This window comes from Anguilla rostrata, chromosome 15 (genome assembly GCF_018555375.3).
Source record: "Anguilla rostrata isolate EN2019 chromosome 15, ASM1855537v3, whole genome shotgun sequence".
Taxonomy (NCBI): Eukaryota; Metazoa; Chordata; class Actinopteri; order Anguilliformes; family Anguillidae; genus Anguilla; species Anguilla rostrata.
The window spans coordinates 18,428,955-18,501,043 of NC_057947.1; the positions used below are offsets into that span (position 1 = coordinate 18,428,955).

At 39.1% G+C, this 72,089-nt stretch overlaps 1 protein-coding gene across 3 annotated transcripts; it reads left to right on the forward strand.

The window, feature by feature from the left end:
- Positions 1-29,345: 29,345 nt before the first annotated feature.
- On the forward strand, positions 29,346-49,386 carry pudp (pseudouridine 5'-phosphatase). Of its 3 annotated transcripts, none has more exons than XM_064310008.1 (4): positions 29,346-29,476; positions 30,163-30,381; positions 30,624-30,853; positions 47,905-49,386. In XM_064310008.1, the coding sequence occupies exons 1-4, from the start codon at positions 29,410-29,412 to the stop codon at positions 48,079-48,081; spliced, it is 693 nt and encodes a 230-aa protein (XP_064166078.1). In that variant the 5' UTR covers positions 29,346-29,409; the 3' UTR covers positions 48,082-49,386. The 3 variants fall into 3 exon arrangements, with proteins under 3 accessions (XP_064166078.1, XP_064166081.1, XP_064166080.1); XM_064310011.1 differs by lacking the exon at positions 47,905-49,386 and adding an exon at positions 36,937-41,057; XM_064310010.1 differs by lacking the exon at positions 29,346-29,476 and adding an exon at positions 29,553-29,960.
- Positions 49,387-72,089: the final 22,703 nt, after the last annotated feature.

Consider the following 72,089-nt stretch of genomic DNA (forward strand, 5'->3'; position numbering starts at 1 on the left):
AAAGGGATTGATGATTATTGTTAATGATATATAAAGTCTCACAAGTGTGCAGCCAATCACATAATTTAACAATGGCGTATTTGTTGCTTTTGGGTTACTTGGCTAACCATGCCTTGGGGAGAGAGTGCGTCTTTAGGGACCAGGCAGATACGTTCTCGGAGGCCGATGAATGGCTGATGTTTGCACATGACCCTGAAGGAAGAATCGTTTGTATGGGATTGCTAGGGTGTTTCCTTATGCAAATCAACATGAACAGGCATGTGCATTCAATTGAAAAACAATTGGCATTCCTACTCAGATTCAAGAAGGATATGCACAAAATTGATGGTCTGTGCATGTTTCAGGACTCCCACATTGGTTTCATAGGAACCTTTATTAAGAACAAACGTAAGAGGATTTTAAGATTTTCTGAATGAGGCTCCTTGATACTAAAACTATTCTAATCTAACCAGTGTTGTAAGTATGTAATTCCCCTTCCTTTTGTTTTGTGTACTTCTGTATCTATGTGTCTCTTCTTTTTGCTCCTTTATCTTCTGTTGGGCTTCAGTGTTCGTTTTTGTGATGAGGTTGTGGGTAAAGGTATGTAGCTGAAGTCAGGGCTGGGATGAGGCTAGGAGTAAATTTGTGGGTGGGGTTACAAAGGGAAAAAGTTTTGGATCAAAACAAAGACATTTCGGGAAGCCCTTCAGGGTACATCTGAGTACGTGTTCACTTTTTGCCTCATCCCTCTGAATAACTCTTTCTGTGATGTACTTCACTGTACACAAATGTTTATGCATCACTCTCATAAAATCTTCTTTTAAAAATTCCTCCCCATAATTAAACCTACTGGGTTCTCCTGTGGCATACTTGAGCAAAAGTTGCAGACTGAATTATCCTTCTGCATTGTTATAAATAAGGAATCTAAACCTCCCCCAAGGGTTTGTGAGTAGAGGAAAGTATGCTCTTTCACGCTTAGGATTATGCAGGATAGCACATTTGCACAAGGACACCATTTTATTAGCCAGCAAAATCCTGTTTTCTTTAATGCATGAGCACACACAAGGTGTTGCAAACAAAAAAAGAGAGTTCTTGTCATACAAGTCTAGCACTTCTACAGTATGTTATTTTAAAAAAGAATAGCTTGCCATTTTACCATTTCAGCACTAAATATGTACTGATCAACTAACAAAGGTACTAATCAACAATCATCATACAGTCTTTAAATCACAATCTGGTTCTATTTGGATTTTTTCAATAATTTAATCAAGATTTTTTTTCTTATTGATTTGTGTAAAATATGTTTTCCCTTCTTGTGACATTTCAATTACCTTAAAGTTTCACCAAAGTTTAATCAAATAACGAGGCATATGTTTTGTCCAGGTCACTGTACAGTCCTGTAATGAGAGCCAAAACTGAAACAGGAGGACACGACAAGACATCTGTCACATAGAAAGGTGGTTCATGTGAAAATCCTACAAAGTCTTAGTTACTCCTTCCCGTCTGCTGTTACTTACAGCGCTTTCATTCCATGGAGTTACAATGTCATACATGTAACTGTCTCCAGAATGAGGCAAGTTTTAAAATATCTGTACCTGCCGATCATTGACTGTACAAACACTCTTCTATATTCATTTTATTATCTTTTTTATACTGATGGCCTGCTGGCAGGTCTCACAGCGACATGCCTCAGGCTTGCTATCATCATTTCTGTGTTAGTTAATTGAAACACTATTCCACGCTAGCAATGAATATTGCTGAATGTGATCTACATGCATGTTTGTGTCTACTGAGGATATTATCAGCCGCTATATTATACAGTATAATATAGTGTATCTTTTCCCCAGACAAGGTAAATCTTTTGCAATAACATTTCATGACTGCATGAATTTAAAGTGTGTGTTTATTAGATTTTTCTTTTGCAATTTCAAACAAACTGGTATGGGTCTTAAATTCCATTTCATGTCATAGTATGTCCCCCTGGGAAAACTCCTCCTACAGTCATTTTGTTGAGTAGATTCTTCTTTCAGACGCCTTACGCAGGACAGTCATGCCTTAAGCAGATGTCACTGCAGTTACATATAAGTGTAGGCATTCAGAAGCTGCTTTTATCCAGAGCGACTTACATAAGCGCATATTGTACAGGTTTAGCCAATGAATGATGCTAATGCGAAGTCATCAGGGTCAGCACCGATGGTTATCTCACAGTATAAATGTAGGTACCATTTTAGGTGCAAGAGAAAGAAAATACAGTATTACTAGTAAGCAAGTGGATTAAGGGATATAGCTTCACATTTAGCATGGGTGCAGCTAGTGAACCCATGCTAAGTGCTCGGATTTCAGCATTAGGTGAGCAAAGGTGTGTTTACAGTCTACAGTGGATGCTGGGCAGTGTCTCTGTTGTCCTGCTCGTAGTGGGGCAAGCATTTCACTGCTAGGGAGTCATGTGAGAGAACAGACGTAATTGAGAGTTGAGAGGGAGCCCGTTTAGGGAGGGGTCAGTGAAGTAGCCAATGGATGTGACTTAGAGCAGTTTGGCTAGACTAGTGTACGGCTTGATAATAGATTGCAGGTAAGAGGGTGCTGTTCCTCTAGCAGCACCATAGGGCAGGACTAGAGATTTGTATTTTACTCGGGCCACCACCAGTAGTCAGTGAAGGGAGATGAGGAGAGGAGTGACATGCATATATCTTGGCTGATTGTAGAAAAGAAGTGCGGCAGCATTCTGAATGAGCTGAAGGGGTCTGATTCCACCGGCAGGGAGCCCAGTTGGGCCAGCACAAGGTCCTTAACAATGAGCTCGCTGCATACGTAGTCAGGAGAGTACAGATTTTGCAGACATTAATGGACAAAATGGCCAACTCCAGGTTACTGACACAATATTCTCAGTGAAAGACAGTCAGCTATCCAGGACTACACTTACAGATTTGGCAGTCTGAGACATGGAAACTGTTAAGTAACCAAGGATAATGGACAGATGGAGGGAGGAGGATGTAGCTGGTAGAGCTATATTAGTCTGAATAAATGTCATTAGGTCTCATCAGGTTCAATTGCATTACGCCACACCTCTGTCAGAACATCCACGATTGCATATGCATGAGGGCTGTGGTGCAATCAGGAAAAACAGACACACTATGTTTCACACAAGCTAAAACCAATGTATATGATTAGTAAACATCATCACAGGCTATTGCACTCTTTGCTGTCATATTGCAGGCAGTTAACACCCACAAATATTTAGCAAATCTGGGGCTTAAAATTAAATCACCAAAAATCGCCTGGCATAAGTTGCATGGTAATAAGATGATCATAAGTTGTTATTATGATTTATAAGATAGTAATACATAGTAAGGGCCCTGAACTACAGACAGGCATCACCCCTCAGGGGTAATCAGATTGGCATGGTGAGACCTTGCCTGAGGTAACATTTTTAAAATGTAGCATTTTGAAATTCTTAAACTTGCAGTGACTATGTTACAATGAAGGTGGTTTTAAGCAGAACATTTTTTCCTTATCTTCACTTTGGAAAGAAGACCTATTGCTGGCCTTCTTCCGCTCCCATCAGACCATGATTCTGAACAAACTCACATTTTATTCATTATGTATTAACGGTATGTATTACTTGTATTGCTGAATATTAAATTAAGAGCTTTGTCGCACATTGAAATTAGCACATTGATATTTATATTGTAATTGTGTTGTTGTCAGGGTATATTCTCTGGTTATATCCTTTCCAAATAATATTTGAGGTCAACTGTGGAGAGATCATGAGGCCAGACATAGACATTTAAGGAAAAATTTGTTTAATTAAAAATCTGATGCAAGGACAACTATAATTAGAAGCACTCATGTGTCCATCCATCCATGCTACAGTGATGTTAGGAGGCATATTAGAGACACTGAACTTTAATTCAGGTAATCTGGTCTACCTGGCTAGTACTTCTTCTGTGGTCAGGTTTGGATTAGGGATGGATAGATGTATGTAATTTTGCCTGTACTGTATAGGACTGAAGGAGAATGTTCTTGAGCACATTTCTTTATACATGAATTTTATCTTTTATACTCCTCTTATGAACTTGCATTAAGAAATAATTAGTTTGACTTTGAATTCCATCTACCTTATTAAATGGGATTTTCATTGTTGCTCTCAATTTGCTGAAGCTGATGGCTTCTATCCTGACTGTGTTTGTAGCATTAAATTTACAGATATCTATCCGCCAATGCAATTTGCTTGTTCAAATGATACCCTCGCTTCTCATTTTTTTTGCTGTTATGCTAATGACCATTATTGATTTTAGAGTTTCAAGAAATTGTTTCAGTTCTGGAATAGGGTAATAGCTGGCACATTGGCAGCAAGGTGGGAACGGTTTAATGAGACAACATGAGATTCTATTGAACATCTGACATACTGTATTTCACGTTGACTACTTTTACACACAGTAATTATTTTAAGCAATCTGCCATGATGTGGATAATGCATGGGATTTTAGGTTCAGCCTATTCTATTTGTGCTTTTGAAAAGCATGCCAGCTATCTAGACTGGCAGATATTAATTTCCTTTTCACAAAGCAGTGATTTTTCCCATGATGCTAAGTTCCATTTGCGCAAAGTGACTCAGGCTTCAGCCCCCAAATAAGGATGAAAAACAGAAGAGAAAATGAAAGCATTCATTTGTGCAGAGTTCACTAAGAACACAAACACATCCAAGAGTGAAAACAAATCCCTTCATTTCAACCGTGGGTTCAACAAAACATACAGTGTTGCGGGATGCCTATAAATACACTGAACTTATAAAAGCACTGTGATGATGCTCTCAATCTGCGTCACAAATAGGTGTATGTGCCTGTCTGGTTGTTTGCCGTCATTTTGAATACTACTGATAAAAGCACAAACTGCGGAGTGGGCGGCATGTGGCGAAGGGCTGGACAGGCGGCCTTGCGAGCTCAGGCCAATGGCGCCATTTAAAAATTGATGCACAGGGCTAACTGTCCCCAGTGTTCATGCAGTATGCACTAATGCAGAGGCACTCATTGTAGCCAAGCATTTCAAAGCTCATTATTCATGCTGGAGAGGCCCCGCGCGCCACTGCACTGCAGGGGGAATTGCCTCTCGCAACAAAATCTTGTTGAATGCTAATCAAAATGATCGGTCCACTGGTATCATAAATCTAAACACCCTGGAAAATGACCTACTTTACATTTAGTAACTTCCAGAAGCTTGAGAAGAGTCCCTGGAAAACAATGGGTGGGTTTGTGTGTATACAGTGAGCTCCATAATGTTTGGGACATTTACATTTTTTATTGATTTGGGTCTATACTCCATAGTTTTAGATTAGCATTTCACAAATCAAACATTTCAGAAGTGATTCACAGCTTTCAATATTTTAATATAAAATATAATATAATATAATTTATGTATAAAAAGTGCTTTAATTTCTACATGATGAATTCTACATGGTAACCACTCATCAAATGTTTGATGAAAAATCAAAAATTGTGATACAGAGCCAAATCAAGAAAAAAAAATATATTTCTATGTCCAAAACATTATGGAGCTTGCTGTACAGTATGTGCATTCAGATAACCAAAGCCGGGTATAAAATGTAGTAATTTTAGCTATAAAAAAAAGAACAAACAAAAAAAATTCATTAAGGGCAGGATTGTCAGTGTCCAAGGTCTCCAGACACAGATGCAGCAGATGATAATAACACACCAGCTGTTGTGAGAAGGGCCAGAAAGATTAAACTCTGAACCTGACCATATTTGTACCTTCCCTATCTGCAAAGCAGACTGAGACACTGCTGAGGTCTGTGAGTTCTTGCACAAAAAATAGCTCCTGAAATACACCTGGGCATCACATGGTCAGATAATTACCTTTATTAATGACTCAGAGTGTGTGCATGTGTGAATGAGTGCATGCGTGTGTGTGCAATTGTGCGTAGGTGCGACTACCGCCTCTCCAGAAGTATGCATCATATTCCTTTTCAGGAGTCCACATTTAACAACCTCCCCTGAGCGTGGATCACATTTTTTAATCAATCACACACCTGACCCTGAATAAGGCACACCTGTCAAGGGACAGACCTCAATCACAAATACCAAAGGACATGAGATGACTCCAGCTGTTGGGCAGCCCCATGTGAAGAGCTTGCCAATATTTGTTTCTTGCAGAAAGGATTACTCAACCGTCATATTCATAAGCTGGCTGCCATAGGTAACGGTGTGATGCGTGTGCTTGCCAAGAAATCACTCTTTGGTGCAGGAGAGCTGATCCCAGCTCGTGCTGTAATGAGGTAGAATCTTTGTCGTGTGTACATGTTTTTCTTGTTGATCACCACATTCCCCCCGTGCATCCTAATGACCCATCTCACGAGCGTGTTCCATGTAATCATCATGTAATCCAACACATGTTCCTCCTTTGACTTGGTGCATTAAAGCATTTGTTCATTTACACAAACCCACTTCAAAGTGATTAATTTCATTCAGTGATTACAGCAATGTGTCGTAATCAAGCTGACTAATTCAATTTCTTTTAAGAAATACTTCATTATTTTGGCTCTCATGCCAACCAAAATTATCCACTTAATATTAGTTACTGCAAATCAATTAATCTTTTTGATAAGAGATATTGAATATAATTTTATACTTTCATTCCAAACCACTTAAGCATGAATGTGAATGCATACTAATAAAGTGAAACAAGAGGCAGGCTCTGAGCAATACTGATGATAGGTTGAGTCTTTTTTAAAATATTATTCCCAGCCTAGTTTACACACTTTAGTGAATCAACATTACTTACTGTAGAGATGGATGTTACTTTTCTTGTTAAAGTGACCCATAAAATAAATTTGCACAATTTTCTTTGTAATATTTTACATATTTTTTAAATATTTTAATATTTAGTAAATGAACTCAACAGTGCACTTCTGCATCACATGCATACAACTGAATGGAAAACATTACCTTGGTATTGTGATTTTCACACATGAAAAGGTAGATTTTACATACTGTATGTTTTTTGTCATAAGGGCCAATGCACTACTTAAATAAAATCTAGAAAGCCATGCACATCACCCCCATTCTCGCTTGTATACTTTGTCTACCTGTTCATTTTAAAATGGATTCTCTTCCTGGGTTATAAGACTTTAAATGATGCTGCTCCTACTAACCTGTTTGACTTAAACTTTCTCTTACATACCTCTCAAACATTCATACTACCAATTTCACAAAGTGAATTTCACAACATGGCTGCATATAATGGAGGATTGTGCCTTGTATTCCTTGGTGAAACCAAAATCGTATAACAATACCCTTAAATAAAAGCTGAGAATGTGTATTGAACCATATGTGAATTGTTTGATTGTAAATCTAAAATTATGTACAGAGCCAAATGTTTAAAAGTATTTGTCCCAAACATTATGGAGCTCACTTTATTTGCAGAGACAAGCATGTTGCTGGAGAATCAGTAAAGGGACAGTAAGGGGTGGCGGTTGATGCATGACTCCAGGACTGCAGCAGGCATTGTGAAACCCTGTGTGTGGTCATTTCTGTCTGTAGTAGCAATCTGCTGAAAAACCCTCGCGCAGGGACAATTAGATCAAGCGGTTACTAAAGTAAATAATGTGTCCCAGCACAGTTGCATGCAGGAAAGGAAGGTGCAATCTATGCAGCATTAATGAGGGCACTCCAGCTGCTGAGCTGACTGATTCTCATTCATCACTCTCGCGGTTAGAAAAAACACTGATAGCCGTTCCCATGGCAACATTTCAAAATTCCTGATCACATAATGGGCCCAATGTCACAACCTTTTCATCTTTCTCTTTTTAAAGAAGCTTCAAAATACCATTTCCATTGTAAGAGAGATATTGAACGTGCACAGGGGTGGTGATGTGGCAGCTCTTAAAGTCCTCAGTCATGAGTGGATCCTATACAAGCACGTAGCTTGGCGTGTGATGTTGTCGCTCTGATGTTCACCAAACTGTCTTTTTGGTGCTGGTCTCTGGCATTCCTGTCCTCAGCTCTCCAGTGGTATCTAGGGGATCTCTTGTGGTTTAGATACAGTCAGTCAATCTGGATTCAATTACATTTCACCCATTGTTGAACAACAACAATTTATTATTAATACATTTTTGTTTAAAATTTATTGTCCCAACAATCTCATGTGGAATAATACAGATCAGAAAGGACTGTAGTTTGCCACACTTCAGCAAGTCAACTAATACTGCTGGGGTGTGAATTTTAGTTTTGAACACAACAATGACATGGTTCAATAGAGAATGTATTACAAAGACCAGCTAGGTATTCTGTTAACATTCCGTCCACCTTAATGAACTAAAAATGAATAGTTGTGACAACCCGGTGTTACCTAGCAACAGAAAACAAGCAAAGCAGGACTGTTGGACTTACATGGATTACTCAAAAGAAACATTATCATTCCTACAGTCTTATTAAAGAAATTCTATCATCATTACTTAAATGTACTACATTACATGTTTTTAGCTGATGGCTATTATCCATGTAGATTTAAACAAAACATTTTACAAAACCTTCTCGCAATTCCCAAACTTGTACATCAAATGATGTCTGTTTTTAACTGTTTTTTAATTTAAATTTTTTTTTGGAATTTTTATTTGCCCATGACCCATGCTATCTCTTTAAAAATATTTCCTTTCCTTGTTCTGCATGAGTAACTTGACATTTTTTTACATTGAAAAAAAGTTTTTGTTCAGATATCATTTCTTTTTGTACTGTGTTTGTTTGACTTACTGATAATGATAATACTGATAATGCATATAAATGCATGAAAGACATGCATACACATACATACATTCAAACATAAGCATGGATTCACTTATTTTTCCTTTATCATGAATGACAAATAAGTTAAAGTGGTTGTCATACTTTTAAATGGAAGCTAGTAGTGTTAGTGACGAAACTGCAAAACGTAGTCGAGGTTTTCAATGACATTTTTTTAACATTGAAAACAAGTTTTTGTTCAGAGATCATTTCTTTATGCACTGTGTTTGTTTGACTTACTGATAATGATAATACTGATAATGCATATAAATGCCTGTTTCATGACAATGCCCCCATGCATAAAGCAAAGTCCATAAAGAAATGGTTTGCTGAATTTGGTGGGGAATAAATTGACTGGCCAGCACAGAGGCCTGACCCTTACCCCATCAAACACTTTTGGGATGAACTGGAATGCCGACTGCAAGCCAGGCCTTACGTCCAACATCAGTGCCCAACCTCACTAATGCACTTGTGGCTGAATGGAAAAGAATCCCCTCAGCCATGTCCAATATCTACTGAAGAGTGGAGGTTGTTACAGCAGCAAAGGGGGGTCCAACTCCATATTAATGCCCATGGTTTTTGAATGAGATGTTCGACAAGTACACATGGGTATGATGTTCAGATGTCCACATACTTGTTTACATCCATATCAGGTGATCCGTGTAGGAATTTCAGCCCTACAATAAAGGGTTGTATTTGTGCCAAAACAACAAAAATTATCTACACAAATAAATACAGTGCAGTCTGTATGTATGTGACTGGCCAAATTCTAACGGACGGCACTATATACTATAATGTGTGTATGTGTCATCTTGTGCATGGGTATATGTCTGCATTGATTGTATGTGTGAATGTATACATGTGTGCCTTTTCTCCAATTTGTGTGTATCTGCATGTGAGTGTGTGTTTGTAGGCACACACGTGTGCACAACTTCTTATGTGCATCACGGCGGGGTGCTTCTGTACAGCTGAGGGTGTTCCAGGAATCACAGCGACTGTGGTTCTGGTCGCGGTGAGGGCTCTTGATTGCGGGGAAAATGCTCTAGAGAGCTCACCAGCCAATTTCGTGCATTTACATCCAGGCCCTCAGCAAATAAACACCGCTGCTTAGATTTCACGGTATATAAGCCGAGGAGCCAATCTGAAGAGGGCATTTATGGATGTATCGCCCCAACGTTCAACACTGGCCATTTAAATATTTATGAAAGCCAAGATAAATTGCCCATCAGACCTCGTTTAGTCATTTTCCAAATGAGAAGAGATCGAGACCTGTGGAGGTGAGTGGCGCGAAGGTGACTCGTCCAAGGCTGGCAGTGCAGTGATGCGATTTTTGAAGATAGGGAAGAGAGAAATCCTGAAAAAAATATTAAATACAATATTCATTGTGTTTAAAAAAAAAAAAAAGTTTTTCATGGGGAGTAGTGCATGTTTGGAATCATTCATGGAGTAGGCTGCTGGGGGGATTCTCTCTGGAAGCAGCTCATGAGGATGCTACAGCACAGATACGTCTCTTACCCTCGCCCTCACCTGTATTTTGTGTGGGTGGAGGGAGGGGAATGTGGAATCAAATAGAAAATTAGTTTTCTCTTTTAGCTTGAAATCTCAAGCTAGTAAAATTGTTCTGGAGGGAAAACACATGATTATTATTATTATTATTCCTTTTAAAGGTCAGGGTACGAAAAAGGCTTACCCAACTTGTTATTAGACCTGTCCAGCCATACCTGTGATATAACACATTTCAGCAGGGATAGACTGCAGTGTGATTTATATATTTTTCTGCACAGCACTGTTCTCATGTCTATGGTTTTCGCCTTGTGTGTACACACCCAGTATTATCACATGTGCAGTGCAAGGAAAGCAAATACGCACAACCATCTGCCACCCCTGCAATCTGTCACAGTCAATCAATAACACATTGATGCTGTTTATACAGCTCTCTGCCTGTTAACTGGAACATTTTAAATATTTTTCTTCCAGAGAAAATACTGCTATCCTCCATCAATATAAAGATGCTGCAGAGTAACAAAGGAAACAACTTTGTTACTCTGTGGAAATCAGTTTTCAGGGCAAGGCAGAGAACATGTTTGCATGTGCACAATATTCTGGATAATGGTCCTTATCCAGCTTAATATTCCAAAAAAGCTGTTTACATGCACCATGAAATATGATGGGTGCTGATATTCCTGTATAATATCCCTGATGGTGATCAGAGTATCCAAAACAAGCCCTGTAAGGATAAGCCTAACATACCAAACTAAATGTGTTGGAGGGAGATTTTCACTTTATTTATTTTTTTTTTTTTGCAAAATAGCTGACTGTGAACAAGTAATTCTCATCCTTTTCTTCTCAGAAAATGTTTTGGTGTCGCAAAGCTTTATTTTTCCAGGAATCACATACTTGTGCCTTTCATAATTGAGAGACAATAGTGTCTTGCTGGTTCTCAAAACATATTGAGCTCTATTTTCCAGAATCAATGTCGCACGGTGCATGGGCACAGTCCATGGTACAGAGTGTGGGGGCACTGGGTGTGGCTATTGGCTGTTTGTATTTTCATGACCAGAGTCGAGGAGTGCACAGCTCAACTGTCCAATTTCCATTCCATTTAAGGGATGTGAACTATGTGCAGGGAGTACTGCCCATTTCTATAGTCTACCTCTGCAATGGAATATGAGAATAAGGATCAGATGTTTCTCCCAAGACGTTCTTTTGTGGGAGTTGGGCTATCACTTTTTTCAAAACTTGAATTTGAACAAATCTCAAAAAAATTATCCTGTTCAAATTAGGATGTTGACTTTAAATCTTGTTTTATGAAATGCCCAACCAGGCCGATGATACAATACATTTTGGCCATGTTTGAGTCATTATTTTAATGTTCCACATTATTTTTAATGATACTGATGATAATGTAATGTAATTATGTAAACATTTCAATTTCAAGAATGAAAACTAAGTCCTGGATTCAATTAACATTGAATAAAAACTCCATTATATTTACTTACAGCCTACATCTTGTTTCTACTTGAACAATGTGATGGGAGCTTTCTTCTGTCTCTCCTCATGCTTGTGTACTGAAACAAGGGGCAAATTGATCAGTTGATCGATGAAGCTGCAAGCTACCTCACAAAAGGTGTTTGTCTGCCTCCTCTTTACATTTTGAGCCTGTCCCACACGCAAGTGAGAAAAATAGGCTACACATTATGGTCTGTAAATCAATAGATAAACTGAGTATTTTTTAACACAGTAGAGGCTACTTTCAGCTCTGTGGTCATAACTTATGACAATTTTCTATGAACGTGCAGAAACCTCTTGATTTCAAGAGGGCTTTCATTTAATAGTTTTTCATAATTAAAGACCCATCTGTGTTTAGAGGAGTTGGAGATACTAAGAGACAGAGATACTATTAGTGCGGCATAAGTGTAAATCCAGTGCCAGTACTTTTTGTCCACCCATGGGCACGTGCTTAACTGATAAATTTAACATTTTCTAGTGTGTGCAACTTAGCGAAGCAAGTGCACAAGACAGTTCTGAAGAACTGTTCAGAAAACACTTCTAACTTAAACTTCTGAATATAGCTTGCAGTAGACAAAAATTAGAGATTAGAAACACCAATGTAAAATGACTGAATAGGGTGTTGGACTACCACAGATGATCACTATGGCCTGTAGGTATGTACTGTGGTATGGATTCATTCAGAATTGAGTCCACAAACCCAATGAGAGGAAAAGCTGTTTCTAGTTCCATTTAAACTTAGTAATTTCTGCTTGGCTGCTGTAGCAACTGCCAAACTTGCCCTAACAATCACCCCACTCTAAAAGTCACTAAGGTCCTCTCTTGCAGCCATGCTAGCCATAATTATACTCAACCATTCCTGTCCAGAATTTTTACACATGAACCTATGCATGCTGGGATATTACCTTATTCAACAGATACCTGTAATTTGTAGTGTAGTATGCCAGCCGCTGTACCACTCTATACCATTGTCTATTTGTGCATGCTGAGCAGGACTAGGCTCTGGCAGTTCTTGAGAGACCTCCTAGGGAATCAGATGGTACCATAAGTTGGTTTGGTGGGCCAATAGGGAGCATTCACCAGCTCGACATTGAGATGAGTTGTTAAACCAAGATCCTGTGTGTATGTCCAGGCCAGTGGTAACGAAAGCAAGGTCTTGGGTGATGTTTGGAGCTATATGCAGTGTTGAGCATCTCAATGAGTTTATTTGACCTTAGATCATTAGCACTTCAGAATTGTCATTACGTATTTGCATCTGTTTCAATATTTTTTATTGTTTTGATATCGGAAAATAACGTGACACTGTCTGAACCACTGAGGTCAGTGTGCTGGAGAGTGTCAGCACTTCATTTTTTTCCTAACAGACTTTATGAAATGTTAGTTTTTAACATTGAAAACAAGTATTTTGTCTTTGACTGGAACTTGGCTGTAGAAAGCTGCAGTTCTGTCATGGCATCCATCAAATCACACCCCAAGGACACACTCTACGGGTACAACAACATATCTTTTTCCTCAAAATGCTTTCACTGTTGGTTTTTGTGTTAAAGACAGGGAAATGATTCTCTTCACATGAATAAAACAGCCAATAGTCTTGAAAGAAGTGGCGGAAGCACTGATTTTCCCTTCTTTAGCAAGACAGGTAAACTGAGAACTCAATTCCTTTTTGCAGTGACAACCTAAGGAATTCATGTGGGTAAGGAGTACAAGGGACTATCTAGAAAAAATGAATTAATATATTTGGTTTCATTGGTTCCTAATGGAAAAACATAACTATTAAAATAATGATGACTGTGCTTGCACAGGGTCATTAAATAGAGCTTTCCTTAATTCCGTAATTAAGTACCGTAATTCGGATCCCATCCTGATTATGACTTTTGCAGCTTACTCAAGTGGACAGCCTGGTTTCTTAATCTCCAAAATAAAAATAAAAATTGTAACCACTGCAATAAATAATGCAGTCTTCTTTCAAAAATCTCCTTCTGGGCTGATATTTTACTTTGAGGTGTGCAAACAACATCTTTTTTTATCCTCTATTTATGATGAAATATTTACATACTATACAGCACAGTTTTGATATGTATTATTTTTTACACCATTTTTTTTCATTCCTATTTTACTGCCATGATGAAAATGAGGTGCAAATCAGTCACTGGTTTGTTGGGTGAGTTGAAGGGTGCACACAGTTCATCTGCAGTGCTACTGGTGCGCAGGTGCAGGCCATCAAAAAAGGTGTAGGAAGCGGAATTTTGCTGATGGCTGATTTAAAGCAGGGATAGTCAAATGTGGCCCTTTCCTTCTTTCCTTCTAATCAGGAAGTGTGATTTAGCCCTGGGATATGAGGTGGAATCAAATTCTGAAGTCATCTCCCCCTCCTTCAGAGGGTACCCCTAATACGGGCGCCCGGAAAGTTGGTTTTTATTGTCAAGGTGAGGTTGACCTTGACTGCTCCGGCATACTAGTGGAAGTAATGGCCAGTAGTGAATGGTCTGTGCTGTCAGAGTGCATGGCAGCCAAGCCTGAAGAGAGATAAGGCCCTGGCTGATTTACACTCCTTCACCACCTCTATGCTTCTACTTCACATTAAACAGATATGGAAGTTGGAAAACTTAATTAGACTAAGGTGAAAACAGCAGAGACCAATTACAGTGTTCCTGGGTGCATGTTTGCAAGCTGTCAAACCTTTCTTCTCCAAGGAGATTTTAAAGAATACAAATGCCCTGGTTTCTAACTTTCCCAACAAGTGCATTTATGCATATAAATGAAGCCTTTGGGCAAATGAAAGACAAGACCTGCATCAAATGTAGTATGGTTGCCAGAGTAGGCTATTCTTAGTAATACAGGTCATGCTTGTAAAATAACTACTTGTTAAGCATACTATATGCCATCATAATCATAATAAATATTTGCAAACTGAAACACCTAAGGGGGAATGCATTCAGTCAATAATCTGTGGTGCTTTTCCTTTCACATTTAGTAATGAATTTATGAAATACTACTCAATATTTTTAATTAGCTGCAGTAACTGCAAATCCATAATAATCAAACTTAATTCATGAATAATCTTATTTACTCAAAGACCAAATAGGATTGATTAAACAATCTCATGTCCTACAATGCAGAGAAATTGCCTGACAGTAAGTGCTGGAAAGCAGAAGTTTGAACAGTGACTACTGTGTAACATATTACTCACATACTGTCATGCGAACATACTATTAGCCTATGTCATGAATGTTGCTGTGTGCAGATAACACAGGGAAGCGTCTGCTATTGTCAACATGAGGACCAAAGTTGAATCAATGAAAGTCAAGGAAACGATTATGAGGGTGATAAATAAGGAAAAAACAATCAGATACATACGTAAAACCTAAGTCCTATTAAAATAAACTGTTCGGAACATCATTAAGAAAAAAAGAGAACACTCATGAGCTCAGTAATTGCAAAGGGCCTGGTAGGCCAAGGAAGATCTCTACAGTTGATGACCGAAGAATTCTCACCATAATGAAGAAAACCCCCAAACACCTGTCCAACAGATCAGAAACACTCTTCAGGGAGACAAGCTTGGATGTGTCAGTGACTACTATCTGCAGAAGACTTTAAAAAACTACAGAGACCATACTGCAAGATGTAGTTAGCCACAAAAACAGGATGGGCAGGTTGCAGTTTGCCAAGAAATACCTAAGATAGCCTGGCAGAGGTTTCTGGAAAAAGGTTTTGTGGATAGATGAGACCAAGATTCACTTTTATCAGGATGATAGCAAGAGCAAAGTGTGGAGGCCAAAAGGAAGAATTTATTCTGAAGTGTCCCAAAGTTCAAGCAAATGCCTCAACACTAAGTGAATGGTGCTTTATTATTTTTGACTAGCCAAGTCATTTACTCGATATGAATCCAACTGAACATGTGTTTCATAGGTTAAAAAAAAGACATAAGGATTCATTCACACCGGATGCGTTTTATCGGCGTGAAAACGCGAAACGCACAACCTGTTTTGATTTTATGAAGCCTACTCTGAAAAAGGGCAAGAGGCGTCTTTTTGCTGTTGCTAGGCAGCTACACACTAGTTCTGTCGATCACTCAGCATTAGCCAACTATTTTCATCCAAAAATAACTTGCCATCTACATCCACACTGCACTAATTTGTTGCTGTGCCTTGGACCACTTATTTGTGTCATGGCAGTTGTGATTTGTGGCCAGAAAATCTTACAACTTCTCTTTCATCTTTATAATGGAAGTGAATGTCAGAATCAAGGCCCGCCTCTATTTTCATGCGATTGGACAGCAGAGAATAGAATGACAGTAATATAAGGTGCCTTTTTCTCAGAGCGCCTCAAAAAAGGATCATTTTCAGCTCCATGCGCACCTAAAAATACTGAGGCGCCCAGGGTGGATAAACACCAGGAACCTGGAGTGCAAACGCAGTGTGTAAAACACTTCAAACTCACTGAAAATTATTTTTAAAAAGGCGGCCCCATTTGTTAAAATACGTCCAGTGTGAACGCAGCCAAAGGCAACGAACCCCTGAAACAAGTAGAGTGACAAAGTAGTAAACATGACTATTTTTATTTACATAACATTAATCTGTCCCAAACATTATGGTTCCCTGAGATTGGGGGGGGGGGGGGGATTAGGGGGAGGAGACTGTATATAAAAAGTGTCATTTATACATATAAACTGTGTAAAAATACCACTCAGTAAAATCCAAGAATGTGCACTTTAACCACATGTACAAACAGACAATTATACCAGGGAATATACAATCATTTACACTACACAGAGAGGGAGGGTGAATAAATAAATACAGATAAAATGATAAATAGTTAGGCCCATTAAATAAATATTGAATCTTACAAACCTAGGTGTAACACAGCTGAATCGGTTCTCATTGAAATTGAATGCAGGAGATCGCAAATTCGCTTCTGGTCAGAGAATTTATGGCTTCACCACAACTACTCCACTAGAGGTGGATTCCTTTAGTTGTTCCAATAACTTTCCATGCTTATCCCCAAGCTCCAAGTGTTGTTGTCTTAAGAAGTTAAAATTCAGCTTGTATTGAGAATGCTGTAAAGCTCATTTTAGGACTGAAGGAGGTCTTTTAAAATAGTGTATGCAGGGTTTGGAGATCCAATCTCTTCACCCTTTTCCAGGAATTGTTTTCTTGCAGTGTCTTTTTTTTCATTTTTGAGATAAAAATGCAATACTTTTCCCTTTCATTACTACTTTTGCTGTTTCCCACAATGTACATGCTGGTATTTCAGGTGGGTCATTTGTTTCATGAAATCACAGCCATTCATTCTCAAAATAAATAAATAATTCATTGTCCTGGAGTATTGAGGAGTTAAAGCACCATCCATTGGGAGGTCAGGGTAGAAAATCAGCTGAGAAGATAGTACCAATGGGAGCATGAACTGAGATAGTGATGGTGTGGATAACTGGATTTGTAATTCTTTGTACAATTGGAGTTATTTGTGAGAAAGAAATCTATGCGTGAATATTGTGATGTGGGGAGAATATGAGTACGCTCTGTTTTAAGGGTTATGCAGTCACCAACTGTCCTCCAATCCACAATCTGACTTATAATGTTTGATTAAGGCTAAAGAGTGTTTAGGTCTATCATTTAATGGTAGTCAGGAGTGGTCTTGGTGTGGACTGAGGACTTGTATTGGTTTGCTATTTTGTTATTTTAAAAAATACAGTATGAAAAACTGTGTGTATTAAAGCTGTAAAGATTTGCGATGGTAATATTATGTTGGCCAATGGTACCATTGATTATAAGATGGTACCCTTCTGGGTCTATTATAGTTGTTTTGTGGAAATATTAAATATTTGTCTGATCAGGATAGAAAAACCCAGTTTTATTTGTAGTTATAGTTTGCATGGTAAGTCTGGCCTATCCAACTGACAGTAAGCTTCTGAGACTTTTCTTGTAATAAGCTAATATTTGACTTTTTTTTTTTTAGATTTTTCAATATTTTGTTCTTTGGGCAAGATAGATGATTACTCTGACATTCCACAAGCTTAATTTTACTGGTAGTACCATGTATTCAATTTAATAGATGTAACAGTTAGAGAATGTAGGTTTCCTCGTGTTTGCCCATTCCTCCTCTGGATACTCCTCCCACAGTCCAAAGACATGTAGCCCATGGATTATAGATAAAAAATTAGCCTCCCTGCCTATGCCTGGCACATTTACAAAAATGTTATGAATCTTCATTGTCACAGTCAAATAAACGAATAATTAAATTACAGTCGTTTTTATCCATCCAGTCTTAATATTGAGTACTTGGTTACAAATCCTTTGCATTCAATGACTGCCTGAAGTCTGTGACCCATAGACAACATTTCAGATTGTAATTTCTGTGAATTATGGCAACAGTTTCTAAGTAAACTGAATACCTTCCCTGAGAATGGTTTTGCAGATGGTATGGTTGATGCACATCTAAGTATGAAGAACACAAACCTGGCTCTATTTCTCATTTTTATAAAAGGGTTGGAAACAAAATGACCAGCATAATGAATCTATAAATGGCTCTATTTATTTGTTCTTGTCAGTGAATGGGAAGTAAGGATATTAAACTGATATTTGCACTGCATCTGAAGCATTTCAACACCCTGTATTACTGATAAAAGCTGCTTCTGTCGCAACCACCAATGAACCATTTTGCCCAACTTTGTGTGAGCAAGCTAAGAAATAAATTAAAGTAAAGTACAGTTTCACTGTGTGTGTGTGTGTGTGTGTGTAAGTGTGTGTGCGTGTATTTTTGTGCAGATCCAGGTAAGTGTAAAAATGTACCTATTTTTGGAGTTTGACATGAGAGGGGGAGGTTACTGAAGGAGTGAGATCCCCAGCAGTCTCCACGAGCGGCGTCACCATGTAATTTAAAAAAAAGACTGCCTTGTGAACCCCACGCTAAATTTGCACATCTTTAGACCCTGATAATCACCTACACCCCTTCCCCTGTCCTTTACGTGAACATGGCGTGTAATTAAAAATCAAGCGAAGCTGTCATTAGGCCTATAATCACCATTATTATCATCATTCAAATGAGTGCATCCTTAACTTCCTTTGCAGGATGTTTTGAGTACAGTCAGCCGCAGGGCCGCCGCTCCTTTAATTAGACCACTGCGAGAGAGAAAAGGAGGCTGAAGTTGTTTTGCTATCATTTGCATGCAGCCTCACCAATTAACTCTAATTGTAATGGAAGGATTTGGATAAACCTCATCAGAGGTGGCAGTATGCACGGGTTGTTTGTCCAACAAACATACAGTGTGATTCATTTAGCACTGATATTCCCACTCTCTTTTTGAGTGGGCCTAGCTTGCCCGAGTTGTGGAGTTCAGAGATGTGAGTTCTTCAATGTTCGCTATGGACTGTGAAGTCAACCTTTGTGAAGCAATAAGAGTCTGATTAGTTTCTTGAACTCGGAACCATTAGCGTTTAGTCCAGAAAGCAAATAATATATTTTGTTGTAAATTGCAATCGTGATTTGAAAGTTGCAACAGACCTAACCACATTACATGTACACTGGAAACAAAAGCACAGTGGCTAAACAACCAGTTGCAGAAACAATTTTAGGGCTTTCTGTAAATGAGACAGTGGATGGGGCTGCAGACAGCCAGAGACAGCCCAAGTCGGGGAGTCCCCTGGAACTTCCGGGAGGTTCTGGATTTAAGCCCCAGACTCTCAAAAGCCAAGTGAAATACTGTAGCTAGCAAATGGATTGCTATATTGTTTGACATAAATTTTTTGAGGAATAGCATTTATCAATCCATTATTACTCACACTGATAGAAGGTATAAACTCATATAATTTTTCATTATCTGCATTCATGATGCTCCAGCCTACCTCATACAACTGAGGCAGGCCAGTGAGCACAATGTATCTCAGATGGCCTGGCCTGACTGCCATGGCTGATCTGTCTTCCTCAGTTGCTAAGGGGTTTGTCCTTTACTAAATCGGCTTCAGCTGGAATGCAGTCAGGTGGAGTACCATGAACTTCCAACGGCTCTGGAAATGCCTCTGGTATGCCCCAGGTAAAGATGACCTACAGTTCAGTAGGAAGAAAGCACTGCAGCCTGCATCTTCTCACTCTTTCATCTTTCACTTTCTTCTTAACTCAACCCTCTCTACAGCTGAAGGCTGGGTGAATCTGACCTGGGTCTGAGCCCCTGTATCAGCACTTCTTTTGCATACTGAGATCGATGAAGAAGTGATGGATGCAGACTTTGTTATATAGCTTTTGGACGTCACAGGCAGCTATTTAATTATTTTCGTAATTGTGAATTGTAAATTTCTTAAAGATACTTGTGACGTTGTAGTTTTTTATGCCTCTATCTTGAACCAACAGGTCAGACATGTCATTCACGTCATAATGACAGGAAAGACTGGTCACAAAAGTGACCAGGGCACGTGTAGCAGTACAATTTATCACTTCCTGTAAGCACCTACAAATCTGGGTTCTTGTACATATTTATTCCCCTCTTATCTGATTGGCAGGGTGCCTGGAGGATGTGTACGAAGCATGGCCTCTAAAAGTACCTAGGCCACGTAACCCCACCAGGGACAGAGAGAGAAAAGTTCCACAAATGCAAAGGATTTTGTGTAGCATATTAGGATACTTGATTCATTATAACCATGTGTTGCTGTACCATTTTTCTTGGACTTTATAATCATGCTTAACATTATCAGATACATTAGGTTGTTTGCTTTAGTTTGTCATTTAGCTTGCACTGTCTCTATAGCAACTCAAAGTAAAGCTCATTACAGCTTATTTTTCCTTTTTTATATTTTTAAATGTATGCTTTATATATCCTTATATTTATCTGGGGGACAGTGTGGGCGTACAGTTAATTTTCCAAACAGGTTTTGGTCTGCACTTTAATCTGGTAACATTGTTTTTAGTAAACACACTTCTCACTTGATGGATATAAGCTGGATTTGAGTATTGAAATTATTTTCAGCTTCAGTTTAACTAGGTTTGCACAGTGTAAGATCCTTAATGGGGGGCTCATTTAAACTGCATAATTTGATTTATGAAGACAGGACTACTTTGTTCTCAGGTTTAAGATTTCAGATTTTGAGTGTATTATGGCACAATTAAATTTTGGGATTGAAGTTTTTTATTTGGCAATAAATGTTTCTTCTATATGACAGGTAACATTGATCAGTAAATCCACTGTGTACAGAGAGAAGACATGACCAGTGTTTTTGAAAATTTTCATTCAATGTCTGATTTTCTTTTTATTTGAAAAAAGCAAACTGTCCTTAATTTGTTTTTTTCATAGTTTTCCTAATGTACTGATATCATCCTGTCTGAGTGGTTTACCTGTGTTGCTGATAGGCCCTACGCTACAGTCAAAGTTTAATATTTTCAAAGTGTCCTCTGTTTAGTTGTGACAAATTTTATAGATCTTTTGTGGTTTTATTTGCATTAAATCTGACTCTTAGTAATTCAAAAGGTAATCGCCAATACTCATCTCTAGTCTTGAAATGATTTGGGAATTACATCAGAGGATGAGGATCAGCTATTAAACATGAAAAATGTAAATACGTCTGATGCTAATTTCATAGTTTTGCTGGAGATGCATGATGCATTCTTCTTCTTCTTCATCATCTTCAATGGGTACATAAAGTGAACATGCCACTGCTGAACTCAGTAACTCACCACTTATGTTTTCTGGAAAGATCTGAAAGTATATGGAGCAGGTCTGTATCCTGCAGTGCATGCTGTTGCACCTCTACCAGGCAGCTTTAACACTGTTCCAGTGGTTTTAAAACTTGAAGCTCGGGTTAACCCAAAACCATGAATTTGCAATGATACACATCTTTGGATACTGACAGGAATATTAAGAACTCACCATGAGTTCCAGGTTAAAATCCTTTCGAAATGTTGTGTCTTTTGTTCAGCAAACCAGCACGTAGTTTCTGACAGCCTGACTTTAAAACATCATTTTAAAATGTGTATATGGAACGTAATGAGAAAAAAAAAAATGGCACACAAGAGGCAGCTTACCTAGATAAGTTAGATAAACATGTCTTTTTATTTGACTCGCTGTGCACCACAATGTCACAACACTAGGAGCAACACACACTTTGCCTGGCAAATTAAACCTACCATTTGTCAACTTGTGCCCAAAGTGGCCAGGAATCTTCCACGACAACATCATCTTATGGTTGATCAGGCTCCTTGGGCTCATACATTTAGCCTCACCATAGAAATACTACCAGCACTGCTTTCTGCCATGATAACTAGCTACATCAGCTGCAGAAAAGTACAGTGTACAACCTCGGAACCTGGGCCATGTGCGTTTGTTTATATGTGACATCATATAAACAAAGTCATTTACATACTAATGGAACACCCACACTATCCTGTGAACTAGGCTCGGATCAGAGACAGGGCTTTGGAAAATGTAGCAGTTTTCAAGGTTCATTGATTTTTGCCCATGCTAACTGTGTCACAAAGTTCATAGGACACACCACATGAAAATTGTAAGCTTTAAGATTTCAGGTTTCCTTTAGCTTTATTTTAAAATCTACCTAACAGTGGAACATGGTACAGTATATATAGTAGTTTTTTTATGTATTTGCTTGTGACTGACTTGTAAAGGTCAAGAACCCTTTGCCTTGTGTCTTCTTGTTCTTTGCCTTCCCCCATGGTGATGGATGACACATATTAGTTCTGCGTCACAAACCTAGTACTTCCAAGCTCTGTATAAGCTCCCAAAAGCACACTCAGGATCTTGCTTGGAGTAAGAAAAAGTACAGAAGCAAGGAAAATTTGTTCAATTACAGGATGCACTGTACGGCAAGCTCTGACCTATAAAATCACCAGAAATACAGTATCTGGAAAACACCGATTTCAACACAGGAGAAAGAGGTAATTAGCTAATCTTTTATACTTAACCACTCCATGCGTACTGTATATACATATGGTGAGTGTGGAAGTACGTGGTTTTGACAAAGCATTTTTATAACCCAGAAACACTGAAGCCACAATTCAGTTCCCTTGTATGTGTTTACTAAAATATTTTTCTGAACAACTGCTTTAGATTTTAAAATAATGTAATGTCCCATTTTTTTGAGCATACAATATATTTAATTACCTATATTGTTCATTTTGTGCAGCCCTGTGTGCTCATCTTTATCAAGGCTGTGGATCATTTTGAAGGTCCGTGTATTTGTATATCTCTGCTTTCTTTCTCGCATATCTGTGCAGAGCAGAAGAACACAATGTGATCGCTCAATGATTTGGGATTCAGTTTGTGTATGCTGCTGATGTCAGAAGACTGCTGCCTCTGAACTGCTGTATTATGGTGGGAATAGTTTATTAATATGGAAATTAATGATTCAGTCATAATTTGAAGCATACAAGCCAAAAAAGCTAAATGGTTTTCTTTGTTTGAACATTTTATGTAAAAAAAAAACTGGACAAAGAAACAAGATTTTTTTAATTTTCAAAAGCAAACTGCATTAGACTGCTCAATTATGTAGGTATGAACTAATACAGTACATAAGGGAAGGTATAGAGATTATTACTAGTTTAACACAAATACTAGTTATTTCTTCATTTTTGTATTATATTACTATTACATTTATTAAGACAAAAAGAGAAATTGTTGCAAAATACTGCCATCAAACTCTGTAATGCAACATACAGACCACATAATATTTGAAAAAATGCAATGACAATCCAAGAGTTTACTCAACCCCATCCTCACAAATAGCAACACTGGTTAAAAGTTAGGTGTTTTAAAAGGTGGTGTTTTACTTTATTGATGGGCTCAGCACGAAGGTACAAACAAGTAAATACTCCCTGCTGAGTTGTGAGTGTAACATACAGCACCTAGCAGGCAGTTAGGGCAAACTCTCTTCATGTTATTGCACTGCTCACAACGCCTGCTGTTTGACATATTTGGGAGATAAGGGCCCGGTGGTTAATCTGAAGATCATTTTAAGTAACTAACACAATGGAAATCTTATGGGTCAATGTGATAAAAAGTATGCAAGACACATCTCAGGCGCAGTCTTCAGCAACACTCAGTCCTTAACTTTAAGAAATGTTCTGTATAACAAATTGAAGTATATTATGATTTGTTTTTTTGTTCAATGAGGGTCTACCCAACCAAGTTTGGTAGTTACTGAAGTTTTAATTGCATGAACACGGAACTTGTATCTTCTTTAGAATTTATTTTTCAAGAACATCCACAAATGATAAGCAGAGAAGCAAATTCAAAAAGATATTACAACAGGCCACTCACAAAACATATGCACAATGCACTCAATGCACCAAGAAAGAACCTGCCACAAGTTCTCAGAAATATTCAAATTAAACTGATCATAAGCTGATCCAGTAAGACTTACTTTGCTGTAGCACACCGGACGTGAGCCAACAATTGGCAACAGGCCACTAACTGTGGGAAGCCATTGTCAGTTCTGCTACACAAACCTAATACCACACCGGCACAGCATTACTGTATACTAGCACTTAAGGCAGTTTGGAAGTGTGAAGTTGTTGCTTTGTGTTCTCATTTTTGCAAATATATCCTTTATTTAATTAGAACTTAACAAGAGGCAGTAAGCCAATCATTTTTCTCGAGTTTGCCCAGTCGGTTCATCACTTGAAAGTGACCATCCCACCACTGTGTCACACTCCGATGGTACTTAATGTGAAATGCTACCTAGGTCATCTGAGGTCTCGGAAATTGTGTTGTTACGCACTTCAGTATTTTAAAGATAAACCATGTAATCTATGAATGTCAATAGTAGCACAATTTATCACTAAGACCTTTTCCATATTACACTTAAGATGGTGCATGAAAGTATATTTCAGGGAAAAAAACACAAACCTGTTTGATATAAAATACTGATGATCATTTGGGAGTATTAAATTGGAATAAACATCTGAACGAAATGTGCAGGGCTGAAAACTGCCTGGGGAAGCAGTATGTGTCAGGAAGTTTAGTTCTCTTTAAAACTTACAAGGTTGAGAGAACCACCTCGGTGCTCTCCAGGGTATTCTTTTCTCTCTTGCCTTCACAACTGTTGATGATTATACTTCCATTTTTTCTACCTTAGCCCTTTAGGCAAACAAAATGTGGAACACAGCCAGATATTGCAAGAATTAAAACTGAAGCCTCACCCAATTAGGCTAAGATCCATAGCCTTATTAGCAAGTCCTGATTTCAAAGGTAGTATCACAGTGTCTCGCTCTTCCTAACAAAACAAATGTCATTTATGTTTAGATGGCCCTTAGTTGGTGCAAAGTGGTGGTACCAAACTGTGGCCTTCATTATGGGAAAATTTGAATGACCTGTAAAAGAGACAGCTTCAAGCATGTTAGTCAAGCAGTGTGGTGCCATTTCAGAAACAAGGTTACACATAGAATCATCTTGGTTGTTCCGTTTATATAGTGAACAAAAGATGACCTGTCTGTATGCAAGTATAAATATTGAATATCAAGAATGCAGTATTTTGGTAAATTGACTGCATTTTATATAGCGCTTTTATTCAAAGCGCTTTACAATTGATGCCTGTCATTCGCCAGAGCAGTTAGGGGTTAGGTGTCTTGCTCAAGGACACTTCGACACGCCCAGAGCGGGGTTTGAACCGGCAACCCTCCGACTGCCAGACAATCGGTCTTACCTCCTGAGCTATGTCGCATTTTAAAGATGTACAGGTATGTGGCATATCAACATGGCTACTGCATTTGGTTTGAATTGTAAACTCAAATGTCCAATTCTGTATGTTAAATTACAGATACTTTAGAACAGTGGTTCTCAAAGTTGGCCCATTCAACGCCAAACCAAAATAATTACCTTGCATATCATTTATATATTTCATCTAAATATGTGAGTTGTGCTGATGGAAATGTAAGATTTGGGTAATGGTAGGCATGGAACAAACATAGTCAGTGCAGTCCGCTATACCTTGACCAGGCTAGCTGCATTTAAACCATGCCTCTCTGACCCAACAGTGTCACTGTTGCCATGTCTCTGGTTTTCCCTCCTAACTGGGATACTTTGAAAATGAACTCTCAGGTAAAAAAATAAAATAAAATAAATCAAAGCCACCGGTAGCCTTTTTTTTGGGCTAGTTTTAAAAAGCACCACTGGTGCAGTCAGACAGAATGCATGTATGGTGCAATAAAGTGCTTATCTATCCTACAACTGGAAAAGTTTTCATTCTGAGTGGAGTTACATGAATTATGTTATCTGCTTTAAACAACAAACCAATGATTGCTCCTTTACCATCCATTCCAAAGCTGGCACATTTCCAGAAACTTTGGCTGTCCTTCATTGTACGCGAAAACTGTCTGGGGCAAATCAAAAACATACATTAAAACTGAAGTAATATTTTTTTTAAATTTAGAAAGTGAACTATTACTTTAATTTTATGATGTTTATACAAGCAATATTTCAAATTGTTCTGCCAAGATATATCAGGCCCCTTGCTGAGAATCTGAATGCTAGTCATATAACTGTCATAGCATGAAAAGTACAATAACTCACAAACAACTTCAGATTTCCATGGCAGCACAGCAGTCATACACAAAGCACTAAAAGAAAGTCATTGTGTTATAACAAAAGGAATGTATCTGATTAATGAAACTTAATGAAAATTAGAATGTAACTAATACATTTGACTTTCATTAATACAGCAGACATCGTCAGCACATATGTTGGTAGAAGACTCCAAAAAGAGGACACTGCTATTTTAATTGTGCTACATCAAATAAATATTGATCATTGTTTGAGTAGTCATCAGCTTCAATGCACTATTTGAACTGACATTTGAACTGAAAGCCCATGTTGATCTCTGATTCATCTTTGATTGGGCCTTAAGCTTCCCAAACTGTTTCCAAAATGATCTATCTTTTGGAAAAAAAAAAGTGTTCTGCTGGTCAACTGTGAACTTTATATGTCCTACGGGTGACTTGTAATTCTGCTCAGGCACACCTGAATTAATGTGCAAGAATCCCAGTTAACTTATCTAAGCCACTTGTTAATTATGTCTTTGCATGCATTTTAAGGAGAATACCAATGTCAAGCAAGCTACACATGCCGCATTTTATATGTAACCTTCAGTATGGGAAGGTGAGTTTAAGGTCAGCTGCCTCCCACCCACAGCACCAGTGCAGCTGTCTCCTGATGCTCTGTATTAGGGCCCTTTACTGAGTCCCCCCCCCCCCCCCTTCTGTGCATAAATGACCCGCATGATAGCTTTTTATCTCAGCTAGCACTTATGCTGATGGCTAAATTAAATTTTTCATGGTGGGTTTCCATTTGCTTCATCATACCTTCCAACCAGTATAAATCTTAGCTTAGCACCATGTCTCTATCATTAACTAGGGGGACAGATTAGTTGCCATCAAACCACAGACCATTCCCCGATGACCCATCTGAAGATCCCCACTTTGTCAAATGTGATGATGGTCTTGCCATTTACATAGCAAGACTCAAGCAGCATCACTCAGATCAAGCAGATTATGTTGCCTGGGCAATAAACTAAACATAATTGCTTTGCTGCTGTGGCTCTATTCTTAATATTGTATTTAATGTTTTGCATGCTTGACTTTAACTGTACCAGTCATTTTGATTATAAATAATTTGGTAGTTGTTACTGATGTACTTTACACAGATTTTCAAAAAAAAACAAAAAAACAATTTTACCAGGTATTTATTTATGAAGTAGCATACCATTTAAAGATTATGAATGAAATGGCATGTACTAATACAGTAACCCATTAAACCCCACTTAAAATCCAGGGCTTTTTGTAAGAATCCATTCTGTCTTAAATAAATCCAGTTATCTCCTAAATTATATACAGTACAGACATGGTTCAAAGCTCAAAATGCGGAGGGCATTTGCAAAAATGGGAAAATCTCATGATCCTATGGGAGCCTCACTCCATAAACATACAGGACATAATTATTCTGAAAAACAACAAAGTAACCCAAACCTTGTTTTGTATGTTTTTTGTTCTGTGTTGATTATATGTACTTATGATACTGGACAAAACCAAGTTTATTTTTTCAATCATACCACAGGATGTATACAACACCAGGAAAAAGGTTTGGAGTGGACTGAATAAAGCAGTAAAATTTGACATGCATTTTCCCAATGGTGGGCCCAAATCTCCTGAAAACTAAATTCACTTAGAAACAACCAAACCACTTGGTTTTACCTTGCTGTGTGGGCAGACCTGCGACCAGCTGCAGGACTGTTGTAAAGGCTTGTCAGCAGTAAACCTCCTGGTCACAACAGAGTGAGAGTTCACAAGGAAGAAAATGATAAAAATATAAAATCGAATCATAAACGATTTACAATAATATAATGTCCTTTATCATTACTGCAGTGTTTTTTATGCAACGCATTTGCCAGTAAACAAAGCTCCAATAGAGTGTGTGCTAAGCTTCCACTCATGCACAATGTGAAAACACAAAGGGAATGTAAGTCAGTATGTATGGCAAGCCGTTTTAACATTTAATCAAATCATACTCCTATCTGTAACTACATTTTAGATATCCATAGCATTTCTCCTGGTCAAAATTGTATTCTCTCTAGTCAGAATGTAATTAAAGATATCCACAATAACATTCTTACTAGTAGAAATTATATTTCAAGATATTTACAACTTTGATTGTACTACTCAAAACTAAATTTAAGATATCTAAAAATCCTTAAAAAGTATAAGTGGGCGGTTTAACATTTAATAGCTAGACTCGATATATATTGCAGATATCCATAATTCAATTCTTCCTAGTCAAAACAGTTCAGATATCCACAATGACATTTTCCCTATCCTTTGTCATTTCAGATATCCACAACGTCATTCTTCCTAGGACAAATTACGTCATTTTTGCAATTCATGTGTATTGGGCTTTCAATTTCAGATATCCACAACGTCATTCTTGATATCCAGAATGAACATTCTGGATAACTGCAATATAATTCTTACTAGGAAAATTTCAAACCAGAAACTGATATTCAATTATCAACTAATATAACTATTCAATGATAACTGATAACCAATATTCATGTATCATGGCCTTGAAAATGCACCAGTGAAAAATGCAACACTAATAAGAAACGTGTATAATAAAATGTCATCAGATTACTGAAATAATCTAGTAATCGTGGATTTATTTACACATTTCGACATTCCAGTCATGCTAGCAGTTTGTCGATTAGTAAAATGTCTCTAATTTGTCAACCTATTTCACTAACACCAAGCTCAGACTGTAGACGTAAACACATACTTTTCAGTGGTGATTACGTTTGGGGTGATTGGATCTGCATTGCATCTGTGCAGATTCAATTATATTGAAATTGAGAAGCCTTTACTGTATTAATCTGCATAATTTGAAGAATTGAAGATGCTTAGCACCTAGCAAAACGTGACCATAGCCTGCTTAAGTAATACTTTATAAATTATATTTATTTTGGTCATCTTAATATTGTATCATAATAGGCCAGTCATTAGATATTTCTGCTGCGAACGTACAAAGCTGCCGAGCTTCCTTTTTATAATACGTAAACAGACGCTGACGTATTACACAAAACAATGACGCAGTTGCAGACTGTTCTAACCAGAGACTGGTTCTAACGTTAACGCGTGTTTGGTGAAAATGTCAGCTACAGGGAACTTTCAGTCAGTGACACATGTGATATTCGACATGGATGGGTTATTATTAGGTTCGTAAACGCATTGCAAATTAAACTAGCAACTTTAAGAAGCTACGGGGCTAGCTAGTTCACATAGCTGAGATCAAGCGCGACACTGTCGCTTAATACTGAGTGTTACTAACCAGGAAGCTAGCTATCATAACTGCACTGGTTTGCAATGTTGCTGGTAGCCAGCTAGCTATAAGATAACTTAGCCAGCACGCATTTCTAGCTTGCTTCTGGATGCAAAAACTGCAATATGCCTCTTGCTGGAAGTAGCAAGACAAAAGCCCCCAGCCGGTTACGTAGAATACACAACTAGCAAACGTTAGCTAACTGCAAAACACAGTTCGTTTTTAAAATGTGGCTTTAGTAGCTGTTAACTATGGTCGTTCGCTGGCAGACTTGCTGGTGAATACAATGTATCGCAGCAGGCATGCTAGCAGGTGCTGTTCAAGTTTGTTAGCCAAGTTGTCCCTCCCGTACTTTTCGTCCAATAATGGAAATTAAATGTGTAAGTTATAGATGCCACGAGTAGCCACAGTGGCACACTTGAAGAATCTAGGTCGAAGAATCGTGAATATTATAATGTTACTTAACATAATGGCAATGTTACCTAAAGTGAAAATAACTTTTGAATTCAATGAATTAATCTGCTGTTTACCATGCGTGTATATACTAACAACTCTATGGTACTGTCTCATTCATCTTTGAAGATACGGAGAGGCTCTACACAGTTTCGTTTCAGGAAATATGTGACCGGTTTGGAAAGAAATACACATGGGATGTCAAGTCATCTGTAATGGGCAAAAAAGCACTCGACGCTTCACGTATCATTCGAGATTCACTCGAAATTCCCATGACCCCCGAGGAACTTCTTTCCGAAAGTAGAAAAATACAAGAAAGGATATTTCCATCAGCCAAACTAATGCCAGGTATGGAATGGTGATCCCTTCGTATTCGACTTGTAAAGCTGTGTCACTCCGTACTGGATTAGATTTAGGGCTTGTACAGGGCCTGTAACTATTGAGTAAAATATCAGTATTCCACGAATACAATGTGATAGTACTAAGGATTGGTAAAGCAGGCAAAGACAATGGATATCTATCTGTTCTATGTCTGAGGTCACAGGGTGTCTGTCATGGCGTGAGAGCTCATCTTAATCCTGCATGTTCAGGTGTGGAAAAACTCATCCTTCATCTGCACAGCCACAACATCCCCATGGCGGTGGCTACTAGCTCTGCGGGACTGACATTTGAGATGAAGACCAGCCAGCATAAAGACTTCTTCAGCCTTTTCAGCCACATAGTGCTTGGAGACGACCCGGAGGTGAAGAATGGCAAACCGCAGCCAGACTCCTTCCTGGTCTGTGCCAGCAGATTCAACCCCCCAGCTCCTCCAGAGAAGGTACGACTGGCCACTTTCGATTTGCATATACAGCATCCTGTTCAGTCCTCCCTTCATTTCCATCCTTTATTTACAATACAAGCCTTTTCTTTTTTTGTTGATATTTCTAAACTTTTGGGCTTGCTGGTCGCATTACATTATTGACAAACAAATCTGCTGTATAAATTGTGACAACAGGAAAAAAAAACATTTCTGAGAATTATCTGGTTCAAGGAGAACTTTGTTTTTTGAGTCAATAATTTTGATATGTTAGAGGTAATGTGGATATTGTCAAAACCTCATCATGTTTTTTTGCCTTTTCAAAGCACATGCTCATAGGACAAAGTTTCCTTTTAATCCAACACCCCCACCCCCGCCACCCTCCTTGGCTGTCTATCATACAGTCTGAAAAGGACGAACAGTCAATGTTTCACTTGGGGATAGAGCCAAATCTGGTCTATAGTAGTGCTGCATGATGTACTAGTCTCATAGTATCGTGATACCCTTATTTGAAAAACGGTATAATTTTTTTATGCCTGTTCTTCTGTCAAAGGTGTCACTTTTTAGTGAGAAAATGTTTCATTTGTCAGCGTTTTTGCAAGGAGAAATACTACACTACCGGTATGCAATATTTTAAGTAAAAAAACTGGTATTATGACAGCAATAGTTCATAGAATTGCAACCTAGGATTATGCATGCCAAACATGCATTTTATTTGTACATTTACATGCAATAGGCTACATTTTGTCACTTATGTTTGTTTAACTTGTGTTGTTAGGAAGGCATGAAATATTGAGGCACTAAACTTACTGTATATCACAGTCACACAGAATGGCTTTAGTTTCTGCTATCTTGACAACACATTTTGTTAATTCTAGTGGACCTGCTGCGTCACAATACTTCTTTCTTTCCTACATGATATTTATTTTTTGTTTTACGTCCATCTCAAAGTAATGAGAAATGAGTTCCCCACATTGAGATATATTAGAACTAGAGACAGCTTTGGCCTACCAGTTCAGTGCTCCCATTTTAGGAGTATTTGCTCCCAAAAATTCATGTGTGCTAACTGGAAAAAAAATATTTAGTAGCGCATATACTAATTGGGATGCATTGGTCTGCTCTGAATTTTTTCAACTTAGGAGCATGTGGTAATAATAGCTCCTTGGAAATAATGTTAGTGTAGAGCCCAGTATGGGAGCTGCTCATGGTGCATGAAGTCACTTCATGGTTGCTGCTATGTTTGACGATGGGGCTTCAGGGAACCAGAGCACGTGCACTGGATACCTATACATGACGAATCATGGTAAACATAGAGCTGTGACGTGAACCACTGCGCTCACAGGGCGCTATGAGCTTTGAGAGCCAGAGCTTCAGTTAGCTAGTTAGCTACAGGATTTTATAGAAGAAAACAAGTGACTTTTTGTGACAAAGGCATTTATAATGTGGTTTCTAACATTTCTGCAAGGTAAAGCAATAAATGAGGCAGTCCAGTTTGAATTACATAATAAGTTGTGGTTAGATAGCTAACTAAATAACTATTATAGTTGGTAAGCCAGTCTGCAAAACTGGCTAGGTACAACTAGCCAGCTAGCTAGACAGTTGGATGTTGTCGACCGGGGTTATGCATTCAAACGTCAAAGTGCTTCTCATCACATTAATACTGCTAATTAAATCAACCAGCAGTAACCTGCATCAGAGAAATTAGCTGTTTCAACTCGTCGCCACACAAAACACAGCACAAAAAATTTATTGCCAGTCATTTCGGTGTCACCCCCCTCTGATGGTGTCATCTGGTGCGGTCCGCACCCCCCTAGTGACGCCTCTGCCAAACAATACAAACATTCGGTGGCACTCAACTTTAAAATAATCAGTAATTACCTGGGTAGCCATAACTTTTGATGTATTGGAATTCTAAGTCTTGCTAGCAAGCTTACCTGATAGCTTTGCCATAAGTCGCTAGTTAATGTTACAGTCAAGAAGTAATTGACATGTTTATAATCTTTGTCACCTTAATCACCACCACAGCATCATTTCAAAATAGTAAATTAAATAGATGAAGCAATTCTCATATGAAGCAATTCTCATTATTTATGTAGGTCTATGTGTATGTATTTATTCATATTAGTCTTCATCATGCAAAGACAGAAATGCTACAACTAATAACATTTTAATAACAGTATTAATGGCAATATAAAAGTAACAATGGTGTCAAAATAATAATAGTAATAATATTAATTTTCTAAGGGTAGTAATTGAGATTTATGATAAATAGTAGGATAATAGTGGAGGGGGAAGTGCCTCAGTGGGTAAGCGGTGGCAGTGTGAAGTGGCAAGCTGTGGTATTCACATGGTATAGCCTGCACCCGACCTGGTGAAAACATGACTACATGATGCCAATTTTGTTAATAGCACTGCTGTGCCTTTCTCCTGTTCCACGGAGATCTGAGTCTGAGGATTTATTGATTTATTTATTTTTTTCTCACTGACGTTTGTAGAGGTGGTTGTGAATTCAGTGGAGGTGCAGTGCCCCCGCTATTAATACCTGGGGGAAACCCTGAATTGGGTTATTTCTGGGCCTTTCTATAGAATATTTTCACTCTCCGTGCAGTATCGACATTGCCGCGGTACATGTGTAAAATTGCGGATATGACAGAGCTCGTTTTAAATAAAAAGCGCATGAATCGCGAGTCTTAATTTTTCAAACTCTCTCTCTCTCTGCTGTTGAGTTTATTAGTAATTAAAGAGGTTTAAAAAGACAATCTGTGTTGTCAAAATGAACTGTGAAAATCCTCACTTCATTACAGCGAATGCAATGCATTTTATGTTTCAACTGTATGAACCTGCTCATAGAAAGAAAGTACTGACATATATGGAATAAAGTTTGTCAACACAGCAAGTAGTTCATTACCAAATCAAATTGACTAATGAATTGCATGCCTCCAGTCAAGGTGTTTTTCTGTACTGTATTGCTTGGACTGTTTTGCAAGCTTGGTTGTTACACAAATAACTAGTAGCTTATCAAAGGACAAAATGGATCGAAAAAGGCTAGGATTTAGCCATTATGATCTTAAACCTGTCTTTTGACTTTTCTTATCATTAAGCTAATGAAATACCCTGTTAAGGTTACACTACACAACATTGCTGTAAGGAAGACAACAGTATGGTTTTGTGAGGGCTTGCAATGGTTCATCTGTCATCAGTAGCCTACTTTCAGCCAATCAGGTAAATGATCTCATCATGTATATTAATATATGTGACTGAAGCTGCCTTTTCTGTATGAGGGAGGGGATGGAAAGTAAATTATCTAAAATATGTAGAGACATATTTTTAATTCAAATGACCTTCACACATTTACTTTATAGATACTCAGGAATGATTTAAAATGTCAAATAAAACTGCTGCATTGGAACATTAAACCAAGGGTTCTCTAACCCTGACCCTGAAGAATCCCTACAGTCTCTTGCTTAAGCAGGGTTTCCTGCAAGAAAATATTTGCGGATGGGCAAAACTCGGAAAATTGTTGAACGGTTAGGCTACATGGTGCAAAAAAACAAAAAAAAAAACGTGGTTACACGTTTAAACGACAAGCTTCAGAGTTTTTCCCCCCCCCTAAATTTGCTGCATTTCAGTTTAAACTGGTGCACTAACAAGACTATAGCCAAGACATGCTTTTCAAAACAAGTGCCAAAAGAAGCCACAGAGTGGACTGCAAAAGCAAATACTGCAGCCTATATAAGAGCACAAGTCATGGAAAGGCACCATATGATGGGTAATACAGAGCGGACGACTAATGACAAATGTCCTCCTGATACTGTGAAGCCTATCAATTGATGTAATTTACAGTACATCCCATGTAGTTTATGTGCAATCAGCTGTCACCACGGCAGATACAGGATCGGTTTAGTTTCAGTTACACTAAAGTGTCCACACTCAGCCTTTTCCAACAATAGCAATTTCAACTATTGTTCCATAAATTAATCAATGCAAAGTGCAACCCATTTTGGAAGGAATCATGTGTCACAGTACATTACAGAAAATTAAAGCATTAGTTGTCTGAGAAGTGATCTGAATAATTAAAAGTCCTCAAAGGAATATGGAACATTAATTATTTTTAGTGTGAATATACAGTATGTTTCTGTCATAAGAAAGTAAATCATCCATTGTAAGACATTAACAAGTGCCTAATTAAAGAGAACAAACAACTATTTTTACTTAAAGATTTGCAATTTATGCTTGAAATGAAAGACAGCTTACACAGGAGTTCTCCAGGACCCATGGTCCCCTATGGATTTTAGATCCATGTAAAGTCCTTCAGTGTTACAAAAGAGTTGAATGAAATATTTAAACGTGTGTTTGTTCACTTAACCTTGTGTGTGTGCGTACATGCGTGTGTTTCTTGGTTTGATTTATAAATTGGATTTTAGGCACTGTACCTTATAGTAATTATGGATTCAGACTTAAATGACGTGCGGGTTGTTTTTGGTGGTTGGTGATTATTGTTCAAATGTAAACAGTTTTTCCCCCCCCTCATATTTAAATCAAACGCAAAACAGACATTAATTCTTGTTCTCAATAGTAGGATTAGGGCTGAGAACAATGGATTAATATTGAAAATCTAATATAATGTCCTCTTTTTCCCTGTGTAGAGTACACAGATTATGCGCAGATGCGGTATGAAAAACCACAGCTGCAAGGGATTGTTTTTCTGCTCCTGTTCTTTGGTTAGACTACAGTGATTTGAGAATGAGACGTAATGAAACCAAAATGAGCAGGGCTGCCATATGTTGCTGTGCCTAGTGCTTTTGATTTTTTTTCTTCTTTTTATTCCCTGTGGAATGTTGAACCTCTTCATTGGTTCGGACAAGTCAGAAATTATCTACTTATTGTTGCTCCAACCATTGTGGGGTTGATGAAACTTCACTCTGCCATCACTACTAGAACATGATGTAGTGAGTATAGTCCTGCCTTGGAGGACCGTGGCGACAAATCCCAGACCGGGGGTTGGTGTCTTACTTATTAGCAAACCTCAGTGGGCCCAGCTCTGCGCTGCAGCAGGATCCATGACAACCACATCTACAAAAGCAGAATATTTCAAAGAAATGTTGTCAGATCCTTTGGAGAAATATTTGCAAAAAGACTTGCGTGCGTTTGAAAAACAGCCAGCACTCCTGAGGCAGCGCTGCACGGCCTAATGGGTCCTTAGTTTTCTGGGCCCCGCGTTCGGATGCGCATTTGTCTTGATAATGTATGAAGCAGCTGCTGAAGGACTTGACAATATGCGCAGCAGGATAATAAACGACGGCCTGCCCTCCGACGTGACACGCCTTCCCGAGCGCCCGGGCGGCCTGCGGAGCGGGAGCGAGCGCCGGCTAACTGCCGCGCCGCCGAATTGGCGCCTGTCATAATGAATCCGCTACGAGCCCAATCATTATTAATCAGGACAAGGACAGTGGGGGAGATGGAGAGGGCCTTCCCCCCGTATATACCTGCAGTATGATACCTGTGTATCAAGAGCACATCAGAGCCATTTCACATTAATGGTAGTAATGCGATAACTGTCCCCTGTGTCATTTTCAGTGTGAATTATGTGCATTCCTATCCAATTATTTTCTCCTTTGAAAAGTCACTGCAACATTTTTTTTTTTTTTTTTGCTTTTCTCAAATTTAATTTAGTTTCAGTGCTGCCTCTTGCATACTGAAGTATTTTAATCTTCAGTCAGCAAAAAAGGCTTAGTTTCTGGTCACAGGGGTCTCCATCCAAGCATCTGTAGAAAATTGAACGAAACTTGGAAATAAACACTGGTAAATGCGACATACTCAGTCTAAATCTTAATATTACCAATATATATTTAGTTTTATTCTCATCAGACTAATTCTCAACTAACCTTATACATTCCCTTTAAACAGATACTATACATGACACAAATGTATAGTTAAAAATGCATCATTGAAATATTCAGATTAGAGGAAAAAAAGTGTTCAGTATCTGGCACATAGTGCATACCTGACTGTTGTTATTTTTGTCTTAAATGTGGTAAAACTCACCTGTTTCAATCTACAGGCATGAATTTTGTGCTAATCTGATGTTGGTTGGCTCTTTACAGGAGTTTTCCTTTGAACATCTTCAATGGATGGGATTTTCTTTGTGTGGCATCTGAAGGTGGCTTCCTGGCTATAACTGCATCACAGAGATGGCAGTAACATTGGAGCCATTATGAATGATTCAAGTTACTGTGGCACAATTCATGGATGTTGCGTCTCACAATTCCTAGACTCTTTAGACCCAGCCCATATCAAGGTCATCTCTTCCAAGTGACAACAGTAGTTCCATGATAGTGTGAGGTTTTGATTTCTGAATGTAATGACACGCTTTCAGGCTTCTCGCAAGTTGTTTGTACTGGTACAGTAGTCTTAATTGCCCTCATATACATCAGTCTGCCCATTTAAGAGGGCTATTTAACGAATGGTCTGGGGACCACTTGCGGCCCACCTCTTGGATCGTTGATTATTGAGAAGGAAAAAAATACTTTTTTCACATCCATGAAATATTGTATCCAGGTCTGCATTTTCGGGGTTGGACAATTTGATGGTCTGGATGCCCAGGATTACTATTTTTCTGTCCCAGCCTACTAAACTGTGAGGCACCGAAGGCCATAAGACTGCCAGTAAATTCTTTATAAAAAGAAAATATATATAGTTGGGTGAGATTAGTAGTCATTTCTCTTGGGTGACTTTTAGTTGGTTCTCCCTTGATTATGTTTTTGCTTAGCCTACAAAAGCGTACTTACTCTAGTGATTAAAAAATAAAAATTAAACAGCTTAGCTGGCTGCCTTGCCCCATATGTTAATTTAAGTTGATGGCAATTTGCAATTTGAATGCCAACTGACTTCATATTTACTCTGGGAGATGCCCTAGTTGTGCATTGTGATCAGTAGAGTGGCAAGAGCACTAAAAAGGTCAAGTTAATTAAGATAGCTTTTAAACTACAATATTCTCAAAATGTTTGTAAAGCAGAAAGTAAGTTGTACCATACCAAGTGATACCGTTTTCTTGAGAACACGAATAGCCATATAGTTCATTTTTTTAGTTATCACAATTATGATTTTTTTTATTAAACTGCTCTATTTTAAATACAACACAATGCTCAGTAGATAATACAGCTATACACGTGTATATTCCAGGATGCCAGTATATCCTACCTGGACTATCAAAAATTTGACTGGGTTACCAGATTGCTTGGGAGACCCCTGATCTATACAGACAACATAGGCCTACTGCCCACCTGTGACAGAATAATAATTATGCTATGCATGTATGTATTAACATCTACTTTAACATAAAGACATTTTATTCTTGCACTGATTTATAAGTATATGCACAATGTGTTGGCCCATCAGCTCCATATATATCTGGCCCTCGGAAGAAGTAGTTGAAGAATGCTGCTGTGTAGTTTATTGCTATTGAGGTGTTCTTCTCATTGATTTTTGCCTACAGGTGTAAAGATGAATAATTTTGTTAATCCTGTTTTTATTATTTATTAATATGCTACCACATTGCCCTTGAACACAAATCCAAATACTTAAAATGACATTGGAGAAAACCTAATCATCCATAATTCAGAATCAATAGTGCACAGTGGCCGCTTTTCCAGGTCTCTGTATAAGTTTCAGTTATTTTATGGGACGATCAATGTGGGTAGTCAATGTGCATTTTAAGAAAATATTAACAAAAAAAAAGCTGGAAATATCACTTCTAAACTCTAGAGTGCTGGTCTGAAGTCAACTCAGTGAAGAGTTGTTTCAGAGATGATGTTTCTGGAACAGGCTCCAGAACAGGCTGTCAAAAGAGCTCCAGGTTGCCTTTCCCTTACTGCAGACTGCTTTGCTGGTGCTAAAGTTGGTTATAAATGCTCAGTGAACCAAATTCTGAAATAGAGTGTTCAGTAATTGAAAGGGTTGCCTCTTCCAAATGCTTAACCATATAGTTAAAACACAAGCTGTCCTTCAAGATCCATGTAATAATGTCATGAGGAAGCTTAAATTAAAACAGGATTTTTACATACTGTAATAAGACTTAAGTCTTCTTTTTTAATGTTGAGCTACTTCTCTGTCTTTGATTAGGGTGACATGTAGATGCACGTGGCCTCTTCTGTTTTAAGGGGTCTTGACACAGTTTTCACGCTTCTTTGCATTTTATTATCAGCACAAACTTTCTTACCCACCAACATGGTCTTTATCAAATGAGAGGCTGGACCTCATTGATCATGTGTAGGAAACAGTATTATATTTGTATATATATTATATTTGTTTCATATTGAAATCAATACTGGGTTAGCTGCTTTGCTAGCTCTATTGTAGTCTTGTTTTCAGTAATTGCAGTCACTGGCTATGCTCCTCTAAGTGAGTACTTTTTACTGTTCTAAGGTATTCACAGTTTTTGGGAAAACTTTTAAAAAAATTTTTACTATGCACCTTGGACACAGAACAAATGCCTGTAATGTAATGTAATGTAACTTATAGCAAAAAATTTGAAACTGGAGCCACTAGGTAATTTTATACTCTTGTTCACTGTACTATGCTTGACGAGCGCAGTTGTTTCTGTTTGTAGGAAGCCATGTTCTGCTGTTTGTATAATTGTTTTTGTATCAGTGTTCTCTGTTGTGTGTCATCTTGGTCATTAAATGTTTTTTTTTTTTTTTCCCAATGTAGTCTGTTTAATGGCTGCTATCTTGGGCTTGGGCTGGCTTGGGCTCTTGAAAAAGAGATTTAATCTAATGGGACCTCCTAGTTAAATACTTTTTGAAAGAATAAATAAGTGTTCAGCTTAGATATGCTCATTTAACGACAGTGTTCTCATTGCCCAGGCTTTCTCATTAGAGTTGCTATAAGAATCAGTGTAAAGAATGTGTGGTATCTAGTTTCTGGGAATCAAATGTGTTTGACCATTTCGTGCTACCTCAAGTAGAAATGGAAACTGTTTTTTTGGCAACCCCTCATTGATTTTACTAGAATTATTTTGCAAAATGAGGTTTACAGTTGCACTGTGATTAACGTATTATGTAGGAAGGCTATAGTATTAATAGTTTTTTTTATTTTTTGGCTGTTTCTCCATTAAGCTTGTGCAACATTGAGTTCTATTCATAATATGCACTCTCTTCTGTTTCAATCCTACTGGACCTTTCTGCAGCTTTTAACACTGCTGCCCACATGACCTTCTTTCTCCCTGACCACACTTGGTATCTCTGTCCTTGCGGTGGGCTACTGTTTTCCCCCTATTTGTTAAATGTGCGCCAAGACATGGGCAGTTCACAGCTCAGTAGTTCAGAAGGAGTTAAAGTAGCCTAGATGATTTAAATAGCGTTCCTGTTACATCCACTATGTCCTTCAGCCCGAGGTTTGTGCTGTTTGTCACTGATTGCCAGCTTTGCTTCTGTGCCGGCTGATATTCAAACCAGGCAATTTTCTTAGCTTTGAATTTTTAAAATTTTAGCTCTTTATCAACAGCCACACATATTGAAAACTCCAGGCTATAAGCTGTTGGTTATAGTGGGTATCACATGACAAACAAAAGACAACATATAGTAATGAATTGGATGTGTCTGTTTGCTTTGTGTTATTGAAGAAACTATAAAGTATAAGTTGAGGATATTGATTGCCGGAGTCCATTTCTTTCTGCCTGAAAAATAAATTTGCAGCACAAGCATGAGAAAATGAGATATGAATTTGAAGATTAAGAAAATGTATATAATCTACAAATGCATTCATCCTCTTTATGCTTATTTTTATGAGTCTGAGTAAACCGCAATCTATCTTGAAAGTTCAGTTTTTAAAGCATTCACGTGGCCCATATGGAACATAGTGTTCATATTTGTTTTTGTATACTCATCATTAATAAAACCAAATAAATGGGTGAATAAAAGTACCTGCTGGATGTTTTTCCTGGGAAAAGTGATGCCAAAGTGAGAGTTGGTTATTGTAACCTTGGCTGGTGGCTCTGTGCGCATGTTTCAGTGTGAATATGTTGCTGTGCAGTATTGGAAATAGCTGTAAGTGTTCATCAGGACCGTGCAGAGACCTTTAGAAGGACAGGTGCTCAAAGTGGGGGAAAAAACAACACCAACCTAGAAAAACAGTCTTACGGCACCCAGTTATTCTACAGAATATATTTTGTCTGGAGCATGGAAATATTTTTGGATTCCCTGTAAATTATTTGGACGGAAAACTGTTGTGGTCTGAAAAAGGGAAAAAAAAAAATACTATTTGTAGACTGTATAAATTTGATCCTGTACAGTGATGGCAATGAGGCCTTTTTATTTTATTTATCATTTTGTTTCAGCCCTGCCAATTTGTTAAGAAAGCGCTTTACTGTGACTAACTGCCGCTTGAAAGTGGTGGTTGCATAATGCAGCATTCTGTGTTTTTTTACACAGAAAAAAAGAACTAACGTGCAGGGGAGAAAGTGCAAAGGTTCTGTAAAAGCAGATTATCTGAGCTCTTTTTAAGATTACAATGGGTGATACAGACTTGAACTACAACAGAATAATTACTCCTGTTTTTTGGAGCCACTCATCCTTCAGTTTGTCTGATATTTGTGTTGTTTATTGACAATAATATTAACACAGCTGCTGGTAGCATTGCAAGATTCAAAGAGAAAGCGCTTAATTTGTATCCATGTATCTCATTTCATCCCACTAATCCCACCATTCCATCTCGCTTCTGTTACAAGAGTCATGATAAAATTAGGAACAACATAAATCGACTGTGCTGTTATTTTCAATTGGCATGTTTTATAGCAAAATATTTTTAAACAGTAAGTCAATCAGTGCAGAATGCTAATTCTGAAACGTAATGCGCTCTAAAGATGCAGCATTCCAAGCCGTTACCATGGGAAAGGAAAAGTAGTCCAATCTGATGACTGATACATTGGCTAAAGGATAGACACATCTTTTTTGCCTAACAAATTTAGTGGGCAGAATAGTTTATGTAAATATACGGTTATAAATATACCCTTAAGCGAACTGTACCATTAGTTCAGTGTACCATTACATCCGTACTCATCAGCTGAAGTACAGAGGGAAGGACCATTTAGCCACCATTTGGGTTGGGAAATTTGTACCATGTCTGATGAAAATATGTACTGAAAGTACCGGTTTGTTCATGTGATGACTAGGATCAACGACTGAAGTTTTCACCTGGCACAGTGTGTACAAAGCACTCTTTATCCAAAGGGCATCAGAGGTGAATCATCCACGCGTCCACACAGTCGTTCGTTCTCTCTCCAGAGTCCAAAAGTTCTCCGCACTTTTCCCACATAGCCGGAACATTTTTACTTCCGAAGTTGGATTTTATTTCTCCGCGCTGGTCCAGTGATAAAAGGTTACGTGCCCCCCCCAGCACCCCCCCCCCCCCCATCCCCGCAGTCCGCCCCAGGCTGGGCTGATCATTTAGAAGATATGGCTCATAATCCGTCACTGTCGCCGCGTCCCCCGCTTTATCCTCGCAGGTCCTCTCATCCCCGCGCCGGTCGCTCCCTTTCTCTCCCTCCTTTTCGGCACGCCGCGCTCCTGCGTCTCTCGCTTTCCTGGCGTCAGCGGTGCCGCTCGACGTGTAAATCCTCGCTGTGAAATGTGTCTCTGGTGGGACCCTGTTGACGGGAGCGGCTCGCCCGAGCCTGCGGTGTGCTGTGTGTGTGTGTTTAATCCTTGTGTGTCGTAAACAGTCTGTCGGAGGCCTAGTGTAATTCATGGGCAGTCCGGGACCGTAATAATGGGAGTATCCTCTGCATACTTGCTGATCTTTGTTTGCTGGGGTCAGTTCGCTGTTCTTTATTTAGGCTGTGATTCCGGGCTTGTGTGTGGACTTTGTGCACACAGGGTGGGGCCTGGAGTTTACGCATCTCTAGTGGATCTAACTTAGAGGGTAGGGTACACCATGTTCTGAAACTAAGCTAGGGAAATTGATACCTTTTGAAACTAAGAAACGGAAACTGCCAGTATATACATATTCAGAGCCGTGCAGGGCCGTATTTTAGATTGGATGATCAATATGATAATAGGCTAGAAGATCTGAAAATGTATTTATTAAAGTGCATTGCTAGCCTACGGGTGAACCAGCATTAAACTCGTCTGTTTTAGTTGCTCAGGCTGTAAAATATTTAGCTATTAACTTTCTATCTTTTCCATTCACACTCTTGCTTGGGGTCTATTTCAAAGTGCCTCCCTGCTGGTGCACTGTAGTTTTTAAAATAAGATCTTACTATATAGCATCTCATTTGAATGTTTAGTTTTTTTCACCGTTTAGATTATCTTTGGTGCCATGCTGGTAACGTCTGCATGCTAGCTATAGCTACAGCACGTTAACTGCACTGTAGTGGGACATTGACAAACTGCACCCATGTTACCAGGGAGGTGTATTTTTGCTACCAAGCTATTATTGGAAAGTGTGGTTTGTATTTTTATTATTGTAGTCCCATATTTTTAAAGAGACTGGCTATAATTTAAGTTTTGCTGTGTGTGTTTGTGTGCATGTGCGTTTGTGTGTGTGTGTGTTTGCGTGCGCGCCTGTTTTTATGGAGAGAGTTTTGTTTAGAGTGCATGTGGGTGAATGCGTGTTCTGAACGTGGTATACATGAAGATGTGTTGTGTGTGCATGTGCTCCTGTGAGAGTGTATGTATTGTGTGTGCGTGTGTGTGTATATACTGTACGTGTGTGTCTGGGAGTAGAGGCAGTGATCTCAGCTTGCAGAGAGTTCACACTGAGCGTTGACGCGCGGGGAAGGACTTGTCAATCGATGGCACAGTGGCATCCTGTGGGGAGCCGGTTATTACACCACACCTTCGGAGCGAGGCTGACAATGGCAGAGAAAGAGCAGGAAGCCTCTCCGCTGTAACAGAGAGCCGCATATGCATCCAAATGGAGCTGTGTTTCTAAGAAACACACTGCACAGTGAACGCTGTACCGCCCTGCTGGATTCTGTGTCCTCCGGCTCCACTCAATAAAGCCTGCCTGCTCACATACATCTTCTGCGAACTGGAACAAACAGTGCGGTCATGAATGATTCAAGTTCTGAAGTGACAATTAGATTTAAACAGCAAAACAGTGTTTGAACCAGTTTCATTTAAAAAATGAAAAAAAGCAAATTTGCTGATTTTCGACGACATCTTTTGACAGTGTGCTGGGATGATCAGGTATGAAGGTGATCATTCATTTGGCTACATTGGTATTCGTATGTCTTTGGAGGTTTTACGCCATAAAAAAGAAATGGCAGAAAGAGAGACTCTGCTTTATGTGGGTTCGCTGATTCCCACTGGGGCAGCGCCTCACTCCTTTCATTTGCAGAGTGTGGCGTGGCTCTGGTCTGCGGCCTCCTGACGCGTTCCGGAGCGGGCTCTCCATCCGCAGTGATGGAAACGACTTAATGAGATTTACGGGAGTAGCGCTCCTGCCGCACTCCTGGTATTTTTATGTCCTTTGAAGTGTTTATTGGAAATTAGTCACATTCCGGAGGGGTAGGGAATGTCCCCCACGCCAGGTCTTTTGCTCTGCATCTCTTGCGTCTGATCAGCTGTTTGTCATGGGCATTGAAGTATTTTTGAACATGTTGACACATCATAATGCACTGTTTACATTTCAGGTATATGTATCTTTCTCAGTTCAAGCACCAGCCTTCCATCTTGTGCAGGCTTTGAATTTATTTAATGATACACTACTACACACTTGTGGCTACGGTTTAAACTCAGCAGGCTCTTAAAGGATTAAGTATTATATGATCTCTGAACCACTCTGGTGGACATGCTGCTATGTATTACAGTCCCTCATTGAGCTTTATTGCATTATGGGAAGTGTTTTCTTTTCTTGGAAGTGGAATTAATAAACGGATTTATGACATACATTTGCATCAAGTTTGCCAGAGGCCTGTGTTTGCGCCTTCCCCAGTACATTTCAGATTCAGCCGTACCAGTGAGCAGGCTTAAACTCCAGATGGGCTGTTGCTGTTATATGCTTGTGAAAGGTGCAAAGCCTGAGATATTTCAGTATGGTTGCGCAGCTGCGTAAATTGATAAATGCTATGATAAATAGAAAGTAAACAATATAGTATAATATCATTTTAGAGATGAATGCAGTATAGTTGAAGCTTCTGCCTCATCTTAACAAAATCCCATTCAGTGAAGATTTTATGTATTCATAAGCTATGCAAGTATCTGTTAGGCCCTTAAGTCGCACTGGCCCGGGGGAAAGGGAGCTGATTCTAGCACACTTCTTCCCTTAGCATATAGTTTTCAATGTAGAAAAACGCCCACAGTTACCCACACATCCAAGTCACTGTCTACGTAATTAATTCAGACTTCCAAAATCTAGGCCTGCCATTAGGCTAATAGTACTGATATCAGAATTAGGCCAAGTTACGACAATCGATATTGGCTATCTTGGCTCACACAAATTAAACGAGCTGTATTCCAAAGCAATCATGCCTGTCGTCAAAATGATTCACAAATAGTAACCATTTAAGTTTGGGTATGTCACAGGCTTGGGTTAAAGAAGGGGACACTGCAAAGTGGTTAAGCAAATTGAGTGAATGATATTCCACTGTATAGATGTGTAAATGAAACATACTGAGACTATTTCAGGCACAGTCGATTAATATTAAATGCATGTAAATATTAAATACAGATCTGAATCTGCACAACAAATTGGAATATAGGTTTTTGGTTTTTTTTGCTTTCAAATCAAAGCCATTAAACTGATTCCCAAAGTGAGGAGCGCTCTCCTAATGCCTGCACCTCTGAAATGAGTAAAACATGTTCCTGTAGGCACTACTGTCCGATGTCTGCAGCAAGTAGCCCAGCAAGCGATGATCCAGAATCGCTTTGTACTTGTCCGCCGAGATAGCCCCGTTGGTGAGGCAGCCTTCCTCCAACACGTCCCCAAAACCGCTCACCCCCCGCCCCCCCACAGCACGAGCAGTACAAAGCCCTGTCCTCTGATTAAAGCAGGCTGTGAGCGTGGGCCGTGCGTTACGCGTGGGGGCGCACGAGGGACCCCCCCCCCACGCAGCGGCGCTCCTGGGGAGCCCATCATTTCCAGCTTTCTCTTTTGCTGAGTTTCACACTCCCTGCCTCCACTGCAGACAGCCGCTACATTTTCATTCTTCCGCCACGTCTGATTAATAGCCCGCCTTTTCCCTCCGCGTTTCCCGAGCAGCCTTGGCCTGCCGCTGGGGGCCGCGTGTGCGAGAGGCCGCGTGGCTGCGCATACGCTCTCTGATTTCCAAAGGGGCTGCGGCAAAACCGTGCCGTTTTCTGAGTGCAAATGCGCAAAGTAGTGCATTTGCTGTAAATGTGCCAGATCCCTTGTTCTGCTGTTGCCGCACTGGGAAGAACTGAAATTAACAAGTTTCTCTCCATGGCAACATGACACAGACTGTCTTGGTAATTGCTGGAGTTTGTGATTCCATTGACCTTAACTAGAAAACTACTTCTGAATCTCTCAGAGCAACTACATTAGTATGAAATATCATTTTCCCATCTTTTTGGGCACATAGTATAGCGCATAACCTGTATTCTTTATTTTATACCTTTGGAGGGAACTATATTTGTTTTTCTGATGTTTTTGCCCCAATCATTAATTTTACTTGACCATGAAATGATCTGAAGCTACACCATGATCTAAAGTCACCTGTATATACAACCATGCATGCACACGTACTGTTACATGCAGCCTCTCTCATTCCTTCTCACAATCTGTTTAGGAAGCTTCTCTAATTTTTGATGGCCTAGCCAGCCCTACTCCCTAGAGGTTGATGTTGGGAGACTGCAGTGGGTGTCAGTAATGCAGAGAATATGTGTGCGATGCATTCATTTTCCATTACAACACAACCGCAATAATTACGGGTCATTAGTGTGGCTTCTTGAGTAATTAAGAGTTTTAATTGCCTCGCATTGAAGGGGCACAGTTAAGCCTTTCCATTATGCACATTACTTTTCCGCAATCATTGTCCTTTGCCAGACAGTAGGCTTAGTGACATCACAAAAGTCAATTAGGCCTTTTCATGGAAGGAGAGTCGAGTGCACGCCTTTGTAATGCCTGGGTATAAAGAAAGCTGTCCTTAAAATCCTAGATAAGGCCCATTTCACTGTAGCTCTCTGCGATTGGCCCTTTTGTTTCCTGGAGCATAACGAATCGGAGGCGCTCGTCCGCAGATCGGAAATCTCATTGGAGGCTCTCAGAGATTGCGGATTTGTGCCGGAGGAGCCAGACGCGCTCTCAGCAGCGGCCTCCCGAGCCTAATCCTTCCGCACAGCTCCCGACAGCCAGGGTTCCTCTGAAGGCGCCAGGCTTTCGGACGGCCCGGTCACCATGACAGGATGTGGGCTCCGTCAGCGCAATCACTGACTCCAAGATGCAGGAAGCATCGGCGGGTTAGTGGTAGGGCACGTCTTTGTCCGCGCCCGACCTGTGTCTCGAGCTGGAGTGACAGGGCTTTGATGTGGCGTTTTGTGGTTAGGAACGTGGAACAGGAACTTCCTGTCACTCAGTGAGAGGTCTTTCCTCCAGCACCGCATCTCAGATCAATCATACTTTCCACTCAACAATAGTGTGGTATTTTCTCATGTCCAGTTTTTTTTTCACTGAAGTAGAAATGCTTTGCTTTGCTTCTACTGTGGTGTTAGTCTGGATGGTTTCCTTTTGGCTTTTCGACAATGCCCTACCATTGTATAGTAAGGTCATGACTATACATTTTATTAAATGAAGGTTTTGGTGGAACTGAAACCCTAAGCTCTCAAGTGAGTGCAAAACACTTAATTGAATTAATATCTATATTTTGCATTATTTTTTGGCATTTAGCAGGTGCTTTTATGTGGATATTGATTGATGTAATTCAGTAAGTACCTTGTTAAGGAGTAATGTGGCTGCTTCCCGGCTGGGTACAAACCCACAGCCTTTAGTTACAAGCCCACTTTTCAATCCGCTGCCCTACCACCATGTAAAACAGTAGGCTAGAACCTGGCGAGCAGTTGAGATGTTCCCAGGCTTTTAACCGTGACGGCCGCCATGTTATCCTGAATCCGCAGTGCCTGGTGTTCGAGGACGCGCCGAACGGCGTGCTGGCGGGCCGCGCCGCGGGGATGCAGGTTGTCATGATCCCCGACGACAACCTGGACCGCAGCCTGACCCGGGAGGCCTTGCTGGTGCTGAGGACGATGGAGGACTTCAGACCCGAACTCTTCGGCCTGCCCGCCTACAGCTGAGCCCACCGCCCGTGTGCCGCGGGGCGTGTCGGCAGGTACGCCAGCCAAACCTTCAGACGGGTTCACGAAAGAGCACCAATTTTCTTTTGGTGGTTCACTAAATCAAACATGGAGTACTGTAAAACTGATAATGATTTAATTTTTACTTAAGGGCAAATGGCAGTTGGTTGTAGATCATTGTACCCTGCCTTCAACATTGATTTGGTGTCAGGATACACACCCTGCACCTGGCAGCTCCTGACGTTGCATATCTAACTCCTCTGAAGATCCACATCTCTGGGCTTCTACTCTGAGTATGAGAGGCCACCTTATGCCAGTGTCCTGGGTAGAATTGAACACATTGACATGTTTCACAGAGTGTGATTTAAGGTCTTCTGTGTCCTATTTAATTGTACGGTGAGATTTCTTTCCTGGCAACAGATTGTGTAAGTTGTTATGATTATGTGTATTAATTAGTCATGGTCCTGAACAGTGATTGTTCTTTTTTTAATGACTTTGCTTAAAGAAACGCATTCTCACATTTGCGAGCAGATTATGGCAGTGTGCTTTCTGAGCCAGCAGAGAATGCGAGCAGCCTTTGGCCTTGAGTCACCCCATTGGCTCGGCTCCTGACTGGTGCTAAAGCATGCAAACCCACACATGCACGAGTCCATGCGCTCGCACCGAAATACACACATATGCGTGCATACACACACACCCACACACTCCCAAACACTGTCTACACCACTCTAAGGGGATGGTTGTCACCCATCCCCTAAAACAGGATTTCACACAGCAAGTCCCCCTGCCTTCTTTGATCATGAAATTACGGCAATCACAGCCTCTCTGGCCTTCTCTGTGCCATCACCAAGTCCTGGCAGAATCCAGCCTCCGCCAAGAGATTTGGCTCATAAATACAAGTGCATCATGCAAACGCAATCTCCGAGAGATCCAGTTTAATGCATGTCCAAATTAAAAATTCAGCTTGGCAGGTTTCACTTGACTGTGAGTGTTCCCAGCTTGATAAACACAAGTTAAAAGTAGTTAAATACCATTCAAGGTAGCCATTTAATGGGCCTGGACAGAATAATTATGTACAATCAACAGATTATTTATTGACAGTATAACATTAAGGGAAAAACACATGCTGAGAAGATACTGAATTACAGGTCTCAGCATCACTGCTTTTTATGTGTGATTTTAAATCTGGAAGCTTTATAGGTTGCACTGCAGATCTCTTTCTGGTGGAAGAGTTGGGGTGGTGGGGGTTGAGAATTGAAAGTTGTCTACAAATGGGATAACGTAAAAATAAAATATTTTTCTTGAGCCTGCGTTGTGGTTTCATTAAATTTGTGTTTGCACAAAAATTTTCTTTGGGACTAAGAAAAAACTACATAAAGCAGGAAACTTCACAGATAATAATTGAATTTTGAACTCTATAGTATATAGTATTTCATTGTTCCAAGGGTTGACCCATAGAGCCAGGGAAGGCCATCAGTGCCAGGGCTGCATTTTCTGACTTGCTGCTGGCAAGTGGTGACCCCAGTGTGATCCTGAGAAATAGGGATTGTAATTTAATTCTGCTAATTGCTGATTGCCGGGCAGCGTTTTCCCTGCGTCCTCCCCATCCCTGCCCCACGTTTGCAATAAACGTGTGGTAGAGCAGTGGATAGTTGAGTCCACAAATGGTTCCTGTTTGAAAATTTACATGATTGGGGGAAAAATAAATAGACGTGATTGACACTGTGTTATAGTCAATCAGAGAGTGATGAACAATGAAGCTAATCCCATTACAGCCAGGTTCGACCAGGTGGAAGAGAGGAGAGACTTAGATGTATACTTTATATCTTACTTAAATAATTAGTGCAATGTTTTTTTTTCCTTACAGTTCGGCTGATTCAGCAATTGCCATTTCTTGTGAAGAGCGTATTTGTAAGTTGTAAGGGAAGTTATTTCACACAAAATTTTAACAAAATTTTGAACAACATTTGGATAACACATTTTCCAATGATTCAGGTCTAAATGCTCAGAGTTTCAAGGAGAAGTACCGTGTGGACAGATGAAGAAAACAGTGGACTAAAAACCAACATTAGACAGTTTTTGTTAATTACATTAAGTAATGAAGAAGAATCCAAAATAAGGATAGGATAAAGGGGAGAGGACTGGCAATGACTTGTAATGGCCTCTCATCCCTCATCTCCCTCCCTGACATATCCCAGGCTCAGAGTGGGTGGGCGGGAGGGGCTTGGTTAGCCTCAGGCTGCCCTGGGGTGACAGTAGGCCTGCGCAGGGTCTCCTGGTGACCGCAGCACAGGGAGCATAACGTCCTCCACTGCTGAGGTGCCTCTGGAGGCCAGCAGTGCCTTGCGCCTGACCATAAAAGGGGGGTGGTGGGGTTTCACTCACTGAAATACACATCTTATGCTGGAACCTTCAGACAAAGCTTTTGAGTTCCACTCATTTGTGGAAACCTCTTCCACACATTCTGTGAAGGAGAGAGCATGTGAGCGGGAGTGTCTGCATGAGTGCTTTCACAGGTCTTTCCCCCCCTGTCCTTGCTGTATAGCTCATATCTTTATATCACCAAAGTGCTAACAGAGGGCCTTAAATACATTTGAGCCCTGCTTTAGTTCAGTGAGAATCGTTCCAAGATACCATCTACATCTGAGAAAGGGCAGCCTTTTCAAACTATTGTAATTCTGATTCTTTTCTGCCTTAAGCTATGAGACATTTGTTCATTATTGTATAATCAGAGGGGGAGGAAAAGTTGAGAAGCGGGTACTTTCAAGGATTGCTCAGCCAGCTCTGAAGTGAAACAAAATGATCTAGGTCATGGTGAGACCCAGGCCTAAGAAACATAATCACATTTTTCTTTTGTAAAGAAATCAACATGTTTTTCTCCACTTCTGCACCTTTCAAATGCAGTTGGAAATGTTATTCACAGTTGACAACAATAAATCTTACCAGCAGCAAGGAATGTCATCAATGTTTAGTTTTAAAATGCCTAGTGCTCAGTGTGGTAATACCGTCTGGGCCAGAGTGCATGCTGGGTAATCCTGCTGGGTGATGCATAGTTGACATTGTGTTACCCAGTGTGGGAGGGATCCAGTCAGCCAGAATGGCTGTGTGTCACTGCTCACCAGTGACCCCTGCAGGTCAGTTAACTGCCCACAGTCTTCTTGTTAAAGCTGCACATGAAATATGATTCATGTCTGCAGCCCAAGATATACCAAAATGTTTCCACAGAAAAAATGGAAACGTACAAATTATAAAGCATAGCAGATCACTGTGCATGTCTTTCTGTTGTATGATATTCTGTTTGTTCATTCTTTTCATAATTTTGCAATTTGCCAAAACCACTGCATAGTCTGTATCAAGATTTGGCAACCCATGTGAAGAATTTCTATGAAGTCTTGTTTTATTCAAATCCTAAACAAATGAGCCAGATTCATTTTTAGCCCTACTTAGTATAAATAACTACATGATAGTGTGAAATAATTATTTAGTGAGAATATTGAGCAGCAGTGCTACTCCCCTGTTTACTGAGATTGTAAGTCCATCGTTATTCTGCTTTCAGTCATTTTTCCAAAAATGGTTTCTTCTCTGACATGCATGTGACCTTGAGACTCTCAGTGTTTTGCAAAGCTGTTCCAATTTCATACATTTTGTTTCCCCTCCTGGGAGAACTAGGTTGCTGATGAAAGTGGTGATGTTGGGCTAGCAGGAGGTGGTTTTCCCAGTGAACCAAACAAACCCTGATACCTCAGTGCATTGACAGGGGCACTGGTTGAGCTGCTGCTTACCAATCAGTATTGTGATTGGTGTAGGAAAAGGAGAATGAATTGGCAAGCTACCCCACATTATTGTATTTAAATATATTGATTATCTTCATAACATATTGTACATTGTTCTGTAGTTAAAGTGTAATTGCATAGGTAATAGTAATAAAAAGCAATGGCTGGTATTCAATACACGTTGGTCCCTAACTTGCAATTAAACACAGATGTGCTGTTCATAAGTGTTATAAATATTGTTCTTTTTCCTAACGAACGGTGACCTAGTTCTTGTGACTAGCCAGGCTGTGGTCATGAAAACTAATGTAGTTGCTTTTATATTTTAATAAACATGAATAAATGTGGATTGAGTCGCATCTGTTTATTCCTTCAGTTCAGTCATATTTGGTCTGTATTCTTTACTGTAGCTTGCACGAACTGTATATGCACCTGAGCTATATGTGACATATGCTTTCGCTAGGCTATGTAGTCTCAGAGGAATCTAGCGCTGATTTTTACAGAAATTATCATTGAATTCACAGTGATGTAGAATTAAACAGAAAGCATGAACATTCAATGCTTTGTTGTGGCAGGTGAAACACAAGAATTATTCTTAAATATGCCCTGAACGTAGTCTATGCGGCAATATCTTTCATTAACCTAAGTGTCAGCTTTGTGAAAACAAGCCATCCCTACTTATTAAATTACAATTGTTAGAAGAAGTAATAAAAAACAATGAATGGAAAAATAATGAAAAACATTCTTCCTATCTTCAACTGGCACTGAAATTATTTATTGTTTACTGTTTATTTTTCTTTATTTTTTCTTTGTTTTAATATGTGTGTGTGTGTGCTGTGTGGCAGATTGAAATTGTATCTGAATGTCTAAGTAGGATGTGACCCAGACTGCAGTCCTGTGTTTTATCAGTAAGAAATCTGGAAACATTTCTCTAGAAAGCTGGTCGGTTGTGTAATAAACACCCGTTTATGAGTATGATTTTGCAGAGCCACTGAAGGGTCGAGAGGGGTCAGGCTCCCCTGTTAATATCACAGGCTCCCTTAGAGCTATCTGTATTCACCTCCCAGCCTGATAGTGCATTACACTAAACACTGATGGCTGAATCAGACGGATACCGTAGGACATCGGCATGGCTCTTCAGGGTGCTATCACATTTCATGCAAGCCTTAACGGGTCGATAACTTTGTTTTTGTTGGAGGTTATCACCTGCAGAGATGTCAGTACGACATCTGGCCAACTGTAAAACACATTGTAAAGCAATCACAGCAATTACATGGCTTAAACTGAAGCAGAGAGAGAGACAGAGAGAGAGAGAGAGAGACTGCATATACACGTGACTGTATGTGTGTGTATGTGTGTTTGCAAGGTTGCATATGAATGTTCACATGCAGATGTGTGTAGGTTATTTTATGGTCAAGCAGGGATTATGTATTGCGGCAAAACCTCAGGAAAACAGATACGTTCCCCTCCAAAAATAATGAATTACCTTGATAAAGATACTAATACAGTTGCACTGAGAAAATGGTTTTAGTAATTTAGTCCCCAAAAAGATGACAATTATTCACACCTATAATAATTATCTGACATAAAATACATTAAATCTGCACTAACATTTTATTTTAATCTGAAATGATCTCAATATTCAGCCATTCAGTGGTGTTATCCTTGTGAAGGGAGGGGAGTGAATATTTGTCACTTATTTTGGGAAATACATTTGTCATTTGACAAGGTGTTAATTTGTTTGATTCATAATTACAGTATTTCACATGTTTGAAAATGAAAAAATAGCTGAATGCTTGTCATTTATTTAGTAGTTTTTGTTCAACTTTATGAAAGGTGTGAATAATTTGTAAAAAGATAATGCTGTAGATGCACACTAAATATAGTTGCAGTTTCATGGTGCTCAAGAAAACAAACCAGCCTTTCACCTTGTCTTATTTGTCTTGGCAAATGTCTGTTTCTGCTTTGTTTCATTATTTACTCTGTGAAGTTGCCTATAAGAAGTCATATTAAGTGACACATTGTAACATGTACGTACCCAAACCCACCTAATTGGTAGATGCTTTTTGCACTTTGCGAAAATATGCTTTTCACAAACAAGCTCAAGGTCGCATACTTGCACGCATCACATACAAGGCCTTCAGTCTTTAGGCTTTTATTGTAAGAACTGAACCAGAAATAAAATGGGAATTTTAATTATTTATAAAATTACTCATTTATTTGCATTGATTCAATCTATTTTCAATTTCTCATCCTTTTTTCACACTCCCCATGTGTGTTTGTGTGTGTGTGTGGGTGTAAGCTAGATGGACTATTTTTTTTCTGTGTTCATCTTACAGTTGTGTCTGAGGCTGAATGTAACCTGTCCTCCAACTGCGTGTCATAGAGACAAGCTTGAAAACCATCCAGGGAATAATCTCTACCAGGTTTCCAGCCTCCCGCACTGTTGAATGTGCTGGCGCTGTGGGGATATATTTCATAAATGGAAAACAAACGTGCAAGAAAATCAATTCCATATAAACGCAGAGGCAAGCAAATCCATCTGGCTGTTGGATAAACAGAACTCATGAATAGACTCAATTAAAGCTTTAAGCACCTCATGCTCCAGAAGCTCGAACACGGATGAATATGGAGCAGGATGCTTTGGGGTACCAAAACAGGGCTTATGCTGCCATACTTGCAATTGATACTTGTTTCTCAATTTAAGGTTTTTTTTTTCATTTTTAAGTTCCACTTGTAAAGTGCACGGTCTTGTTGAGCACTTGTATATTCTAATATGTTGACTTCACTGAAAAAACAATGAGAAACAATTGCCATTAAACGGTGAAGTAAAATAAATGATTAGGTTCAAATGTAATGACTGCTGAAATATCACAATGCTGCTAACTATTTGTTTTTTGCCATTTTAAGTAATTATATATCAAAATCAATGAGCTCAGCTTAAGTTCAATGCTAAATGCCCACGTTGACTAAACTATTATCTAACATGATTGAAACTCCTACAATAACCATAAGACTCAGGCTGAAGCAAGGTGTGGTTGGTACATTGAACAATGAAGAAGGATTATATGCATTGTAGCACATCCATGTAATGGTTACATTTAGTAGGAAACACACAGCAATTACATCAACAGATCCGCTCACCTCATCCTGGGTTATCCACTAACAGATCATCTTTCCCTGCATACCCCACTTACCCCCCACTTTGCTTAAAACATTCCTAACGCACAAATGTAGGACAAACTCAAATTAAATATAAATAAGTTGTATCAATGGAAAAATATCTATTTTTGTAACATTGGTTGAACAGAATATACTGATAACAGGACAATGTGTTTCCGGACACATTCTCGCATAACTGCTTAGCAGCTCTGTATTAAGAGGGGGAAAAGCTAACCGAAACCAGCCTGACTAGAGGGGGGCACCAAAAAACAAGTGTAATAAAATATATCTTACTTGTGTCTGTTATATTGCTTCCTTTTTATTTTTATTCATGTATTTATTCTTAATGTGATTTTGCTTTTAAGGTGGCATTCACTTTTATTGTTGGCAATAATCAATGATACATTCAATCTTTTTTTTTGATCATATGTCCCTAGCTGGCAAAAACCAGACCTTGTCTCTCGCAAGCCCATAATCCCTTCATTGATCAAAAAGGTGCATCAGTTACAGAAATGAATGATGGTGTTAATAGGAAACAGCAGTATCTTTTTGTGGTTTTTCTGTCTCTATCTTACTTCCCCTTGTGTGTGTACAGGTCTTTTAACAATCATTTTGGCACAAGGGCCTGTTCAGACAGGAAATGATGTCAGTGGCACAGATATGATTACAGACTATACAGATGGTTTACTTCATAATACAGTATGTTTACATTTTGTGATTTTGGAACAAGGCAGTTCTATTGTAAGTAGGGGTAGAGTTTCTGTTTCATTTTTAATAATACTGGTGATGTTGAGAGTTAAGGAAGTGAAATCCCTGACAAAACATGTCACAACATTGGACGATGTTAAGCCTTTTTATTATTTGGTCAGTTGTTGCCTATGCAATATTAAACATGTAATGAAGTAGCTGGCTAGCTAGCAAGCACAGCTATATCTGATTGGATTGCTGTGAGCCATAACAGGCAGATGGTGTATTAAAAGTTGTAAATTTTAGCGTTTTTACAGTGGCAAGATGGTTTTAAACATTTTAAATGTGGTACCACTCAGTGCAGCAAATGTGCTGCCTCTCATGCCCTCTGTTTGAAGGAGGCCTCACGAGAATGCTGATTTCCCCATGACATGAACTCCTCACTAAGCACTTTCTAGGGAAAAAAAACCCAATGTTCCATTCCATTTATAAAGTGCAAAATAACTTGTGGTCTTTCAAAGCCTTTACCATTTAACCAGTGATACCCTTCATCTGAGTCAGACTGCTGTGGTGAATGTGTATATCATGTGCTTGGGGAGATGTGGTTACATCAGCCCAATTTAAAAGCTCATAATTTTGAGCTATTAAAACCTTTGAACTATTGCTAATTTCAGTTCATTTATAGATCAGCATGACACATCAGATGTGCTAACTGCTTTCATTAGTCTTGTAAATGTTTGTGATGAAAATAATGTCATATTACATTTTCAGCCGCACTGCAGTAATTATAGCATTGTATCACTCATCTCCTGCTCTGTGAATAAAGAGTGGATAGAGCTTTGGATACTTCCACCATTTAACTACCAATAAATCTAATAATAATAATAATAATAATAAAAACAACAATATTATTCAACAAAAGATTATTCTAATTAATTCTCATTAATGGCAGTATTTATTTCCTGCTTTACTGAAGTTTGGGATGGTAATATGACGCACGCTGCTATGCTGATACGCCTGCACTGTCCCAGGAGGCCTGTTCCATCAGATACCGCGTCTTTTCACCCCAGTGCCTGAGCTTTGCTGTCTGTTCATCACCTCAAGCCACAGTTATGCATTAAAAACAAAACAAAATATTATAATATAAAGCCTGTTTTATTCAGTTGAGTGTTTCTTCTGAAAGGAACAAGATTCTTACACTGCCCTCTACAGGACAATTTGGTATTGGTCATTTGGAGACCATGATTGTTGTGTAATTAATGTTGAATTTTCTGCAAAGCTACCAAGCCAGACATTGAGCTCATATGTTTAGAAATTACATATAAGGAATTTTTATTGTTTCCTGTTGTGGCATAATTAACGCTTACTTTGCAAGAAGAAAGTAAGTGCACTGTGTCTTGTAAAAGTTTTGGTTTTAGAATATGTCTAAAGACCAGGGTGGCTGTGGTCACCCTCCTGCTCCCGATCTCACCCAGTAACACCTTACTGTTTCTCTGCTTTCATACAGTTCAATAGGAACGGTCTGCTACCAACTGGCCCTGCTTAAATCCACTACAAATAATCTGCCTGAGATGTTTTCTGAATTTACTAGACTAGTTCTAAGAGCACAAAAGCTTTGTTTTTGCTTAGTGTAAATGAGCTCCTCTTTATCACTTGGCCTGTCACCAGATGCTGTAAAATAACACTGCGTGCATTTGTCTACCTCAGCACATTCTATTAAATAACCATTTTGAGAACGCTAAATGTACAATTGAGGGAGAATAATATGGATGCTATGGCAGTAATGATGTTACCTGGGATTTTCACAAAGGCCACACCACACATCACTGCATTGCAGTGCCCTTTTCCAAAAACTCTGCTGTGGCGAGTTTTCTATAACCAAGATATTTTTCAGAACAAGGCGGCAGCGACAGAAAGGGTGAGGGGGTGTTTGTGACTGGAAAGCTCCCCAAACATGTGTGGGCACAGTCGCGCACTGCTGAATGATATGTATCACCAGTGTAACCTAGAGCGCGGGGCTTCTTAAGGGGACAGGGCTGTTGCCAAACAGTGGAGCGTGATTGGGAGAAATACACGGGAGAGTCTCACAGCACCTGCTGTTACCTGGGAGACTGGTCATTTGAATGACACACACATTACTCCCGGTTACACCGAGTCGTGCTGCCGACCCGCACACCGCTGCAGAGGGAGACGCACTGCTAGGCGTGGCGCTTCACTTCTCACTGTGAGAAGCTGCTGGCTGTCAAATTCAAATCCATACCAATTTAATACCTTCGAAAAGTAAACTCCCACAATCAATTTTATTTTTCAATAAAAAAGGGATGAAATTAACACATTTTGTTGAAGAAAAAAAAATCAACAATTAAGCAGTATTCAGTTAGTAGAGTCTATTCAGTATTCACAATGTTTGAAACTGACATGCATTTTTTATGGAAGGAGAGATTCAGGTGCAATTGGCTTGCTAATTTAACTGAAGGAGGTAGCAAACTTGCATGTAAGTACCGCATCATAGGGAGTGCACATTAGCTGATGGCTAGCTATTGTTAATGTGCCCGTTTATGGGATTCTATGTACGCCTGCTGTAGATGAGGGAGTATTACCAACTTTATAATAATTCATTTGTTAGTTAAGTGGTCCTGAAGTTAGTTAGTCACATTCCTCTGTTAATTTATTCTATTTTTATATGTAACCTATTATTGAGGTACTGTCTCAGTTGTTATACTTTATTTTTCAGGTTTTTAGCTTGGTGGTAATCTTTTATCTGATGATTAATGGATGTTCAATTTCGTTTATTTTTATTATTGCTGGTCAGCCTTAAATATTGAAGTTCCGGAATCTTCCATATTCACAATAAATTAAATATTCTAAGAAGAAAAATTGTGTAATGTTTCCCTCTTTGTCGTGTTGAACAACTGATCGGTTCATGTTGGTTTAATTAATTTGGTGATTTAATGATTGTCATTCTAAATAATAATTATTAAATCAGATTAAATTTATTTTAAATATAGCTTAATTGAGGGGTTTTAGCATGCAAGGCCTCTTCTATTCAGCTTTTAGTTTTAAGTTTCATTTTTTCAGTCTGTTTTTAGTCCTGAACACTATACAAGGGCATTAACTGTTGGAACTGCTGCATTCAGAAACGTATTTTACGTAATCCTCGCTTCCGCCGACAGAGTAATTACAAACTGTCTAAATCTCTTTTGTCTTTTATGCTTTGTTCTTTGCTTCTCATAAAACCTGTGCGTCCTGCTGGAAAATGTGAAAAGTAGAAGGTATTGTTAATGAATCTTTCACTCGATATAGTTCAGTTTGCAGAAGCTGCATTCAGTCTAGCTGTGATGTGTGGCCAGCTCTGGTTGAAATTCTGCCTGAATAACTTTCACAGACTCTACACGTATAAACAACTATATTGAGGTGTCAGTGTCATCCTGTACATGTGTTTTTATGACAGCTTGGACAGAAATAGTGAGGTCTGTCTGCTCCAGCATTAGTTTTCCCTGGGCTCTGAGATGCTCAGCATAGTAACTGGGTTTGCCAGCACTACTGAACCACAACAAATGCAGGACAACTGTATCACCTTACAGAGGATGCAGTGTTTAAAATATGAATAATCGTTGTACCAAATATAGACAATTCAGAAGAAAGAAAAATCAAATAAAGAAAACAGTGTAATTGGGACACACACTGAGAACATCTGAGGTTACCATAAACCAAATGTGCAAATGAACAAAAGACTTGATTCCCAAAGGACATATCACTATTTTACAAATCAAAGCTCTGGTCGAGATGATTCAAGATTCTCTAGAAAAGGAACACACACAAAATGAATTAAATGATGGAATGGCTCATTCCAAAATGTTGGAGAGAGAGGAAGCTGTGGCATCAGTAGGCCTGATTAGAGCCAGCCTTGGCATCTGCTTCCATTTGGGCCCCAGTGGAGCAGTCAGCCTGGACAGATGCAGGCTGGGAAAGCAGCAGCTGAGTCAGGCACTCCCCAGGGAAGGGGGTCCCTGCACATACCTCAGTCCCCAGGTGTGTGGGGAATCCTCACTCAGCATTCTCATGAGGAGATACCCACAGGGAAAAGCTTACTGGGAGAGACTGCCATGCTGCTGTAGTTCTGGGATGGCAGAATGGCATTGCTTAAAGTATGTATGTGTGAGACTGTAATTATTATGTAAAACCAGAACAATATTTTGGCCTTTGAACATGCAAGCAGTTTAAATAATTGTCTGTTGAACCTCGCCTTGTGCCGTTGTACCTGTGCAGAGACCTTTTGCGGGGCAGGTGCTCAAAGTGAGAAAAGGGTACCAAAATGAATCAATGGAAATTAACGACAGCAACAACAATAATATAAATATACCCCCTCTGCACATGGGATTGTGCCATTACCTGTGAAGTGCTCCAGATACATCTCATAATGTTAGCATCAGAGCCACCCCATAGAGGCAAGACCCCCCCCCCCCAAATAAACAAGTAAATAAATGGAACAGGCCCCTAGCTGTAAAACTTAAAACTTCACTTCGTCTGAACATTTTTTGTAACGCACTCTTGTTCCCATGGTCAATTTCATAAACTGTGCTGTATGTTACATTACATTACATTACATTACAGGCATTTGGCAGACGCTCTTATCCAGAGCGACGTACAACAAAGTGTATAACCATAACCAGGAACAAGTATGACGAAACCCCTAGAGAGAAGTACCGGTCCAAGTACAGGGAACAACCGCATAGTTCAACTTGGACCCTGGTGGTTAAACTGATTAACACTAACAACGAGAACGGCAACAACGCAATCTATGGAAAAATAAAAATAAATAAAAATACAAGTAGTCGTTAAGACTGGCGCATCAACTAAGTCACCTATTAAACAGCTGCCTAGTTACACCCCTAAGTTTAGTCATTTACAGGGGGGGAAGGGAGGGATGGGGAGAGCTGCAGCCTGAAGAGGTGGGTCTTCAGTCGTCGTTTGAAATGGGTCACAGTCTCAGCTGTTCTGACCTCCACAGGGAGGTCATTCCACCATCGTGGGGCCAGAACAGACAGGAGACGTGTTCTGGAAGTGCAGGTGCGAAGAGGGGGAGGTGCTAGGCGTCCTGAGGTAGCAGAACGGAGGGATCTGGCTGGCATGTAGGGTTTGGAAATCTTGTGAAGGTATGCTGGGGCTGATCCCTTGACTGCCTGGTATGCTAGAACCAATGTTTTGAATTTGATGCGAGCTATAACATAAGGCCCCTCTTTGAATGAACGCAGAGATTATTACCTCATGTACCTGGATTTACCCAACAGTTAAAATTTTCTAGGTCCTCCATAAATATTATATAGTGTGTAGCACTGATCAATCTGTTTTTAGCAAAGACAGTGGCAATGTCCGTCATATTTGTAAATGAGGTACAATTTAGCAGCCACATAAAATTGGACCCTGAGACCCAATAATTGTCAGTATAAAAGGAAAAGGAGGGGAAAACACACTTCTTTCCGCGTCTTAGCCAGGCTTTATTTTTGTCAGTGGCTTTACTGAGTTTTTGACAGAATTGTGGGATGCTTGGTTTGTAAGCCTGTTTAGCTTGGTGGGGCAGCTTTAAGAACATGTTTTCAGACCTCCAACAGGGAATGTTCAGGCAGTGGGTTTTCCTATATAACATCAAAAACATGATCACTCTGGGAATAGGATATGATGGTCTACACAGGCACTGCCTCCCACCCTTAATGAGCTATCAGAATAATTTAAAAAGGGATGGAAGGAATATATCAGCTAAATGCCTTTACATGGAATCGACATTCATCATAGGATCTAGAGAAGTCTTTTCTCTGTGTGAACAACAGTGGGGGGGGACTCTGCTCTATGGCTGACAGGGTTGTCAGCTGCAAGATGTGCAAGTTGAATGGACGTACCAACATTTTTATAACCAAGAAAGTTCATTGAAAATATGATAAACTAGATAAACTGTAGGTCTGTATTCATGTACTGCTATCATTTTTAATATACTGTATAGTTCCATTCCTGCCTCTCGCCCAGTGCACACTGGGGTAAAAAAAAAAATGCTGGTCCTAGATCAGCACTGTGGGCCCTGGCCTGGACAAAAGGAGCCCTGCTTCACTACCAATGTACAAAATGCAATTAAACACTAGAAGCGGCGCCTCTCATCTGTATTGATCAGGAACAGTAAGAGTATGTCCCGCTAACACAGCTCTGACGAGTCCCTATTAACAAAAGCCTTGGCACTGATTTAGATAAAAGCCACCGTCTGAAGGAATCATTGTCACACAGTTTGAGCCAGCAGACTTCAATTGCCAGTGGGGAGTTGGATAAAAAGAGCAACAACTAGCACCACAAAAGCGGTTTAGGCCTGCAAAAGCTGTGCATGTGAAGACACAAAGGTGTCCTTCGGTGATAAAAGAGAAACTCTGGGACAGTGATTGGTCAGACGTGGTATCGATCAGCTGTTTAAAGGCCTATGGCTAGTTATGTTTGTGTAGGTATGTATTTTGAACATCCTCAGCAATTCACACCATTTTGTTTTGAAATATGTCTACATTCTTGACATAGAGTGTAAAAATCTCCTGCCCCCCACCCCCCAAATATTATCTAGTTGTATTGGGTGACATGGTTAGTGTCTCCTCCAAAAAGAATCCTAAAGAAAATGTCCTGCTCATCAGCAAATACAGTGGCAAGATTGTGGCAAATACAGACATCTCTTTTAAGTGATGTATCAGGGATTTCACCCAAATTGTTGTCAGTAACTATGCAAAAATGATTTTAAACGCACAGCGAGCCAGTTACTTGCACTACAGGTAAGTTTTATTTGCCAGGCAGCTTAAAAATGAAGAAGTAGGAAGAAATATGTTTTGTAAACTCCTGCCATGCCGTGCCCCCTTAATGGATTTTAAATCAGCATAAATGTAAATGAGAGTTAATGAGAACAAACGTGCTGCATCAGAGTAAAATGTAGTCTATCAGATTTACCATGACACTAAATCTAGCTATGTGGTTTGTTGGACTAATGAATTAATGAGTGAATAATAAATAAGTAAATAAATTAATTAAATTCTACATTTGGATCAGCTGAACCAAATGTTGGATAGTATCAGCTGGCTGCGACCGTATCTGTGTCTGATTATTGGTGTTTTTGCATGTACTGATTTTGCATGTACAAAGTGCTGCATTGTGCCACATCAAAACATTATTGTGAACACGTGTATTCATAAAACCAGAAGGAGAGAGTGCTCTAGTTCTGTACATGCAGCAGCTGACCCGTGATGCAATTTCCATTCAGGTTGTCTCTTAGCTTCGTGCTTCTATCTGTAGAGTTAGCTATTTGAATTGACTGCTGGTCTACTGTGAGATGAAAGAGAGTCAGACATTGCTAAATTACTTGTTTCTTCTGACCTCAAAGGCTGAACCTTGCCGGAACAGCATTAAGACACTGCTAAAAACATATTGAGAAAATATATTCCCTTATTTCTTCCTTGCCAAAAATAAATGGTGAACTCCACTCAGCAGTGTTTGCACTATGGACTTTGCATGCTGTCTTGACACATTAGGTTTACCGTGTGTGTATCATTAAACATTTGTCCTTCACTTAGAGTTTGGCAAATAAATGTAACTCAAAACTGTGTTGGAGTTTCATGTAATTGTGAGCTGAAGTTAAAGAGAACAAGATGATATAATGTGTGCATTTTTACAGTACAGGACTAATTGATGGATCTGTGGTGTTTCTAGTGGTCCATAGCCGATCATGCTCCCAGTCACGTATCGTTTCTCAGTGGGAACTGCTGGTGTGCAGCAGTGGCTGTCCTCCATCTCTCCCTCTTTACTTGTGGGTTCATCCAGCAGCATTTGCAGGCATGCCACATACCCAAGGTGCCCTTCCTTGCGACATTCCTGTCATGGGCACATCACCTTGCCTGGCAAACCAGGGACACAAAGAACCAGGGGACCGTAATTCTGTCTAATGAAGTCTGAGAGTCCATCAGCTCATCACATGACTTCTCACCCTCAAAATACCCTCAAATATCAAAACACTTCAGAAATGCTCACGCACATTTATATAGAATCATTATATTTGCAAGCAGTTGTTGCCATGGTTAATAACAGTGCTGGGAGAAAATTCACCTTAACTGAAATACGCAGAGCCAGGTATGGAAACCAGGGACATGGCTAATATTTGGAGAAGACATATTTTATGTGTCCCATGTCATTTTCTTGTATGTTGTGTCTATTATTGATGCAATTAACTGAACTTTGTTTGGGCTGAATAAACATTCAGCATTTTGTCTGGCTTGGATAAATGCAGTGCGGTATTACCAAAGAGAAATTAAGTGATTTTAAGTGAATTATTGTTTGAATTTAAACAATAATTCAATAACCATGTATCTCCATCATATCTAGTGTAGGCAATGGTACAATAGTTCTAGATACAGCTCCATGAAATTATTTTCACAGGACCTTTCTAGTACTTTTGTGGATTGCAGTGGGTGTGACCAAGTGCAATAGTTCGAGGAAAAGTTTGATTAATTAATTTCACGTTTAAAACTGGTTGTACAGTCATGCAATTACAATATTTCAAGTGAAAAAATATCTTCTCAGCTGATTTTTACTGGTATGTCATTTGATGTTTTGTTGAACTGACTATGCCAAAATATTTTGTTAGATGAGTATTCCTTTTTAATTAAATTGAAGCGGTAGGCATATTTCAGTAACAGAAAGCAGTGGGTTGTGAAAGGAATGCATCAGCCTAAAATGTTGGAACATGAGCAGGGTGAACTTTACCACGCATTGCTATTCCGGGACCACTACTTCTTTGTATATTTGTTTGTGATTTACCCACAGCATGAAAGCATAGCAGAACTCAGTAATTAGTCAGATCTGCAGGGGGTCATGATCAAGGAAGTTAAGTACATACTCATCAGCATTCATAGACAACAGTGGTAATTTTTCTCTTGTAAAACACACCCCTCTGGAGCAATCATGTGCATGTCAGATGCTAAAAGGAACAGCATTTTTTTACTCTCTCTTTAAATACCTATCTGTAGATAGGTATTCTTATCTACCTGTACATATTAATATTTCACACGGATGCATACTTGCTCCAGAAGTGTTCCTGTCCAGTGCGTGGTATACAACAGCCTTATTAATGTTTGTTGTTTGCCTCTTGTGGCATTCTGGCAGCTAAATCACTTTGCTGCAAGCTTCCTTGCATGAATAATAATGGCACAACAATGAACATTGTCTGCATAACAAATGTGTCGTTCTCAAGCAACAGTAAACACTAAGTGATTAACACTAACTGCTCCTCGGGGTACAGGCATTTTCATATTTAGGTCAAAAATATGATTAAAAATAAAAAAAAACCTGCATTTTCTCAATAGCTTTAATATCCCTGGTATTTATTATGAGAGGCAAACGCCATGACAACAAAATTGTCTACACGAAAGAGCAGTTTAACAAATAACAAACAATTTAACAAAATTAACTAATAATATTGTTTATCTGGCGACTTTAACCAGGACTGCTTATGTGGTTTACATTTTCTTAAATCTATTTTTATTTTCTTTTTACACTTAATCCCTTAAAGTACTGTATCAGGAGAAAAACCTGTTTGATAGAGAAAAAACTCATGCCACTGGAAGAAGACAAGAAGAAGAGACATTTAACATGAACATATTTAAATTACTTTAGATTTTCAAAGCAATACGATTGATCATCAATCATATGTTGAGCGAGTGATGTGACTGAGTGATAAATGCATCCAGTGCTCCACTGATTTGATAAATGATGTAGATATTGAGACATATGTATTGTGGGGTCTTCACAGGTTTAAAAATAATCTTTAACAAAAGGACTTTCATTTTTACTACTAGCCTTTGATACAGTGAGCTCCATATGTTTTGGGACAAATACATGTTTTATCATTTTATATGTTCAATCAAGGAATTCATATGTCGTTAAAATTAAATTGCAAATCTAGTACAGAGCCAAGAAAAAAAAAATATGACTTTGTCCCAAACATTATGGAGCTCACTGTATATCTGTAATTTGTATTTTGACAAATTGTTTACCTCCTGTTGTAATGATTATGTTAATCTTATGACAAACCAGTTATTCCTGGAGATTGATAAAGTATGCTCTACCCAAGCTTTCATTGCTTTTGGTGCAGCTACTCCAGAGGGAATGCCATTGGTACGTGCCCCGGGGTCATGCCACAGCATGAACAGCTCTGCCCTAATAGAGCATTGTACCATACTGGAACTGTATCATACTGTATCTGTACCCTGATGAAGCATACACACATGCAGAAGTATATCCTGTTGGGACTTGAAAATGTATACCCTACTGTCTGCACTCAGCACAGACTTGAAAACATTTTACTCTTCACAAAGCTTCCTGTCTTTGCTTCCCCTTGCAGCTGGCCTTTCTTGCCACCCCGACATCACATGATTAATTAACAGCCCTTTTCTGACATCAGAGTTTTTGGTTTCTTTTCTAGTCCCTTTCTCAGGGCCTGAAGACACCACACCAGTCTGACATAGCAACCTTGATGGTAACTGTCAAACGGAGACAAGTTGCCGTCATCCTACCTGCACAGCAGTTTATCAGTTGTGTTTTGGCCAGTTACATAGTTTCAGCTTCATATGGCATTGGCTGCAAGTAGTCCATTCTCTTCCTCTTCATGTGACATGCGGCATACCTAGCCAGACTTCCTATAACCTTTATAAAAACCCAACAGTTGGCCACCTGCCTAAGCTCTGCACACACATCATCCAATTCTGCACAGTGGGGAGAAAAGATTATTTCTTTCAAGTGCAGAAGGGAGAAACCTGTACCCTATCATATGAAGGGCAAAGGGTATTCCAGTCCCATTTATCAAGCAGACCATCGGCGTGCAGCTTTTCAGTGCATCGTGTCATGCCTGTTCATGCGTCGGCACTAAGGCAATGTGCATCTTCTTTAAACTGCTATTGTGACTCTGTGCAGTGAGTCTGTGCAGAGTGAGTCTGTGCATGCCTCTTTAAGGCGCAAAGCTATGTTCCGTTCACAGCATGCACTCAATACAGTTTTTCTGCCACATGGGTACACTCCAGAGGGGATAAAGGAACAGGCCATGCAGTGTGTGCAGGTTGAAGTTGCAGCCTTGTCGTCCCTCGTTCTTCGGTTCTTGAATTTCCCAAACCTGCTTCCCGAGCACAATCATTTATGTGACGCACTTTTTTTGCACTCGTGTAAAGGATTGTATTGTGACATGAGGGGAAATAACCGGTCAGGTTTTCTTTGGTTGAGACTTCTCTGGGGGGCGGGCAGCGAGTAAATGAATGGAGTGAATTCTAAGGAAATTACATGCAAGAAAATGTGCCAAAGGAAAAGCGCTGCTGGGATCAGGGAAGCGGGCGGAGTCGTCTTTCTTCTGCACAAGCTATCCGTTGAGAAAAGACGCATCTACAGGAGGATTAAGTTATATCAACACAAATTCAGTAAGTGGCGATCACTGGAAGAAGGATCCATTAAAAAGCAGCAGAATGGGCCAGTTGTGACATTCATTAGGTGGCTCGGATGAACAGTCCTGGGAAAAATTTAAAATAGAAAGGGGAAGGGGAGAGAGTGTGTGAAAGAGAGAGCCTGGGTAGATTTACTCATAGATTTACTGAATAATTAACACATGGCACCTTGTTTCTCAAAAACATAATTGTGCTCCATGCCAATAACCCTGGGGGTTTGTTACAGAAAATATTGGCTGAAGTCATGGACTAGTCATGGCAAAGTTGTTTAAAATCATGGAACTGAAACTGAAAAAGCAGAAGAAATCATGGAGTTCTTAAAAAAAATGTTTGTTTATTAAATTAATTGATATATCAAATATGTAGCAGTGGGAAACTATTGAAATAACATGCACAACTGTAGCAACAGTTGCAAGTGCTTGGAGTTTCAAATAAATCAACAGGCAGTAACCGGCAGCTAGAAACAAATCATCTACGAGTTAAATATTGATAGGCTGGTGCATTTAATTGTGGAAAGAATTTTTTGCCTTTAACGAAACGTTGTTATAAACAGAGCATGCTCAAATTGCATTACTAAAATAAAACTCAGTTACCGTGTGTATGTTTTTATTTTTTTTAAGTTAGTTTTGATACAGCATGTTGTACATTGCTAGGTTTGATCTTTGATTGAGCGTCTCTTGTCACTAAATGTTAACCTAATGGGGAAGGAGTGCTGGGCATCAGAATTGTTGACAGGGGCCATCAAGCATACTGATTGCAACTACTGACAAGGGTGGGAATCTTGATCCCAGGCAATTCCAGAATCTGTATACATTGTCGTACTTTGTTTCTCTCAGCATTTGACAATATTGTTAAAATTTATAAGCCTATAGATACTGTATAACACTGTAGGCTCCATTAAGTTAACAGTTTGCATCCAAAACGGCTGAAAAGTCACAGAAAGCACTAAAAATGAAATTCATGAAAAAAAAAAAAAAAATTTTTTTAAAGAATAAATAATAAATAAATAAACTGCCAAGCCAAATAAAATGTAAAAATCATGGAATCTGTGACACCCAAGCCTTAATTATTCCTGTAGCCATAACATGCGTCACCCCCCTCCCCCCAATCAACCCTACAACAAATGTAATCAACATTTGTTAATAACTTTGACTTGCAAATGCTTGCTTCATGTATTTTTCATGTCTCAGTTTGTTGAGAATTTTGGTTACCACTGAACCCAATAAATAAACAAATAACAAATGAGAAAGTTAGAAAGTTGTGCATTTAGTTGAGAGTCAACATTAAGGGAAATTAATTTAATCTCTGACAGGCTGGATCTAGGACTAGTTTGGATTTTCATCTCACAATGGATAAGGCGGAAAAGGATATGGACAACTTGCTCCTAGATCAACCATACTCTAGGAATCTTTGTGAAATGTAGGGTCATGCTCTCTAGTTAAATAACAAAGTAGATAGATAATCCACTGATATGCTCTGATAATCTTAAATTTTTAAAAGATATATATTTTGTGGATTGAACATAATTTGTATTGTTAAGGACTCGGCCAAGCTATGCCACAACATCATCTATTAGTTAATGCAAAGCAACATCTAATTTTTTGCTGATACACTCTCAATTCTTGGACTGAATGTAGATAATAGTATTTAATTTGTTACTAATTTATATCTAGTTTGTTCTCACATTTACACTTGTGGGTAGCTTGGCTCCTACCACCATAAATGAATTAATGTGCGAGAACTCTATCAGGAGAAATGGGCAGTCTGTCCAGAGGGGTTTTATATAACTTTTTATATAACAGCCTAAAAAAAGTAGTTTTACTTCTGTGAGTGATATATGCATGCTGTTTTTCACTGAACTCTCACCAGTGGCCTGCTAGTGAACCAGACACTTACACATGCACAAGAATGGGTTGTCTTGTTGAGCAGAGGCAAACTATAACAAAGGGAGAACGTCTATAATTTGAGAGTTGCTCTTGAATGACATTTCTTTTGTAGGCACAGGAAGTAAAATCTTGTACTGTGTGTGCGGTGACAGGGTACTTTCTGCATAAAGAGTTGTGTTATTCAGTTTTTGTATTTTTTATTTGCTTTGTAATCTTTCTTTGGAGTAAAGACCTTGTCAAAATGCATTATATCTGAGGCCCATCCAGGACAGCAAGCCAAATTGTTTTGTGTTTAAAAATGACTAAAACATTCATGCAAGAGCAATGTTTTGCAGTTTCCTGACAATATTTATGTTAAATTCAGTGACTGATTATGAATGATGATGATGCATTGGAATAAGAATAATAAAGTACCCTGTCAATTAAATGTAGTACTCAAAGTTAAATGAGAAGTGTTATTGCCATTTGAGTGAATTATCCTTTTTTTCCCAAAATGTTGAATGTTCATACTATTAATATAGGGAGCTAAATAGTATGTGAACATTTACATGTGGAATCAAGTGCCAAGTAAACAAAAGCAAATTACACAACAAGGGGGAGAAAAACATTAATTGTATGCCTGAAAGCTAATGCGGGTCCTCATTAATTATAACCTTTACTGATGAAATCATGGGGCACTTTCAGAAGGGAAGCAAAACAATAAATTCATTCAATTGTGCTTCTATTGAACCACAAGGTTATTGTTGATTTACTCTTTACAGTGATAATTAGTGTGTGCACTTTGTTTGAGTTTCTTTTAAACATGTCAGCAGGCTGTTTTTGTTAATTTTGACTCCTTTTATGTCTTTCAACATCATGAACTTTTTTTGATACGAGACCATGTTGTAGTGGTACTAATGCTCTGGAGCACCATCTTAGCAGGATGAGCCACCACTGTCAATACATCTCATCGCGGGCATGTGAGAGCTTGCTTAGATTCATTAATTTAAAAAGAAAAACAACAGTGTTACTGAATCCAAGCCAAACTGACTATATCTGATAATAAAAAAATTCTACTTTTTAATCTTCAATATTTCAGATTGGTATGAACATTCTGTTTGTTTTTCTCTCATGTTTTTTAAGTTTTTAAAAAATATTTTTCATTTGATTTAATATGATTTTCTACGATCATTTTAGGTTGCACTCAACACAGTTGTAGATGTACCACTGTGAGTGGGGTTATGCTGCAAATTATTTGCAATCATACAACTGTTAGCAAATTTGATTTTCTCTCAGACAGCCTTCAATAGGCTCAATAGGCTGTACTTGTCAGTACATGTAGCTCGTAATCTGCGTGTGGACCAACATAGACTTTCCTGGAACTGAGCGTGTGAGATGTTACACTCTTTCATACATGGAGATCAGTCTCACTCCAATTGTCATTCTGTGAAATAATTCAGCATGGCTGCTTTGGTCCTTTAATCTGTTTTCAACAGTAACCCGTGAAGGCAGGGGGGGAAGGGGGAGGGTTCTGTCCTTTAGAGGCTAAAGCAGCATTAGAATCCTTCAATCTTCAGCCTGTCTAATTTGATATAATGTACACACTGTATAGTTCAGGAAGACAGCCTCTATAAATAATGTCCTTCACTCTAGCCACTGGAAAAATAACTAAATCGTGCAGCATGTTGCAAAACATATTTTTCATTGAGGTTGATGGCATGAAAATGTAGTCTGACACACACTCACACACACACACACACACACACAGATAATGAAACAGTGACAAAAAGGTACCAGCATCCAAACCAGAACAGAACAAGAGTAAATGAGAGAAAGAGAGAGAGAACATTCAGAAGAACAGCACAACCGGCTCACACAGTCACTTTTCACAGAGGAAAAAAGGTCTCTCTTGCGGCCTGAGTCCTAGGCCTTTTATATAGCTCAATAATTAGCCAAGTACTGTCATCTGCTCGGATGATGCAATGAGATACAGCTGCTATCATGCTTGTGAATGGGACTGAATCTGTCCAAGGTCCTACAGTGCTCTCTCTCTCTCTCTGTATATATATATATATATATATATATATATAATTCTGATTCAGATCTATTCTCCTCTCTATCTCTTTGATGTGATTTGCTCAGAAGACAGCACCAAGTTCCAAGTTTATCAATTAGACACACACCCCTGTGGAGTGACAGCGAGTGATAGGCCAGAGCGAGGCCCTTGTGCTTTGTGGAATTTTTAATTTGTAATTAAAATTACTCCAGCGCCTTAAATGCTATATCCTCCTCCTTCCACGACTTTCTTAATTATTGGGCTTTAAATAACTGCGTTTTTAAAATTTGAGAAAAAAATAAAAATAAAATATGCATCAAATCAGAGTTGCAAATATAATCATAAGTAAATTAGAGTTATTATACAATAGCTAGTTAGAGAAGCTGGAATAAAAAGTAAGTAGTATATTCAGCAAAGTGAGTGTTTTATTAATATTATTTTTTTAATTTAAGCATGAAAACATTAAAATTTGATGCATTTTGATGTACTGACTCAAAAGTTCTGATTCATTTTAATGAATCAAATTTCCCAACACTGCTGTGTAGCAGGGCCAGAAGCAATCGTGTTTGGAATCACCTGGGATTAAAGTGGGGGGTCTGAATTTGAATGAGTAGATTCTGGAATAGTCGATTCTGCTGTGGGTGGTGAGGATGAAGTTTTAAACCTTTTTCGTGTGTCGATTTTCTTAAAACTTTAAGTAGCTTCACTCTGTGACTGTAAAATTAACTGAAACTAGGTGAGCGTGATGATGACTTGTCCAGCGCTGAAAAATTCAAATGTGCACGATGGGGAGTGTTAGGGGGCTTACTTGATGGTCTGGATGGATGCTTTTATCTTTGTATTTTTAACCAATGAATTAATCTGAAAGTGAATATTTTTTATTATTTATCGATACATGTATATATTCTATGTATTATTTATTGTAATATAAAGAATTTTGATAATGTTGGGGTGCACACAGGCAAATTTA

Excerpts from the sequence above, each read along its gene's own strand:
- pudp (XM_064310008.1), top strand. The coding sequence starts at position 29,410 with ATGTCAGCTACAGGGAACTTTCAGTCAGTGACACATGTGATATTCGAC. Across the intron at positions 30,382-30,623 it reads ATCAGCCAAACTAATGCCAG|GTGTGGAAAAACTCATCCTT; the intron begins GTATGGAATGGT and ends CTGCATGTTCAG. Across the intron at positions 30,854-47,904 it reads CCCCAGCTCCTCCAGAGAAG|TGCCTGGTGTTCGAGGACGC; the intron begins GTACGACTGGCC and ends CTGAATCCGCAG.